The sequence below is a fragment of the Xyrauchen texanus genome, chromosome 9 (genome assembly GCF_025860055.1).
Source record: "Xyrauchen texanus isolate HMW12.3.18 chromosome 9, RBS_HiC_50CHRs, whole genome shotgun sequence".
NCBI classification, from domain to species: Eukaryota; Metazoa; Chordata; class Actinopteri; order Cypriniformes; family Catostomidae; genus Xyrauchen; species Xyrauchen texanus.
This window is the reverse complement of record NC_068284.1, coordinates 20,768,283-20,829,218: the sequence shown is the minus strand read 5'-3', so window position 1 is coordinate 20,829,218 and position 60,936 is coordinate 20,768,283. Positions and strand designations below refer to the sequence as shown.

At 40.6% G+C, this 60,936-nt stretch overlaps 1 protein-coding gene across 1 annotated transcript; it reads left to right on the top strand.

The window, feature by feature from the left end:
• Positions 1 to 820: 820 nt before the first annotated feature.
• LOC127649477 (major facilitator superfamily domain-containing protein 12-like) lies at positions 821 to 22,584 on the top strand (the record flags this gene model as incomplete). Its single annotated transcript, XM_052134580.1, has 10 exons — positions 821 to 1,055; positions 1,142 to 1,352; positions 1,490 to 1,613; positions 15,389 to 15,613; positions 15,814 to 15,906; positions 16,291 to 16,387; positions 17,837 to 18,006; positions 18,230 to 18,324; positions 18,454 to 18,584; positions 18,742 to 22,584. Coding segments are annotated over 10 exons (1,410 nt in total), but the record flags the coding sequence as incomplete, so codon positions are not given.
• Between the last annotated feature and the right edge of the window lie 38,352 nt (positions 22,585 to 60,936).

Sequence of the window (60,936 nt, the reverse complement as noted above, 5' to 3'; positions counted from 1 at the left end):
TTACATTCAATTGTTGATCAACAACAACAAAACATTAACATTCTTATCAAGAATAGTACGGGCAAGGTTAAGAGGCCATTCAAGACCTCTTTCATTAATATGCGCTCATTTACTGACGCTCTTTAAATACTTGTTTATTGTTTAATGCATCATGATTATACAATTTAAATGTAACCATGTAGCAATATAATATCATATTTTTTGATGGAATCTAGTTACATTTTTTATGAAAGCTCAAATGTGACCAAAATGATGAAAAACAAAATATATTTTGTAACATTTATATTTTCATAATGTACCTAGTCAGAAGACCCGAACAGCATCAGCTGGGAGAGAATTTCTTTCATTTGTAAGCAAAATGGACATTCTAACTGATATATATGATATATACCCATATAAATGGATATCGAATCAGAATCTGAATCAAATTCAATTGAGAGCTTGTGAATCAGAATCAAATCAGGAAATCTGTAGCAGTGGCCGGCCCTATGTTATATTATATGGTATTAAATTGTAAAATTTTATGATGAATTAGAAAAGAATGCAAAGAAGCATTTTCACTTGTTGCCTGTGACATTTGGACCCCGCATACAGTCTGTTTACTGTATGTGAGGGGGACAGTGCATGCAGGGGCGAACATTTCATCAAAATGTTGGGGGGACAATAAACATTTTTTGAAGGGGACACCAAGGTTTTTTTTTGTTGTTGACCCGTTTGCATTTGTATTATTTTATTTCTTAATTATTTTAAGAATATATCATTATATTATTTACACTACACATATTTTAATGATATTTTGGGGGGGGGGCATATTGTAAATATGAAATTGAGTTATTCGGTTGGCCACTTTCTCAACGACCTGTGTGCCTCTATGAGGTTTACATACCTGCTGGTGTTTTATCACTCAGTGTTGGGCTTTCAGAACACAAATGCCGGTGTGTTGTTGCTGGTGGGGCAGATAGCAGATGGAGTGTGTACACCGCTTATCGGATACGAGTCTGACAGGACACCCGGCTGTGGCTCTTATGGAAAGAGAAAGACGTGGCATTTAGTCGGTGAGTGTCCTAGAAATTCAGATGTATATAATGCATATCAGAGGTCAATGCATTTTCATCTATTCTGTATGTCTCCCCCCACATAGGAAACTTTAGCGTTTTGCTGTCCTTCCCATTTGTATTTAACCAGTGCCTGGGCTGTGATCTGAACACTCCACAGTGGATCAGTCTCACCTACTTCACCCCCTTCGTTGTGATCTTCCAGTTTGGCTGGGCGGCCACCCAGATTTCCCATCTGTCCCTTATTCCCGAGCTGGTGTCCTGTGAGCATGAAAAAGTGGAGCTCACTGCATACAGGTAAACTCATGCAGCACTGGACATCATGTAATGATCAACCAGTCTCATGATGGATGTGCTTGGAGCAGCTGGGCTTAGAGCTTTGTTGTGACCACTATGTCTTTGCTTTTAAATGTATCTGGGATTGTATCCCTCAGGTATGTCTTCACAGTGATGGCCAACATCACAGTGTATGCAGTGGCCTGGCTGATGTTTCATTTTCAAGGGGATGACCCTACCATTACAGACAACCTCGGCCCTGCTGACATAGCTGTTTTCAGAGTGAGTACTGCTTTTTTTTTTTAACAAACTGAAGGTTCAGCAACTTAAAGCAGTCTCCCCAACATTTTTTAGCTGTTAGTACCCCTACAGCACAATTAGTAAGTCTCAAGTACCCCTTCAAAGGCTAAATAGCAGTTTTATTTATATATATATTTGTATCGATTGACAGCCCTAATATATATTAGGGCTGTCAATCGATACAAATTTGTAATCGAATTAATTACATGGTGTCCCGATTAATTAATCGTGGTTAATCGAATTTTATCGCATATACAAATATTTGCTGAGAAAGCCCCTCATATAACAATAATTCAATATATAATGATGAAATAATTATACATAGTTATCTTTAAATATTACAACATTTTATATATATATATATATATATTGTAAAGGAGTTCAATGGAAAGGAGGAGGCGAGAACCGGCTTGTCAATATAAACAATATTTTAATGCTTAACTTAAACAAAAACAAACACACACATGACGGACATGTCCGTAAACTATCTCTTTCTCCCGCACCATCCTCCACAGTCGGCCTTTATCCTTCTCGGAGGATTGATTAACCTGATAAGGGACCGGGTGTGTAGAATCACGACCTGGCCCTGCCCTCCGCCCTGCCACATATATATCAAATATTCAGATAATTGAAGTACATTGCATTCTTTAGAATACAATGTATTGTTTACTACCATATTATTGATCATAAGACAATTATTGGCATACAGTTCACAGCAATCCATTTCACAAGTGAATTTGTCAATAAGTTGGAGGTTTATTATGAGGGCTTGTTTAAGGACCTGTCAATGCGCACCTGTGTCAGACATGCTTGTGTAGCGTCTCGGGTGCATTGCGTCATAAACATACGTTTTTTAGGTCACTGTGTTAAGTTAAATATAGTTTAATATTTAGAACACATCTTGAGATCCCTTAGTTCGGATTTGAGCTCCATCTAGTGTTTTGAATGCAAGAATGTGATTGAACGCATGTTTGTGTTGTGTTGTCTGCACGATTGGTTGTTTTTTCACTGTATAAACTGCGCGTTAACACACAGTTGAAGTTTCGCTTACTGCCCTCTGGAGTAAACAGGTGGTACTACAAGCTTGCATTTCTCAGGAATCTTCCTTATTACAATGCGATTTAATTGCGTAATTTTTTTAAACGCGTTATTTTTGTATAAAATTAATCGCACTGAATTAACGCTTTAAATCGACAGCCCTAATATATATATATATATATATATATATATATATATATATATATATATATATATATATATATACTGATGACCACTCACAGGTAGAGCGAATAACATTGGTTTTCTCCTAACAAGACCACATGTCAAGGTCTGGGTAGACTAGATGGTAAGCAAACAATCCATTCTCGTAGTCAGCATGTTGAATGCAGGAGAAATGGGCAGGAGTAAAGACCTGAGCGATGTTGAAGAGGGCTGAATTGTTATGGCCAGCTGACTGGGTCAGAGCATCTCTGAAACGGCAAGGCTTGTGGGGTTTACCCAGAGAGCAGTGCTGGATACCTACCGACAGTGGTCCGAAGAGGGACAAACCACAAACCGGTGACAGGGTGTTGGGCGCCCAAGGCTATCCCGTCTGGTCCGAACCGACAGACACTAGTCACTAGTCACTAGACTGGCACAAGTCACAGAAAATAACTGCGTATGGGGCTGCGTAGCCTCAAACCGGTCAGAGTACTTATGATATGTCCACTGTCAAAAGTGCCTACAATGGGCACGCAAGCATTGGAACTGGACCTTGGAGCAGTGGAAGAAGGTCGCCTGGTCTGATGAGTCCCGTTTTCTTTTTCATTATGTGGATGGCCGTGTACATGTGCACCATTTACAGGGGGAAGTGATGGCCCCAAGTTGCACTGTGGGAAGACGACAAGCCGGTGGAGGGAGTGTGATGCTCTAGGCAATGTTCTGCTCTAAAGACCTGGGTCCTGCCATTCGTGTGGACATCATTTTGATACTTGTCACCTACCTAAACATTGTTGCAGACCAGGTACATGCCTTCATGGCAATGTACTGCCTTGATGGCAGTTGCCTATTTCAGTAGGATAAAGCGGCCAGCCACACTGCACACATTGTTTGGGAATAGTTTGAGGTACATGATGAAGATTTCTAAGTGTTGCCCTGGCCTATAAATTTCCCAGATCTCAATCTGATATGCATGCAGTTTTGGTGGCATCATAGGACCAACAGCATTTTAAGTAGGGGGTCATAATATTTTGGCTCATCGGTGTGTGTGTGTGTGTGTGTGTGTGTGTCCGCGCACACGTATATAGTGTATATATCAAATATGATGTTTTAATAATCAACTAAAACAAAACCAGGCTTAATGAGCCATGAAATGCATGCAGACCATACTATATACTACACATATTGTTAGGGCTGCATACTTATCGTTTATTTGCACAATTTGTACAATTTACAAGTATTTACTAGGGATGGGCATTTTGAGTAATTTTGTTGTTACACATAAAAAATAAGTAATCGATTACTTGAAATTTAGAATTTAAGTTCGACCTTCAACTTTTCAACATGCTTAAGAAAAAATTAGCACTATGCATAAACAACAAGATCTATATTCAAAAAGGAAAAAAATACATTGTCACTCACACAGATAGAAGCATACATTCTTCTGAACAAGTCTTCACAAGTCTTCTGAAGCGATACAGTCACTTTATATATGGATTTCTCAGACATTTTTTAACCAAGGACTTCTTTCATAACCCAAATTGTGACCACCATAACAACAAATATTATATGATTTACTAAAAGTATAAAAATGATCTTAGTAATGAGTTCAAATAAGTTTAAATACGTTATGAAGCTTGCAGAACAGCCAAGCACTGCTGTTCTGTTATGTGAGGCTTCTGTGTGCAAATAGTTTCAATTACATTTACTATGATTGTACAGCAATTTACAAGTGAGGATATCACAGTGGCATACTTTATCTAGCATGAATAATAAAAAAAGTACATGTATATACTGAACAGTTGGTAACGGGGACCTTGCTAAGCCAATGTTGGTCAGCTATGTCTTGTGAATATTCACCCTGGTTGTGGTCGTTATAACTTAAAATACCCATTTTTTAATCTCTTCTCATTTTTACTGGATATAGCAACAGCTCCGTGTCTCAATGTGTGATGGATATTGCCCAATATCATCTGCAAAAACTACTGTAAATAAGGCATGTGAAAAGTAATTTCCCCCAGTCATCTTGAAGTCAGATTCATTCACCAATCAGAGAAGTAAAGGTTACCATGGAAATTAGCTGATTTTTTTCCCCACACTTAAATTTGTATTCCAGAATATTATTTTTTTTTATATATATATACTGTATATAGTCTGTTTGAATATATTGTTCAATACTTCTATTATGGGACTTCGTATTAAAATAAAGGTTAAATATATATTATTTTTTTCATATTTTATGCTAGTCAATAGCTATATATTGAATAGTTTTTTTTATTGCTTATTAGATTATTACATTCATAATGTTCACAATTCAGGGATTTCCCACGGACCCCCTGGCTATTTTAAAAGGACCCCAGTTTTAGAAACACTGCTTTAAATAATGGCAGAATTTTCGTTTTGTGTGAACTAACAGCAAGATTTAGGTGAGAGAAGCAGTTTCAAAGGCACAAAGGAAAATCTAATTGCATTATGCAAGTAGTATATTTAAAAGTCAGATATTTAAAGATGAACGAGTACTCAAATTAATTTATTACTTGTGCACATCCCTAGTATTTACATTGATATGTAGAACATGTGCTATAACGGTACTGTCTCTTTAAGAAAACCGGCAGTTCAACCAAGACCTTTTGTTTTGCTTGAAATAATATTCAGTCAAAAGAGTATACTTTGAAACGTAACGCGGTCAACCGGGCGCAATCCGATCTGGAACGCAGAAAACAAAGTATACCTGGGCCTTAACAAGAGTGGAGTGGAATGGCTTCTTTATTATAATTAAATGTTTAGTTTTTGTTGTTTTTGATCGACAACTGACAGTAAAGAACAGACTAGGCATTAAAAGAGACATTATCAATTACGTGGATTTGTTGAAAATGTTAGAGAAATGTTGAGAAATGTTATCAGTACTTTTATAGAATAAATAATTTTTTTACACAAGCAAAAAAGGCCAAAAGTTTGGAATAATATACAGATTTTGCTGTTTCGGAAAGAAATTGGTACTTTAATTCGACAAAGTGGCATTCAACTGATCACAGATTATAGTCGGGACATTACTGATGTAAGAAAAAAAATGCATTTGAAAAAAGTCATCTATGATCAAATCTAGACCATCCCTATTTCCAGCAGCATCACGCCAACACCTTATCCTTGAGTAATCGTGCTAAATTGGTAATTTGGTGCTAGAAAATCACTTGCCATTATATCAAACACTGCTGAAATCTATTTGGTTCGTTAAATGAAGCTTAACTTTCGCTTTGTCTTCTTTCGAAGGCTACATCCTCCGGAGGTCGCATTTGTCGGCCGCATACATCATTGAGGCTGTGTCATTTCAGAAATGCAAGTAGGACACTCTGAATGCAGCCTTCGAATGCATCCTTACACGGAATTGGGAGGAGGCAAGAGGTGTATCCTTTGTGGGCAACTCACAATTCTTTGCTTCAACAGAAATTAACATAATTTGTCTAAATAAAATGACACCAATTTGCTTGAAATAAGTTGAAGTACCTCAGTAGACGGGTGTAGAGTATATACTATGTATAATTATAGTGAAGGGTGAGGGTCAAAAATCCCTTGACTCTTCAGATATATCAATACATATATATATCCTTTTATATCAATATCTATCTATATTATGTTGCTTAACTTCTTTAATAAAATGATGAATTAACTATATGCATGATCACATAATCAATTCTATTTTCTTATGCATAACTGAAATATACTTTGAATCATATGTGTGTTAATTAGTCTCTTTTAGGAACATTCCAGAGTCTCTCTGTCCTGCACGTCGGCTGAAGGTCTTTTGGGGGATAAGCTTATTTGTGATGCTCTCCCGCCTCTCAGGGGAGGGGGTCAGGGGGAATGTGTTAAACATGTGTTCCAGATGTATTCTGTGTTTGATTGTAACCTTTCCATGACTAATTATATGGTTTAAAGTCCTATGTAATAATACCTGAATAGTAGAAGTGTGATTTTCTCTTATTATTTCTTTAGGGAAGAAATGTATGTTATTTCAACCCTTTCCTCTGCCCGAGGAGTGAATATTTTATCTCTCTGTTTTGGTTTAAATGGCCTGATAAGGTGTGCTCTAGCTGTCTTGTGCCCAGAGAAGGACTGTCGTTCGTCAGTGTTTTGTGTGTGCGTTTGACCTTCTACCTAGGTTTTGAACCAGGGATGCACACCAGGCCGACTCGAAGACGCCCCGCGACCATCTGCGAGGTCACTTCAGACGTAAATCTCGGGCGCGGACGACAAGTGCGCTGATTAATGTTGATAGGCCATTTAACTATCTATATGTTGTGACTTTATGTTCTTTTAGCCAATCAGGAGTAAAATAATGGAATGTACGTCCTTGCAAATGGTATAATTGATGTAAGATTTTGTGTAAGGTACGAGTTGGCTTTTCGATCTCCTCGTGAGACTTTGCCGCTGGCTCTACCAATTTCACTGCAAACTATTCTTCAGTAAATTTTGATTCTTTAATTGAATTTCTCGACTCCTGGTTTTCTTTCTCCATATCTGGTCCGGGTCATAACTGTTATACCCCTAACAATTTGGTGGAGAATGTGGGCAATCACTCCGTGGTGACATCTCTGGCAAATCAGCAAACAAGGTAGGAAGCTTTTATTAATTGTTAGGGCTGTCTGACTGGAAGAGATTTTGAAGGGGAGCGGGAGAGCTTCACTCCGACGAGGCGAGTGAAGAGTAATTTAATTATACTATTGAGAGTATAAGAAGTCGCTGAGAGAGCTGTTAAGGGTTAAAACAGCAAACAGCGCAAGTGAAACGTGCTCTGTGGGGTGCCAGGTGGGCATTGGTGTAGCACCACCCCGGCAGAGTGCGTCCCTGGACGGGAGGTCCAGTGGCACCGTAAACCTGCTCAATCTCTTCCACCTCAGATAGGGGTACCCCGAGCTTAGTGAATCAGGCAGTTAGGGATTCAGATATTAGGTATAAAATAAAATAAAATACAATAGGGATTGTTTTGCCAGGGATGCATCAGGAGCGGTCCCAAGTAAATAAATAAATTGTGACCCGAATTGGTATGGATCAGTATATGTGACCAGGATGTTTGTGAAGAATACTTTGTGGTGTATTGTGTAGAAATCCAGTATTGTTGCGGCTATAGTTAATTTAGCCGCATAAAATATTTGCTGCTAAAATCTTTTCGGTAGTGATTTTCAACTGTGACCAAGAAAAATGACTGATAGAGGGAATTTTCTGAGTAGTTCTGACCAAAACGAGCAGGGCACACGCTGTGAACAGCTCTGCTCTGACGAGCTCAAATCAAAGAAATTTGCACAGCTCATTAAGAAAATGGTCAGTCAGGGGTTTGATTCTGATTGGAACGTCATGCAGCAGATTGACTGGCTGCAGAACAAAAAAGACGCTGATAGGGCCAAATATCTATCCGTGTTTGCCTATTCATGGATTTGTAAACTGGGTGGTATACCGTTAAACCATGAAAAGGCAATTCCAAATGTGATGGACGGATGGTCTAGTTTGATTGCCCAGCGTGATAGAGTGGCAAAAATTATTGGGCAGGAAGTCGGCTGTGATCTGTGTAGTTTGAGTAAGGGTTTCGAGGCTGTTTGTGAAAAAACAGAAAATACTGTGAAAAATGAGACTGAAATGTGATAAGATTTTCTGGGAAAAAGTGTGTGTGTGTGCTCTCAGCTTGCCTGACAGAAAAACAAATGCAGTTCTATTTTGATAGCAGGGATCACTGAGACACTTTGTCAGTGATCAAGGCCAAAGAGCGTTCAGTCTCAGTCACCATTCACTTTCATTGAAAAAAATAAAACCCAATGAAAATGAATGTGGTCTGCTGTGAGCAGATTTGGGCCCCATTGTGAGAGAATGCATTAAAGCAACAGATTGGGCTAAATAAGTGCAGGCGTGAAACACAGCAAAAGTATAGGAGCATTTATGTCAGAATGTGGTCTGAGGTGATCAGTCTCTAGCAATCTTCTTAACATTTCATTTTGTATTCCAGCTAGCCGATGATGAGTGTGAAGGATGCCTTATTTTGATTGACACGGGCGCGACTGTATCAATTACAGATCTCGATCTTGAGATCAGAGAAATCTGTTCCTGTCCCTCTAACCATCTCTAACTCTGAAAAAGTATATTGGACTGAATTTTGGGTAGGGAGAAATACTGTAGGGACTCTAATCGGTGTTGACATTCTGAAAGAACTCGAAGCTGATGTTTTGCTTTCTCAAGATAAGCTAGTGCTTGGCTGAAATGAAACAATTCGCTTATCTCAGAGAGGCCCCCACCATGTGCAGAGATGTGCAGTGGCTGAACCTGCTAGGTTAACTGAAACTCGCTCTGAGTGGAAGTTTATAATTTCCAAATTTCCTGATGTATGGGCAAAAGATAAATATGATTGTGGTTTAGCACAGATTCAGCCACTGAGCATCCCAGGTCCTTTGCATGAAGCCAAAAATTCTTTTGAAAAATGAAGCTCGACAGGGGGCTGACACGGTTGTTGATGAACTATGCAAACGGGGGATTGTGATTCCCTGTGCCTCTCCCACTAACTCTCCCATGGGGCCTGTCAAAAAGCCAGATGGGAGCTGGCGTTTGACCATTGATTACACTTCTCTGAATTCAGTGTCTGAGAAAATGCACCCTCTGGTGGCCAACCCCGCAACTATCCTACACGAGATAGGATCTGAACATTGTTTTTTTTACTGCTTTAGACATTTCTAACGGTTTTTGGACTTGTCCCCTAGCCAAGGAGGACCAAGGCAGATTTGCTTTCACCAGCAGGGGTCGCCAATGGACATGGAGTCGTTTGCCACAAGGTTTCTGCAACTCACCCACACTGTTTCATCAGGTACTAGCATCCTTCATCGATCCGGTAAGAAAACAACTTGAATATGATGGATCTGTTGTCCTACAATTTGTGGATGACATTTCAATTGTTAGTCCAACCAAGTTCAAACATTTGACTGCTGTACAGACTGTTTTGAATGCCCTCCAAAACAGGGGATTCAAAGTGAACTTGAAGAAAGCACAGCTAGCACTGCCTGAAGTGACTTATTTGGGGCAAATTGTGGGTGTGCACGGCAGACGCATCACTCCTGAACGAGTTAAAGCTATCATTGAACTTCCAAAACCAAACACGGTCACTGGTCTAAGGCAAGTAATGGGTCTTTTGAATTATTGCCGCCAGTATGTTTCTGAATACACCGAACTTTCTAAACCACTCACAGAGGCTGAAAGGAGGAAAACCTGGATCGGAGCTGATCGACTGGACTGAGGAGATGGAGGAGGCGTTTGTGAGTATCAAAGAAACTCTTGCTTCCTCCCCAGCATTACGTCATGCCGATGCCAGCAGGCCGTTCCATCTATGGACATGGGTGGGAACTCGATCCTATTCAGCGGCCCTGGGTCAAAGGGTTCCAGGAAGAAACTCCTATGGGATGGTAGGATATTATTCTGCTCCTATTCCTGTTTCAGTGGCAGGACAGCATCCGTGCCTGTTGATATGCGACTGTGCAGAGTGGGCTGTAAAGATTACCGAGGACATTGTGACTCATCAGAAGGTGATACTGCACACTAGACACCAGATTCTGAAATTGTTAAAGGGGTCATGACATGAGAAACCAAATTTGCCTTGATCTTTTGGTATATAAGAGGTCTTTGTATCATTAAAACGTCCTGCAAGTTTAATATTTTAAGACGTCCTCCCCATTCTAAAAGAATCATTTATTTAATCAAGCTCAAAATACAGCTCGTTCTGGATTCATGGTTAGAAGTGACGTGTCGGTTAGAAGTGACGTAACAGCGTTTGCATATGACCGCCTCCAGCACAACATAACTACGCTATAAGCGCAAGACAACTACGCTCATTTCAGTATCGCCGTCGCCTCACAAGTGTTCAGTCGATGGACAGCGAGCTCTGACAGAGACTACTTGTGCACAGGAAAATTACGATGCCACACAGATGTGCTGTTCCTGGCTGTGGTCAAACAAAACCTCTGAATAAGCTGCCGAAAGATCCAGGCGTCAGGGAAAAATGGATGCAGTTTATTTTTTGCGGATCTGACCCAGTCACGGCAGTGTTAACTTAAGCGTTTGCTCTGTACATTTTAAGGATGACTGTTTTGAGAACAAATCTCAATATGATGCTGGCTTTGCCAGAAAACTGTTGCTCAAAGATAAGTCCGTGCCGACTATTCTGGGAACAACGACGACGCAAACTGTAAGTAATCTATTTTAAACTTTAAACTACTTTTTAAAGCGCAATTTCATTCATTATGAATAATCACAGTGTTTTTACTTAGTTTACTTGCATATTGTTCTGGCTGGGAGCGTCAATAATTGATACATAGGCACTGACGTTAGCCAATCAGAACAGTGGGCGTTAACACTGAAGTCTTAAATGGAAAACGCCCCCAAAACAGACTGTTTGAATCAGAGGATGAGAAACAGGGTGGGAAAAGGTCATAAATCACTAGATTTTAAAAGTTTTTCTTAAAAAAAAATATATTAATACTATAATTGCACCTAAGGGAACATAATAATACAATAAAAAAACCATGTCATGACCCCTTTAACAAACACTCGTTTAGGCTCTATCTCTAATCAAAGACGAGCTAAATGGGAGGCCACTCTCTTGAGTAAAAATGTGGATATAAATATTGACATTGAAACTGCTATCAACCCTGCCTCCTTGCTTCCAGAAGAAGGAACTGCACACAACTGTGCCCGACTGATCGAGACGGACAGCCAGAGCCCTCTTCAATCTGAACCACTTTCTGATGCCATGAAGTTGTTACGTGGATGGTTCCAGCTTTCATGAACAGGAAAACGCTTCACTGGCTGGGCTGTTGTAAATGAACATGGTGAAACTGTTGACTGTGGTTCTCTTTCAGGAGGAGGGGCTCAAGTGGCCGAGCTGGTCGCATTGACACGAGCATTGCAGTATGGCCAGGGAAACGAGTCAATGTTTACACTGACAGCCGTTATGCATATGGTGCTGTTCATGACTTCGGCCCTGTGTGGAGACGCAGAGGATTTCTAACCACTGCCGGTCTGCTGATCTCTCATCAACAGCAGGTAAAAGAACTTATGAATGCCTGTGATCTTCCTGCAACAGGAGCAGTTATCAATGTCACTGGACATGCAACGGACAAATCTCCTGAGGCCGCAGGAAACCGAGCTGCTGACACAGCTGCCAGAGAGGCTGCAACACGGACTGAGACTTGCGTGAGTGTTATGGCTCTTGCTCCTCAGGAGAGTGAGACCCCCAGAGACATTTTTAAACTCTATGATGAGGATGACCCTGAAGAGATAGAACAATGGACAAAATTAGGAGCTCAGAAAAATGCAGAAGGACTGTGGAAATTTAATGAGCGTTTTGTTTGTCCTGTTTCTGCTAGAACTGAACTAATGTCTTTGTATCATGGTTTGGCACATGCAGGTCCTGAAAAACTACATGCAATGATTTCCAAAACCTGGTGGTGGCCCCGACTGAGGGCTTCTTGCAATGATTTTTGTAAGAGATGTCTAGTATGCCTTAAGGTTAATTCTTTTTCTAAGCTGAAAATTCCCTTAGGACATGCCCCTCGACCTCAAGGGCCGTGGACACACCTCCAAATTGATTTCATAGGTCCACTGCCCCCTAGTGGAGGTTTTACATACATTCTAATGATTGTTCATCTGTTTTCCAGATGGGTTGAGGCATTTCCACTGAGAAACTGCACCGCAGATGCAACCGCCAAGATTATGTTGAATGAAGTTTTCCCAAGATGGGGTTTGCCCTTACAAATTGATTCAGATCAGGGTACACATTTTACTGGGAAGGTGATGAAAAATGTCATGAAGTTGATGGGGGTGAGGCAACACTTTCACATTCCATTTAGGCCCCAATCTAGCGGATTTATTGAACGCACTAATCGTACGCTTAAAACTTAATTGAGAAAGAGATTGTTGGAGTGGGGGAAAGGGTGGCATGCAGCTGTCCCAGCGATTTTGTTAAGCATGAGAGCCAGCCCTAACAAGACTACACAGCTCAGCCCTTTTGAGGTAATGACAGGTCGCTACATGCGGCTGCCCTGGGATGCCCCCTTGCAACATGAGGGACCATCCGGGCCTTTGAAAGACACTTTACAAAATTATCTGAAAGCTTTGGATGACAGTCTGCGAGACACACGGGTTAGTGTTAGCACACGACAAGCAGATCGAGATAATGTTGAGCAAAAAGACATGCCTGCTTTGCCTGAAATAGGTGACAATGTGATGTTACAGCGGGAGATAGTTTCCCCCTTAGGTCCGAAATTTGATGGGCCTTATCAGGTGGTATTGACCACTAACACCTCTGTTCTACTGGACAGGGGGGTTTTGGGTACAGTATGGAGACATTGGTCACAGGTGAAACCACTTGAAAAGTGTAACAACTTACTACCTCGGGATCATTAAATGTCTGTCATGTATGTTAAAATTCTAGAATTCTAGAACAAATGTTTTATCATTACAGATGGCTTAGTCCGACGACATACTGAAGCTGCTAATTCTTCAAGAAGAAGTGCGTAGTGAGAGACGACTGAAAGTGAAACGAGCTTTCATCCGATTGGTACTTCCGCTCTCGTTGGTATTTTTACCGCATGTGGAGAATTTTTTGATGAGAACTCTGAAGTAGTTCAAGAAGTTTGAAAATTTTTTTTTTTCAAATTTTACAACAACTGCCAACAACCAAGAAAAACTGTGTCCAGGTGTACCTAGGAGAATTGGGGCTGTTTTAAAAGCAAAGGTGTTTTAAAAGCAAATATTGATTTAGCTTTTTAATGTTTACTAGACTTTGCATGATAATTGATAAATGAAAACTATTTATGGCATTATTTTTGAAGACATCCTCACTATGCAAAATTGTGATGGCTAGATGACTGGGTCAGAGCAGCTCATTGATGCATGTGGGGAGCAAAGGCTAGCCTGTCTGGTCCAATCCCACAGAAGAGCTACTGTAGCACAAATCGTTGAAAAACTTGATGCTGGCCATGATGGAAAGGTGTCAGAACACACAGTGCATCACAGCTTGCTGCGTAGCCATAGTCGGAGTTCTAATGCTGACTCCTGTCCACCACCAAAAGCGCCTACAATGTGCAGGTGAGCATCAAAACTGGACCATGGAGCAATGGAAGAAGGTGGCCTGGTCCGATGAATCATGTTTTCTTTTAGATCATGTGGACGTCCGGGTGTGTGTGTGTGTCATTTACCTGGGGAAGAGGTAGCATCAGGATGCACTGTGGGAAGAAGGCAGAGCAGTGGAGGCAGTGTGATGCTCTGGACAATGTTCTGCTGGGAAAAATAAAAGTAAAAATGTTACTTTGACACGTACAATCTACCTAAAGATTGTTGCAGACCATGTGCACCCTTTCATGACAACGGTATTCCATGATAGCAGTGGCATCTTTCAGCAGAATAATGCGCCTTTATTGAGTTGGCGTGAGTTGGGGGTGGGACTATCTGACTGGTTGAACAACTGTAGGCAAGGGGCGCATTCAGAAAGCTGATTTGAAAACAACATTTATTTTTGCAGTTCCATTCGGTGGTTCTAATGTAACAGAAATTACATACTCCATCTTTAAAGGAATAGTCCACCCAAAAATGATAATTCTGTTATAATTTTTTTAATCCTTATGACTTTTCAAACTAGTTTGTCTTTCTTCTGTGGAAAACAAAGATATTTTCATAGATGTATGATGTGTTATATCCATACAATGTAACTCAATGGGGTACAACACTTCCAAGCTCCAAAAAGGACATAAAGGCAGCATACAGGTATTTCACATGACGCTATATTCAATGTCTTTTGAAATGATACGATCGGTTTTTGGCGAGAAACAGACCAAAATGTAACTCCTTTTTTTAATATAAATGTTGACATCAGCATTGTGACAGAAGCTTGATTACACTTCCTTGCATTTGATGCATGCACAGAGCACTGTACACTTGGAAGTTCTGAACCCCATTTTCTTGCATTGCATGGATATAAACTAGGGCTATCAATCGATTACAATTGGTTATCTAATTAACCACGCTATGCCGAAATATCCAAAATTCTAAATATAATATTTATTTAGTTTTTATATAATATTCATTATTACGGTGCGGGGGCACAATTAAGTGCGTTATTTTATTTATTGATGCATTATTTTTATATAATTAATTGAACTTAATTAATATGTTAAATCGAGAGTCCTAATATAAACTTATTATACATTTTAAGAAATATTTTGTGTGAGATGTAGGTTTAAAATCGTATAAGTGTGAGAAAAGATTAACCATTGTCAAAAAATGTCCACCTGCTAGTTTTAAAGTGGGGAAGCCATTTTTCAGGGTTTCAAAGAGGTTGGGTTTGCTTCTGTCTCATTCAGTGCCTTTGTACTCACTTTTTGCTGCATGTAATCAATGGCTTATGGTTAGCAACTGTTTCCCACCTTCTCCTATTGAAGTTTACCTAGCAGGCTGCAACATCTAGGCCTGGTGAAACCTAATGGGACAGCTCTGATTTACTGTAGACAGTAATATATTATCTCTTCACACAGAATTTAAGTCTCATAGTGGTGGGCATTGGAGCACTGTTCTCGCTGCTGTTTCACCTGGGCACACAGGAGAAGGGAGCACGTCCCAGTCAGGAGGATGATGGGTCCAGTCCTGGGGAATGCCAACCTCTTCTCAACAACTCCACTGTGGCTTCTCAAACCAATCTGCTGCAGTGGCAGCATTGGCTAAGACAGCCATCATTCTACCAGATTAGCATACATTTAACTGTTACTTTTCAGTAGCATGTAATTTAATGCTTTGCTTGTATAAACTTATCTGCATAGTGCATTGAAGCTATCACTAAATCACTGTGGTTTGCTAATGTGAACCGAGTAAAGTAATAAAATGTCTATTATAACTGGCTGTCAGAACCCACTTTTGAAGTTAATATATCTCATGTATTTTTAACACCCTGTTCCGTTATTAGGTGGCTGTGCTTTATATGTCTACCAGACTGATAGTGAACCTGTCACAAACATACATTTCCATGTATCTCACCTATACACTACTGCTGCCAAAGGTAAGACAGCTACAGACCTTTATTCAGAGTAGCGTCATTTTTTATTTTTGAAGTGAATTAAAAATTAGGCTGTGAGGTATATGGCAAGCTCTGTATAAAGTTGTATAAATGCCCTACAAACTTTTTATCTACAGCTTTTGTGTGAACTGAGTGATATTTTATTTCCCCATGTTTTGTCAGTTGAATGATCAACACCAGTTTAAACAACAGTACATACCCATTGAAGAGACTGTGTTTCTACTCCTCGTAGTCTCCCTTTTTACACCCATCAAAAATTAAATATGTGCTACTCTTATTAACGTCCATAGAGACACAAAAACAGATAAAAACTTATAAAAATGATTGTTCTTCACAGTGATCTTTATTTCCTCTTATGTCTTGCAGAAGTACATAGCCATTATTCCCTTGGTCATGTATACGAGTGGCTTTGCTTCCTCGTTTATCATGAAGCCTTTTAGCAAACTGATAGGGAAATGTTTAAGTATGACTTTGCATTTGTCTCACTCATTTAGCTTTCCTCCAACTCTTACATTGCTTGAGGAGCCTAATAATGTATTCAGAGATGCAATCATTTATATACAAATGGGTCACCCTAGTGTTGACTACTCGACTTAAAATAAAGACTTTAAGGTATACTGCACCCAAAAATAAATACTGACATTATTAACTCACCCTCCCATTGTACCAAATCCATATATATGCCTTTCTTTCCATTGTGTGACACAAAAGGTGATTATAATTATTATTTTGGCATGTCATAAAATATCATTGTGGATCGGTGTGTTATTTTCTTCATACGTTTTTGAGGCATCAATATATTATGTTTCATTTAGAAGCCCAATTTGCGTGATTTCCAATTCACTGTCCTTCCACCTTCCATTTAATGTAGTCTGGCATAATAGCGTTGGGAGACCACAAGAGGGTGATATAACATTTACCAAAGCCGGTCATGGTCAGGACAAGGCAAACCAGTCCAATCTGGGTCTAGTCACCATACACACAAACGTTTTGAAGAATGAACAGTGACGTTGATGAGTTTGCAGGTTAGTGTATGAAACAGGTGTTACTGTGCAAACTAAACAACTAAAAATGATTATACAATTTCTCTGTATTTAGCATTAAATACGTTACATTCAAGTTGTCAAACCACAAAAGACACTTGTTACTAAAAAAATAAAAAGGTAGGCAATATGAAAGGTTTATATAAACAATATATAATCCTGTAATGGCTATAGTAAATAATCTTTGTCCTTAGATAATGATTTGGGTCGAATTTAATGGAAAACTATGCGAGTTGAGTTAAGCTAGTGATGGGCCACTTCTTTTAAAACGAATGGGAGAAATTGGAATGCTCAACGGTCATGGATTTCAGTGTTCCCTCATTCAAGTACATAAGAGCTGTGCGTCCATGTGCTACCCCATTAAATTTACCCTGCAGCTCACACTTTACTAGACAGCCCTATTTATATCTGAAAACAAAATGCAGATATATCGATAATCATAAAAAAAAAAAAATCTGATTATTGATGTGTGATCCCAAGCCTTTTATATATTTATTTATTTTTGTGGATAATATCCTGGTCGCTATTTCCATATAATGAAAGTGAAAAGAGATTGGGTCTGTCAAGCTCCAAAAGCACAACATTTAAATTTTTTGGTGAGCTATTCCTTTAATTGCTTTGCTAATTACCACTTGGGGGAAAAAAGGCACCTCCCAAGGACCTCCTATAGCCCTGATTTTGATCATAATAATTAAAAAAATGGCTCTTTTGTCTAAACTGTTCTCATCCTTTCAGTTTTCAGAAGACATTAATATAAATGAAATTATAAACAAACATTAGACAATTCTAAGTATTGGAGGCCAGTTTAATAGAATGGAAGTGTTTATGTACTTTATTCACATTAATGTTTCCTTGTTCTTTATTAATAGATTACATTTTTTTGGGACTGCTGCTGATTCTTGCGTTCTCCTATTGGGTGCTGCTGGACACACATATGGGAGACAAGGTGTATGGGGCAGCTGTATTATTAGGGGTGGGGTCAGCTACCATCCAAGTGATGTCACTTGCCATGACGGCTGAACTCATAGGAGATCAAACAGTGAGTGTTTTGTATATTTAGCCTTTCTTCATATATCAGGGCTGCAAAACTGTAATGGTAACGCATGACTGAAAGAGCAGGGTTGAAACTAAGAAAAGCAGGTGTTTGCAGAAGTGAAAATAGGCATTTGCTTCAGAGATACCAGTTTCAAATGTGTAAAAATTATGTCTCGGGATGTTTAAACGTGTGCATGATTCTGATCTAATAATTTGTTCTTTGACAGCAAAGTGGGGCATTTGTGTATGGTGCTATGAGCTTCACAGACAAGATTGCTAATGGTCTGGGAGTTATGATCATCCAAGCTTTGCACCCCTGCCAGTAAGTGCGTATACTTGCCTACTTGTATAAATATTCAAAAGGGAAGATAAAAGGCTGTTTAATGTTTCAATCTATGGGGGAGTTCTATAATTTGTGTGTGTGTGTGTGTGTGATTTCTCTTCTATTCAGCACGATAGTATGCTGTCCAGCCTGTGTATGGTATTACCACTATGCCATGGTCATTGTCACTGGTGGAGTGGCCATTTTAGCAGCTCTCGGCCTCTGCACGATCCTTATCTGGCCCATAAAGATTGTTCACTGTAAGGAACGCAACACATCTATGTCTTTCTCAATTTTCACACACGCACTTCCCCAGTGACCTAGTCTCTTACTTTTATACAGTATGTCTAGAAAGGTTTAATATTGTAACTCTCTTACTGCCTTACCTTATGCACCACTTGCTATTTTGTATTTTAGTATCTGTGCAAGATCATAATGTTCAGTAAACAGCAGGGACTTGAAGGGTGAGGGTCTCACAAACAATCAGGAATCAGAAGTAAACGACTTTGAACAACAAACAACAAATGAGTAATTAATGATCAGTATGATCAGTCAACAGCTACTTATGCTTTTTTTTATTTTTTTATAAAAGATTAAATATAAACTTTAAAGTGATTGTTTTGCAAATGCTAAAAGGTTGATTGCATTTACATATGCATGAATACCAGTGCTTGCAAGGCAGCATTGTATTGATATTCCTCAAACATACGAGTTAGGGATTCATTCTAAACTACTAACACTAACTCATTTTCACAATTAATTCTACCACAACTGCTTAACCAGTCCATACACTCCATTCAAACTTTGTTTTGTTGATAATTTCAGTTTTATGTGTGCTGGTTTTATCATTTAAGAAATATTTATAAGAGTTTTAAAATCTCCCATTGACTTACTGTACAATTCTTCTTCTTCGAGTCCGTTGCAATCTCAGATGTCGTTCTGCCAATATCTGGCGCAGATCACAGCTGATGTAGTTGGTTCAGCCAGATCCTGGGCACTGCACTGAGGGGCGTTTTCACACTCCAGTAGATGGGACATTGTCTGTACTGCTCCGCAGCTACATGTGTCGTCTGTCTGGTGGTTCCATGTTTTCATAAGTGCTTTGCACCTGCCCTGTTCCACTCGTAATCTGTTGAGGGTCTTCCAGGTTAGCCATGGGAGGTCGTGCCCGCTGGCGAGACATTCAGTCGGGGTGATTCCTCTCTCCATCCAGTCCAGGGCTCGTGTGTTTAGCTGGTTCCATTCATCTGTACAATTAAAAATCATAGAATGTTTAGCACTTCAAATGTAATCCACTGTGATGTTATTGTTTTTGCATTTTCAATTTTGATTGGTCTACTTTCTTGCATACACTCACTGAGCACTTTTTTAGGAATGCCTTCAGTTAATGTTCAACCATCAGAATGGGGAAAAAATTTCTCTCAGTGATTTCGACCTTGGCATAATTGTTGGGTTGGTTTGAGTATTTCTGTATCTGTTGATCTCCTGGGATGTTCATGCACAACAGTCGCTAGAGTTTACTCAGAATGATGCCAAAAAACATCCAGTGAGTGTCAGTTCTGCCTTGTTGATGAGAGCAGTCAATGGAGAATGGCCAGATTGGCCCAATTATATGCATTATTATGTTTCTCGTATGTGAGACAATGATGTCTGACATGTTTTCTGTTCATACAATTTACTGAACAGCATAAATGTTCTTTATGAACAGACATTTCTGTATCTTGGGTTCATATGTTGCTACCTGTCATTTACAACTTGTTACTCATTACCAATGTTGCAGTGCGAGTTAAGTGTACATCTGGTGACCTGATCATTTGTGATGCTTGTGCGTTTAAATGCTTAAAAACAGAATTGTCAAACTGAAATTATTTAAATGCAGTCTATTGAAGTTGAAACAATCAACACAACTAGGATGTTTTTAAAAGGCCATTGTGTATATTACTTTTGAAGTAAGCTACTTGTTTAAAAAACAGTTTTATTTAAAAGTTATAATAAAGTAGACAAGTGTCTGTCTGGGAGCATTAATGGGTTCTGCAAAATCGGGATCCCTAAGATACAGAAATTGACCCAAGCAAATATACATGTATTCTGTATTAATTCACACTACTGAAGGATCAATTTAAGTCCTATTATTAACAATCTTAAAAATGAGGCCTGCCAAATGTCCCAATAAATGTCTTTCATCACTTTTTTTAAAAAGTGAATTGGACTCAAACCCTCACGTCAGAATTTATGTTCTCTAGTGAAAAAATCTTTCTCATTTAAAAAAATGATTATCCAAAATCCCATGTCATTGGTTTGTGATGATCTTATTTCCTATGGAAGAAGTGTGATAGACTAATCACATATAGACTAATCTGCTCTGGTCATGACATTCACAGTGTCCTTGATAAGAGGGAACAAGTGTTCTGAAACCATAATGGGGCAACACTTGGGGGATTCTTGGGAGATGTTATAACAATAACAATGATCCTGTTATGGAAAACTAAAACAGGTGGTCTGAGGATAAAGGCCTGTGCAAATATATGTTATGTTCATACATTCAGGATTGCCTGCTATGTCTATAATTTCTCTCCCCAAGGGGGCACCAGAGTCAAAGGGATGGTTTTGAAACCCCTCAGCTTTGGAACGTCTTATAAGGCTTATTATGTGCTGGCTATGTGGTAAAATAAATAGCTAACAACAAATTACATATGTGACATTATTTACACACCCTTATGTCATTCAATACCTGCATGACTGATTTATTGTGGAAAAAAATAAATGACATGTATTAGAATCCTCATGCAGGTCTTTTCCATCCAGTGATAAAATATATCATTTATTTTGTTTCACAGAAGAAAAAAATGTGAGTAGATTGTGACAGAATTTGGTGAACTATTTTTTAATTTTATGGGGATGCAAGCAATTACATCTATTTTAAAACCTTGTGGAGTTCTACTTGTTAAATTGTTTGGTTATTGACCACAGGCTAATTGTAATGCCCAAGAAAAAAATGCACTTGTTCCAAATGCTTTGATATTAGCTGATGATGTCATTCTTTTCACTGGTAAAATAGTTTAGTGTACCTTCACTAAACCTATAGTTTAGTGTACCTACTACCTAGTGTATGATTGCCAAATGAGGGCTAATGGGCATGAATACTTGAATGCTAATTTATCTAAAGCTGCAATTCATTCATTTGAAACATTTCAGAAATAACGTCTACATTTATGCATTTGCCAGATGCTTTATCCAGAGCAAATTACAGAGCCCTTATTACAGGGACAATCCCCCAGAGCAACCTGGAGTTAAGTGCCTTGCACAAGCAATGGTGGTGACTGTGGGGATTGAATCAGCAACCTTCTGCTTACCAGTTCTGTGCTTTAACTCACTACACAACCACCACTCCATAATTACCTCTCTCTTGTCATGTTGAACATCACTAGCAAGTGCCTGGTGGAAAATCCAATCTAAATATTTATTAATAACATCTTTGTTGTAAAGCTTAGAAAATAAATCTAAAACACATGTTCACTTGCATTCTATTAAGGAGCAATTATCACTAATTGGAACAGCATTTATAGAAACCACTGTGAATTATCCAACTGGATACAACACAATGGATTGTTTCAGAGGCTGTACTGCAAGATGAAGATTTGTCTTCTCCCTTAAACAGTAACTTTAAACAATAAAGTTGTTGTATATAGATGTTATGTGATAGCACCCTTAGTATCAATAGAAATAAACCAATAATTGCCACCTTTATGTACTTTCAGCAATTATAATCTGCTACTCATTAGTGACAAATCTGTTTGCAATGAAGACAAAATCCAAGGGCAACCCATTCTATTTACTTGCTTTATTTGCATATTGAACCACAGGTCAGTCAATGTATTTCTGATATGATTTGTGAAATAACATTGGACTGCTCCCTGAAGATCTGGAATGCTTGCTGAAGTAAAATGTGTGTATCACAAATGAAGCCATTAGTCAATGTTTTCTTCCCTATCAAAACATTTCATTAAGAATTTCAACCTGACATTGTATGGGAAATATATTTAATGATATTTAAAATAGAGGGAGCCTCTATTTATCCCTGATTCAGCTGTTTTTTTTGTGTTTTTTTTTTTTTCCTGAACATTCATTATTATGTTGGAAATATTTGAGTTTAAACAAGTTTTCTTCCTGTATAGATTAGCACAATTACAGCGTTAAATATGTCAATAGCAAATTGACTATTTTTAATTTATATAATAAATATTTGTCTTGTGTAATATGAATTCAAATATACTTGCAAATAGGCAAATTAAAATCTCTCATTCTCTTGCTTTTTGTGTGTAGCCCTTAGTGTATGTGAAATGGATTGGGTGAACTTTCTCTTAATGGCCATTGGGTGGTGCAAGCATCTTCACACTTTACTGATGTCTGATTTCCTGAGAAGATTAAGGTCCTAGAACCTGATGAAGATAATTCAGCCAATCACTGCATTGTCTGATATTGGTGTATTTACATGTATTACAATCTGCCTTAATAGTGAGTTAGCTTGGTTATTAGAGGCATATTCAGTTTATTTAGTCTCACACCCCCTATGTAATAACGTTTCCTCGATTATGTGTTTGTTTATTACCATTAAAAATGTATTCTTAGTATTTTAAGGCCAGTTCCTGGGCAAAAAACTGCATGTTTCCCCCCTCCTGTTAGAACATGTGCAAGCAATGCCCTGTTGGTTACTGGAAGAGTAAAATTCAGGGGGGTGAAACTTCAGAGAGATAATAACTATGGTGTGGTTTTTATTTGGGGGCATCAGCGACCACAATCACATCCATATTGGCAGCAATCAAACATCTAGCAGGTCTTTAACATTTACTGCACAGTGCCAGGGTTTCCGTTGTCCAGTAATTACCGGACATTGGCCGGTAAAAAATTCAATGTCCGACAAAATTAAATCTCTCCAGTCAAATTGTCCGATTAAAATTGCCTAATAATCCCATCCCCCTAACACAATCTGAATTTGAGAATAAGCCTAAAATGTCCATCCATCCATCCATCCATCCATCCATCGTCAACCACTTATCCTGTGTACAGGGTCGCGGGGGGCTGGAGCCTATCCCAGCTAACATTGGGCAAAAGGCGGGGGACACCCTGGACAGGTCACCAGTCCATCGCAGGGCCACACATAGACAGACAAACACTCACCTCCACATCTAGGGCAATTTTTTTGGAGACACCAATTAACCTAGCCTGCATGTCTTTTGGATGGTGGGAGGAAGCCGGAGAGAACCCACGCAGACACGGGGAGAACATGCAAACTCCACACAGAAAGGCCGGGGCAACCAGGGTTTGAACCCACGACCTTCTTGCTGTAAGGCGACAGTGCTAACCGCTGCACCACCGTGCCGCCCCTTAGCCTAAAATGTATAAAGCAAAAATACACCGATCTCTTGCTATGTTATAAAGGAACAGGCTCTATCGTTTGAAAGTTATGAAACAATATCGCATGCTGCATTTCAAATAAAGCGCACGCCTAAAACGGCTGCAATATAGACCTAAACAACGAACGATTGAGTGAGACGTTTCAAATATGGCCAGGCCCAGGCAGACTAGCTTTACAAGCTTTTTTCAGAGGCCAGACGATGGTGAATCAGTAACATCTCATTATAGATAGATCAGTGCTTCTAATCCGCGCATTCGTGCAGTTTTTTTTCTCTATCATCAAAACTGAATAGCCTATGTTCATCAGTGCATGGTTACAGTCTATATCAAGCAGGGACACGTTTGTGTGCATTTTATTTTGTGATTTCACCGGAATTAATAGAGAGTCTCCGCAACGGCGATAGATTGAAACGCGCGTCCTAGTGAAGATTGCGCAACTCGCGCAGCGCGTCGTCCATGCAACTGATAGCAGCGGACACGAGCGCTCAGCTTGATTTCAAAAACAACAGATTTTAGCGCTAGATCTCTTATTTAATAACGGACTAAATGAATGATCTGCTAGTTAACTGGAGATGTTTTATTTATTTGTATTAGGTACATCCGTGCCTCAATGTTTCAAAAAGTGAATGTGTGTGAAACCACAGTAAAAAACAATTGGCGTTGATTGACGCCAATCGGACGTTCATGTTTTTTTTTTCGTCTATTTGAAAGTTAAGCTAATAATAATATGTTGCATTCTATACGGCCTGATTATGTCATTTTTTAAGTTACATAGACTGCCTCCAGTTTTCCTCAACTTGACTAATTAAGAGGCGATATATTTGACCGGCATATCATCAAAATATCCGTAAAACGAAACCTCTGCCGGTCACTTTGACCGGCACCATTTTTTTCTAGCGGAAACTCTGCTGCACACACTCATTAAAGATTTAAAACATCATGGAGAGAGGATCAGACAGGTTTAAATGGGAAGGGACATTTTTAAAGACTATTCCGCCTAATTGAAAACAACAACAGAAAATAGGAACTGTTGGTGCTGTAAAATGCAGCTGTTGAAAGTTCTATAAAATAACAAAACATGATCAATCAAATGGTTAGAATGAAATGGAAATCAATAAGGTGCAACAGACAAACATACATCAATAAAAATGTACAACACTAAGGCGAAATTAATGAAAATAAACAGACTAAACCAGATTTTGTATTATTATATAGTTATTATATGTTTAATTAGATTTATTTTTTTCTCAAAAGAGGCAGGTCAGTAGTACAGTACATAAAAATTAGAGACATGTGTCCTGTTCTAAGAAACAGAGATTCTGCTATGATTTCTGTGGCCCCTTAACCATCCAACCATCTCCCGACCAGACCATTCTGCCAATAGCTATAGCGCCGGCCCTGCTCTGAAATTAACTGTTTTTACAGGTTCCAGCATGGGAGTAATTTAAACTGCTTCAGCAATGCAAATATAGAAGGATTTCACTTTTTAACATTAAGACTTGATCTGTTTTACACTTTGTAGTATTTTCAATTTTGCATTTGAAAACAAAAAAAGGTCATATTAATTTCACCATGTAGGTTAAACAAATGATTATTCATCCAAATTACATCATCTTCTGGCACAACAGAACTATTACATTATCCATTAAGCTACTGAAGTTTGTCCAGGGCTTGAAAATGTTTTCTTCCATCCAAAGGAAATCATTGTGGATGAAGTACTTATCCAATAGGAACAGCACAGACATTTTCAAGGTCAGTTCCAAAAGTTACTTTGCAAATATACATTTCAAACAGTAAAATAGCACTGGTTTGGTTTTAAGGCAATTACACTACCTGGCAAAATAAAATAAAAAAAGTCGCCCTTTATTTAAATAAGCAGATACTCAAGAGCCTATTGGATCATTATAGCACTGGTTAATATGTTTCAGCTGGCAACAATTCTTTTAAATCTAACTGATGCTGTGTGTAGCTTCTCATTTCTTAAACAACCATGTCAGAAAACGTATCCCGTGTTCATGGAAAAGATGTTATTGTGTTTCAGAAGGGACAAATTATTGGCCTGCATCAAGCAAAGAAAACAACTAAAAAGATTACTGAAATCACCGTAGGCCTAATTGGGTTAAGAGCTGTCCATTGCATTATTAAAACCGGGAAGGATAGCGGTGAAACGTCAACTTCGTGGATAAAATGTGGTCTGAAAAAAATCTTGAGTGATCGTGATTCGGAGATCACTAAAATGCTTGGCAAAGTCACATTGTAAAAAATTGACAGTAGAACTCACGGATATGTTTAATAGTGAAAGTAAGAGCATTTCCACACACAATGTGATGAGAACTTATAGGATTGGGACTACAAAGCTGTGTGGCCACAAGAAAGTCAATCTTATGAGTGAGACTTATCGGAAAAAGTGACTTCAGATTGCTAACGAGCATAAAGATTAAGGAGTAATGGAAAAGGGTCATGTGGTCTGATGAGTCCAGATTTACACTATTACTAAGCAATGGGTGTGTCAGGGTAAGATGTCATGCATAGTGCCCACTGTACAAGCCTCTGGAGGAGTGTTATGATCTGGGTTGCTTCAGTTGGTCAGGTCTAAACGTTGTAAGCAACGTTATGCAGCAATAAAATGAAGTCAGCTGAGTATCTGAATATACTGATTGACCAGGTTATCCCATCAATGTATTTTTTTTCCCTGACAGCGCAGGCATATTCCAGGATGACAATGCCAAGATTCATCAGGCTCAAATTGTGAAAGAGTGGTTCAGGGAGCATGACTAATCATTTTCACACATGAATTGGCCACCACAGAGTCCTGACCTTAAACCCATTGAAAGTCTTTGGGATGTGCTGGAGAAGACTGTACAGAGTGGTTCGACTCTCCCATCAGCAATACAAGATCTCGGCCCAAAATGAATGCAACTCTGGATGGAAATAAATGTTGTGATGCTGCATAAGGTTGCCAAAACAATGCCACAATGAATGCATGCCATGTTCAACTAAACATTAGAGTATGCAAAAAAATATTTGGCCAGGCAGTGTATAATGTTAAGCAACCTAATTGATGGTCACCATTTTCCAAGCAATAAACTCTAGGCTATTACTGTTCCAAGTCTTCCTCAAACAATAAGAATAGCATTATTTGGGTGGATTTAAAAACAAATTAAGATATTAAGTTAATTGGGTTAGTTGGGAAAAGGTCATGGACCTGCAATTACCATATACAACTTAATGATCAATTTCCATGTCTCAAATTTATAGGGAATTCTCACTGAATGCATAGGTCAAAGATAGGAATGTTACATCATACCATTATTTTTTTCCCTTTACACAAAAAAATTATAAAATTTTATCCAAAGCAACTTACAGTGCACTTATTACAGGGACAATCCCCCCAGAGCAACCTGGAGTTAAGTGTCTCTAAGGACACAATTGTGGTGACTGTGGGGATTGAACCAGCAACCTTCTGATTAACAGTTATATGCTTTAGCCCACTACGCCACCACCACTCTAAATATGACGTGAGAGTGGCAGTTACAGATCCAATGGCCAACAGGTAGCTCTCACTTACAGATATCTCAGCACACTAGACCTCTAACCACCAGGTTCAAAACATGATCCTGGGAGTGATTTTCCAAGAATAACATGTATTCATCCTCTTCACTTTAATAGAATTCAGCGCCAAGGCCTGATTATCAATTACTAACATGGTCATATTTCCAGTGGCTGATTGTAGAGAATCTCATTGGACCATGTTGGTGCCATATGTTACAAATTGAAGCCAGAATTCTTCATTCATTCATTGCTTAAATATGCTGCAAACAAAAACATTGGGAAATTAACTGGACTTTGTCCTTCAATAACTAGACAAATATATTACTAGGCACTAAATATTTTTTTAAGCTTTGCATATTCATCCAGAGAAGATTAGAGTTGGTCATGCCATCGTATTTACTGGATGGAAATTAACTTTCTCTGTTGATATTATTTACTCTCAGGCCTGGTTGGAACTGAAGTGTTTTATCCAATGTTGCTGCAGCAGTGAGGAAAAAACAAGAGTGAGAGACAGAGAGAGATAGAGGGATAGAGAAAGGAAGAGAGAGAGAGAGAGAGAGAGAGAGAGAGAGAGAGAGAGAGAGAGAGAGAGAGAGAGGGAGGAAGAAAGAGCATTCTGCCACTGGATCCGTCACTCCCACCACGTGTGTTGTGTTTAGTCAGTTGCTGTTAATGACCTGCCTGTGGGCAAGAAACATACACTTCTCATAGTTGTAAATCATCTCTATTATGGAGTTGTAAAGCTTACAGATATCTCTGCAGAGAATAATAATATTCTCCTCAAAATACATAATATTATGATCTGACACACAAACCTACTTTACACTTTGGTTTGGTTCAGTCATTGACACTTCTATGCTAGCTGGTTTTTCTTTAATTCATGTGATGAAGCCAAATCCAGTGTTGAGTCAAATCTCTAATGCTATTACAAAATAGATGATGCTGATTACAATGGTGGCCAAAAGTTTGGAATAATGTACAGATTTTGCTCTTAATGAAAGAAATTGGTACTTTGATTCACCAAAGTGGCATTCAACTGATCACAATGTATAGTCAGGACATTAATAATGAGAAAAATTACTATTACAATTAGATTTTTTTTAACTACTTCAGAGTTCTCATTAAAAAAATCCTCCACGTGCAGCAATGGCAGCTTTGCAGATCCTTGGCATTTTAGCTGTCAGTTTGTCCAGCTACTCAGGTGACATTTCACCCCACACTTCCTGTAGCACTTGACATAGATGTGTCTGTCTTGTCGGGCAATTCTCACACACCTTACAGTCTAGCTGATCCCACAAAAGCTCAATGGGGTTAAGATCCATAACACTCTTTTCCACTTTTCTGTTGTCCAATGTCTGTGTTTCTTTTCCCACTCTAACCTTTTCTTTTTGATTTTCTGTTTCTAAAGTGGCTTTTTATTTGCAATTCTTTCCATAAGGCCTGCACTACTGAGTCTTCTCTTTACTGTTATACATGAAACTGATGTTGAGCGGGTAGAATTCAATAAAGCTGTCAGCTGAGGACATGTGTGTGTCGTCTTTTTCTTAAACTAGAGAATCTGATGTATTTGTCTTCTTGTTTATTTGTACATCAGAGCATCCACATCTCTTTCTGTCCTTGTTAGATCCAGTTGTCCTTTGTCTTTGAAGACTGTAGTGTACACCTTTGTATGAAATCTTTTTTTTTTGGCAATTTCAAGCATTGCATAGACTTCATTTCTCAAAACAATGATTTACTTAATTGTTTCTTGCGCATACTAGCGAGCGTCCGACATCAAGATTGGTTTGCAGCGGTAGACCTGAAGGATGCATACTTCCACGTCTCGATTTTACCTCGACACAGAAAATTCCTGCAGTTTGCATTCGAGGGCCGGGCGTACCAGTACAAAGTCCTCCCTTTTGGTCTGTCCTTGTCTCTTCGAGTCTTCACGAAGGTCGCAGAGGCCACCCTTGCCCCGTTAAGGGAAGTGGGCATTCGCATTATCAACTACCTCAACAACTGGCTAATCATAGCTTACTCTCGAGATGCGCTGTGTGCGCACAGGGACCTGGTGCTCTCTCACCTCAGCCGGCTAGGGCTTCGGGTCAACCGGGAAAAGAGCAAGCTCCTCCCGGTTCAGAGCATCTCTTTTCTCGCACTAGAGTTGGACTCAGTTGGACACATTTGTGTGGAGTTGGAGTCTCGATGACGGCGCGCCTCATGAATGAGCGCACTCGGTCATGCTGACCTGTTTGAAGGCGTTCAGACAGAAGACCGCGGTTCCACTAAAAAAAATTCAGAGGCTCCTTGGTCATATGGCATCCTCGGCGGTTGCCACTTCGCTCGGGTTGATGCATATGAGACCGCTTCAGCACTGGCTCCGGACTCGAGTCCCAAGATGGGCATGGTGCCGTGGCACACATTGCGTAGCTATCACACCGCTCTGCCGCCACTTATTCAGCCCTTGGAAAGACCTTGCATTTCTACGGGCAGGAGTTCCCCTACAGCAAGTGTCCAGATGTGGCGTGGTCACCACAGACGCTTCCAAACTGGGCTGGCACATCAACTGCCTAGAGATGCTGGCTGTACTACTCACCCTGCAGAGGCTATTACCGTTGATCCAGGGCAAGCGAGTGTTGGTCCGGTCCGACAACACAGCAACAATAGCATTTATAAATCACCAAGGCGGCGTACGCTCTCGTCGCATGTCGCGACTCGCCCGCCATGTCCTCCACTGGAGTCAGCAGTGGATAAGGTCGCTGCGGGCCACTCATATCCCGGGCAGCCTCATCAGGTGGTCTAGCTGATTTGGAGTCGATTTGGCAAAGCACAGGTAGACCTGTTCGCTTCCCGAGAATCCTCCCACTGCCCGCTCTGGTATTCTGAAAGAAGATTGTGTTCAACTTTTCACTTGACATAGGTAAATATAAAACTGGGAAATGGCGACCGGTAGAAATCAGAATCTAAAGATTTTAGTACACCTAAACTTCACGGATACATATCAATGGACTTTGCATGGACTATCTTATGGATAAAGAGCAGAATCAACTGTTGTGATATACATTACTATGCAAAAGTTTTAGGCACATAAAATGTTTCACAAAAACTTTTGTCTTAAGATGATTATTTATATCGTCAGCTTTAGTGTGTCAATAGGAAATATAAACTGTAGACTTCCAAACATTACTTTTGCAAAAAGAATAGAATAAATGGAGTGGTGGGGGTGTAGTGGTCTAAACCACATAACTGGTAAACTGGTAATCAGAAGGTTGCTGGTTCGATCCCCACAGCCACCACCATTGTGTCCTTGAGTAAGGCACTTATAATAAGTCCCTGTAATAAGGGCTCTGTAAGTCGCTTTGGATAAAAGTGTCTGCCAAATGCATAAATGTAATATGACTGTAATTATATTAGACCTTGACTTTAGTTTGAGATTCTTCTTATTATTATTATTATTATTGATCATCAATTGAGATATTTTGTAGATTTGGATACTTGATTATTCTGGTTAATTCTATACTTTTAAATTGCACTCATTCATTTGGAATCCTTTTAGTAGAGTCTACACACCAGCCGGGTTATACGTGATCATTCCACAAAATGGTAACTTTTGGGTCATTACACAGAGGTAATTGATTATATACTATTTAAGACAAGTTGCTCCCTGCATACTTTTATCTGATTAATAGTTTTGTTTCATCCCCCTAGACCTGCATACACTGAATTAATCTGGTCCCTACAGTCTAGGAACACTTTGTTAATGCCGCATATTTATTCATAAAGCTAAGGCCTCAGAAGACATGCCCGATGCTCTATCAATGCTGAGCCATAAGTACTAACACTGATTGCTGATTTGTGTCAACAGGATTTAACATGATTTAATCAAGGCAAGAATTTCAGAATAAAACAGAATAGAATAAAGTTTAACAATTTATTAGTTGTCAATTACAAAATTAATAAATTCAGAAATAATCAATACACAACATCCAATGCTCAAAGATGAATCTTAAGAGTAACAGATGCATACCTGACTTCAGCAATGTACGTAGATTGAATCTACAGGGATTTCTGACAACTGAAAATTCCAATGAATGGTGTGTTTCATTTCCTTAAATACTCAAACTATAGAAAACATAAACAAAGGTAATTTGGGAGTGGTTAGGTTTGGAACTCCTGAGGTCATCTGCATACAGGAGGTAATTTAGAAGAGAGGCCTATTATGGAGGCACACCCCCAAGCAGTGGCCAGAATCGACATTCTTAAAACCGTTACCAGATATTCTACTGTTGTGGAGATTAGATCATATTTCCAGTCGCACTTAGACCTTTTAAACGTGCCTAGTTACAGTATCTGTTTACATCAGGGATGATAATTTGTTACATACAATTCTTAGGTGAGTTTTAGGTGATTCTGAGATGGAAGGGAGGAGGAGGAGGGAGAGCACGCAACAATGGGGAGTGAATTTGCAATCTTCACTCAGTGGGGTGTGGTGCCACAGGAAGAGATGCTAATTGTGAAAAGGGTCATATGTTGATTTTTTTTTAAAGTCCTTTGTTGTCTCAACAGTGCAGCAGTGCTCATGAAACATCAGCAGTGCTCATGAAACATCTGAAGACGCTTCTCTTTCGTGAGCACTTTGCCCAATCCTGTTAATGCCTTAATACAGTCTTGCTTCTACCTAAAAAAAAACAAAACCCTGTCTTTCTCCTTTCTCCCTACATGTACTTCCCTGAAGAATTTGAAACTTTGTATTGCAGCACTTCTCATGTCATTGCCTCATTAGATTGAATACATTTGTCTGTATTTCTAATTTTTAAATCACTTTGGATTGAAGTGTCTGCTAAATGTAAATGTAAACAAGGAGACCGAAGACAAGCGCTCAACAATAAACAGCATGTAAGTATATATGGGAAAACTCTAATATCAAAATGGTTATTTTAAATGATAACTTATAAACTTGTTTCTTTTATTTTTAACAGTTCAGTTTAACATTTAAAAAAAATAAAAAATTCAATTTTAATTTGTACATTTATTGCTTGTTTTAGTTCTGTTGTCTTTTGCAGCTTATTTGATTGTTCATCACTTGTATGTTTTTTGCTTGCATTTGTATTAATGTATCCATCGCATAGTTTACATTTGTATACTATACTATTTTCTTTTAGATATTGTTTTTATGTTGAAATTTTTTTACATTTATTGTTTGTTTTTGTTAAATGGTCTTTCTGCAGCTTTATATCCTTATAGTATAAGTATAAGTGTGGCAGAGTAAGTTTTGGCCTCTTTCTGGGGAGGATACTGTCACGATCCCCTGTTGTCTGCCCCGTGTCTCACTTGTCAGTTGTCATGCACTACACTTCCCATGATTCCTGGCCCTCATCACTGCCAGCCCTGTGTCATTGTGCTCACCTGATTGTTGTTTGTCATTATCAACGATCGACAGGGGAATGGAGAAACAGCAGGGTTTAAATACACAGGAGACATGATGATGACAAACGACAATCAGGTGAGCACAATGACTCAGGGCTGGCAGTGATGAGGGCCGGGAATCATGGGAAGTGTAGTAATGGGATAAACATTGAGTTTGTTTTTTATATGGTTAAATCCTACATTAATGGTTTCGTGTTTCCTATTGGCAGCAGAGTTGCCGCTATAGCCTCGGTACTTTGAGAAATCTGTATATTAAATTTGGTACAAGAAAATCACTTGCCATTGTATCAAACACAGATGAAAGCTATTTGTATCCTTAAATGAAACTTAACATTGTCTTTGTGTTTGTTTTTGAGTTGCCACAGCATGCAATAGACTGGCATGTCTTAAGGTCAATATTAGGTCAAAAATGGTAAAAAAGAAACTGCTTTCTCTAGAAATTCGTCAGTCAGTCATTGTTATGAGGAATGAAGGCTATACAATGCTGGAAATCGAAAAAAAACCCTGAAGATTTCATACAAATGTGTACACTACAGTCTTTTAAGACAAAGGACAACTGGCTCTAACAAGGACAGAAAGAGACAGAAAGAGATATGGATGGCCAGATGTACAACTAAACAAGAGGATGAGTACATCAGAGTCTCTATTTGAGAAATAGACGCCTCACATGTCCTCAGCTGACAGCTTCATTGAATTCTACCCGCGCAACACCAGTTTCATGTACAACAGTAAAGAGAAGACTCAGGGGCAAAGAAACACAGACATTGGACAACAGATATGGCCTATGTCCAGTGCTACAGGAAGGGTGAAATGTCACCTGAGTATCTGGACAAACTGACAGCTAGAATGCCAAGGATCTGCAAAGCTGTCATTGCTTCAAGTGGATGATTTTTTTGATGAGAAATAGTTTGTTTAATAGTACATTTTCACATTATTAATGTCCTGACTATACATTGTGATCAGTTGAATGCCACTTTGGTGAATAAAATTTTTTTTAACACCATGCCAGCTTCTATGGCTATTTACATGGCGAGAAATGTGTAAGGAACTGTATATAAGGTTTTTAAAATATATTTTTCCTAAAAAATTCTAAAATTGCATTAGGTTTGACTCTGTTAAAAATTGTAGTGTTGACTGAATAAAAAAGTTTTCTCACGGGGTACTACAGCCTAATAAAACATGTTTCAAGGATAATGGATTCTGGCAGAAGGTACATGTTGGTGAGTCTTCTCCTAATATTAAAAACTTGTGTGTCATCCTGGAGTGACCTATTTGACAGCGAGTGTACAGTAGACGATCTGGTCCCAGAGATTTGAAAACAGAGAAATGTTTATTTTGCCAGCAGTAGGGCTGATTTTATGTTGTTTGTTCATGGTGCATTGGTCCCACTCAGTTTGCCATTTATTGTTAATACACAATTTTATTATGGGTTTTAGGTCAGTGGGAGGTATTGGACACTTTTTGAAATCTGCTGATAGTGCCTCCAGTGCACTAGTGCCTGCTTCTTCATTTCCTGGGATTCCACAGTGTCCAGATACACAGCAGAAGTGCTGTAGATATTACACGTTTGGGCCTCCAGATCCAGCAATTTGCAAAGAATCTTTACAAGTGTTAGGTGATCATTTTTAAGGGATGACCTTGCTTGAAGACATGATTTTGAATCTGTAATTATCAGAAAGTTTTTCTGTTGCATAGTCTTTATGAAGTCCAGTGCTAAGATGATAGCGTTTGCCTCTGCTGTAAAAATTGAGCTGTGGTTGGGGAAGGTTATTCCTTTTTTTTGTGGTTGATCAGGAATGCAGATGATACACTGTCTTCAGATTTTTACTCCATCTGTATATATATAGGAGTATGTGGTGGATATACTTCTCTAATGTAGAGAAGTTGTTGTTGAAAGCCATTTGGGTGGGTTTCAGATGTTTTGTTTCTGGTTAGGTCTGGTTAGGTAAGTTACAGGGGGGGGTTTATACAGAAGTGTATCTGTTCCAGTATGCTCAGATCTACTTTGAGATTTTGTAAATGTGATTTGATCCGTAGTCCAAAAGGTTGGATATGTCTTGGTTTTTGTTCGTATAGGCTTGAAGAATACAGAATGGTAAGCTGGGTTTTCTTTGTTGGTCTTCAGCTTTGTTGTATATTGTAGGGCTAGTTTGAGGCATCTGTTCTCCAGAGAAAGTTAATTTGCTTCTACATACAAACTTTGAGTTGGTGATGTTCTAAAGGCATGTAATGCCAGACATATGCCTTGATGATGTACTGTGTCCAACAGTCGGATATATGATTTCCTGGCTGATCCATACACTATACATCCATAATCCAGGCATGATCGAATTAGTGTTCTGTAGAGCTTTAAAAGAACTGAACTTTCTGCACCCCATTTTGTTTTAGCTAAAACCTTTAAAATGTTCATGCTTTAAGACATTTATCTTTTAAAATCTTTATGTGAGGGATAAAACTCAGTTTACTGTCAAGAGTTATTCCAAGAAATCCGGTTTCCTTAACCAGTCTGATGTGTTCTCCATCAATGAATATCTCTGGCTCAAGATGGAGAAAAATGCATAGAAACGGTTTTGGTCTTTGAAAATGTAAAACCATTTGATACTGACCAGGACTGCATTCTGTTAATTGTCAGCTGGATTTTCTGTTCAATGTTATTCATGGATTTGCCTCTTTAGCAAATGCCAATGTCCACCACATAAAGACTGCAATGGATATCCGACCTGATGGCTTTTTCAATGCTGTTGATTTTGATACTAAAAAGTGTAACTGATAAAGTGCTTCCTTGTGGTACTCCTAGCTCTTGTTTATGAGGGTCAGATAGGGTATTACCTACTCTGACTTTAAAAAGTCTGTTTGATAAAACAATTGCAATAAAAATGGGTAAGTGTCCTCTAAAACCAAGTTGATATAAATCCTTTAAAATACCAAACTTCCAAGTGGTGTCACAAGCTTTCTCCAAGTCAAAAAAGACAGCCACTGCATGTTCTTTTCTGATAAAAGCATCTTGTACGTAACTTTCAAGGCTGATGAGGTGATCAACAGTACTACTTCCTTTTCTGAAGCCACACTGAATTTACTTAAGAGATGTTGCGATTCCAGGATCCATAATAGATGTTTATTAACCTTTCACTCCATGGTTTTGCATAAGCAAATTGTCAGGGCTATTGTGCGGTAGTTGTTGGGGTCATTATGATACTTTTCCTGCTCTTGGGATGGAAATGATTATCGCTTCTTTCCAAGAGAGTGGAATATTCCCTGATATCCAAATAAAGTAGCAGTAAAGACAGGATAATGTGAGGCAATTTTTTTTTTTAAATTGGTAGTGGATATCATCTGGTCCTACTGCCATATAATGTGCTCTGTTTATGGCTTGTGTCAATTGTTCCATTGTGAACAGTTGATTATAAGGTTCCCTATTATTAGATGAAAAAATTATACCTTTTTTTCATCCTGTTCTAGGAAAACTTGGAAGGTATTAAGGCAATTTCCAATGGAGGAGTTATTTTCAAAAGTTTCTGCTAGGGTATATGCAATCTTTTGATATGAAGTCAGAATAGTGACTTGATATTTTATGTGCTGAATTTGAGCTCCATTATTCCTGCACTTCATCCTGTGAATCAGATTCCAGACCTTTTTGTTGAGGTACTTGATGTCAGACCAGATACTAATTGTCTGTAACTTTTCCATTTAGCTTCATTCATTATTCTTCGAGCTGGTGCCCAACTTATTTTAACCTTAAAAAGATTTTCATTTGTTGGCCTTCTGAAGAACAATCTTTCACCCTTCTTCCGTTCTTATATAGCTGTCTTGCATTTATCATCAAACCATGGCATCCGTTTGCGTTTTGTGTTTGGAGATGTTTTTGAAATGGTATAATGCAATGGAGATGAGTGTACTGGTGAAATGTTTAATAAAATCTGGATCATCTTCAGAGGCTTCATTAAACCTTTCATAGCAAAGTGTTTGAAAATTATACCAGTTAACGTTTTTAAACTGCCATCTTGGTATTTTAAGAGCTTCTTCTCTTCAATTTAATATTAATGGAAAGTGGTCACTACCACAAAGGTCATGACATACTTTCCATGAAAGGTCTAAAAATAATTCAGGTTCACAAATTGTTAGGTCAATTGCTAAGTATGTTCTGTGCCTTGGGTGTAGGTAAGTGCTGGATCCATCATTTAGAAAACATAAGGTGTGATTGTCTAGTAATTCTTCTATTCTCTTTCCTTTAGTGTCACAATGCGTATTTCCCCATAGAGTTTTGTGACTATTGAAGTCTCCCATGAGTATATATGGAGAATGAAGTTGGGCTACTAGGCCTTCCAGGTTCTTGTGTGTAACAGTAAGATTCGGTGGGATGTATATGGAACATACTGTAACGGTTCTCTCCAGGGTTAAACGCACTGCTGTTACCTTTAAATTACTGTTCACATTGATGCGACTATGAATCACATAATTTCTGATTAAAATGTCTGTGCCACCAGAAGTCTGTCTATTAGTATGAACAAAAGTATTTAAGATTGTAACATTTTTAAAATAGAAGGTCAAATCTGGTGGAAGTTTTGTCTCCTGGAGACAAAACCAAATGTCTCCTTTGTAACCTGATTTTTCCTTACGGGTATGAAATTCTACTCCGAATATTCCTTTCTTTCATTTCAACATCTTTGTTTTTATCTTAGCTATTTTGATTTTGCTTGCGAACAACTTGAACTTCTTGTATTTCTATTTGTAGTTTGATATTCTGTTGAGTTCTGATTAGACTGAGTATTGATTGCGATATATTCACTTTGGGTTCCTGTATTCTTGTTCCTTGGGAGAGATTTATTGCTGTTAACATTTTGAGGTTTATCTTTGTGCATCCAGTTGAAGTCTGTCTGGCATTCCATGGACTTCACAGATTTGTTGACAATGAGGCATATGCTTTATTCAGTGCAGAAAGAGGGACAGCGTCTACCAATTTCCTTGCCTCAGGGTAACTGATCTTCTTTGTGCATCTGATTCTCTGTATTTACTTCTCCTTAATCCATGAAGGACATTCTTTTGATGTAGCCGAATGGTCTCCTGTACAATTACAGCATTTGGGTGGTTTTTGGCAGCTCTCCATGTTGTGGTCTTCTTCACCACACTTGCAACAGATGCTTTTATTTTTGCAACTATTTGACCCATGTCCATATTTTTGACATTTAAAACATCGCACTGGGTTGGGAACGAATAAATCCACTGTGACTCTCAAATATCCATTTGGATTCTTTCTGGGGGAAGAGGCTTATTAAAAGTGAGGATGTATGTACCAGTTTTGATAAATCGATCCTTTCTTTTGAATATTATCCTTTTCACATTTACTACTCCTTGGGGTTTGAGCTCACAGGTAATTTCATCTTCATCTACATCATCCAATTCTTTAGTACAGATCATTCCTTTGCTGTAGTTTAATGTTGGATGAGGTGATGTCTTTATTTGAACTCCAGCGAGTAGTGTGACTCATAGTAAATTCTCTGCATTTGCCTTTTTACAGCATTCCATTAGAATTCTTTCACTGTTCCTGCTATTCCTGTGATACCCTTATGTATTGCTAATGGAGAAAGTTTAGTGATTGGCATATCTGGTGATACAGCTTCGAGGATTATAAACCTTGTCCACTCTTCACTATTTGGCAGGAGTAAACATTTAATCTCTGAGATGCATGCTGTATCCAAGTCTTTAAGCCACTTTTTGGAAGTGTGTTTTGAAGCCATATTTTCATTTTTTTGTTTCATCATCCTTATTCCCCACCCACCTTGAAGCCCTAAAAAACAGGGATGCACAGCGCAGCGGAATTCCAGCAGATTATGTATCAGGGCTATAAGGATTATATACTCAAGCAGGTAAAGCAGATTATAACCCGCTCTATCCACTCGATTGACCCTTAGCCAATGTTTACAGGGGATTCTGGAAAGTTAGCAGTTGTTAAGCTCTCACAGAACTCTTAGAGCATGTCTTGACCAGCCTATTGATTGTTAGAGAGCCATTCCAACCTCCTGTCTAGGTGAAGTATGAGCCAGAATACAGTGTTGAAAAAGTGGCAGCCGCAGCAAACCATATTTCTCAGGCACCAGGATCTCTTCCTCCACCAACACGGGTCACAATTTACGGCAAACAATTCGGCCCTTTTATCACTCTTTGCGAACAGTATTGGGATATTGAGGATCTATTTTACTCTGGATCCTTACAGAAAATGAAGGATGGTATTTGCACATCTAGATGGAAAAGGTGTGTGCAAAAGGTATAATCGAGAAAATGTTAACCCTCGTAAGGGGGCTCAAGGGTTATTCTCTCTTGCCCAAGGAGAAGGACAATCTTTGAGAAAAGGCCAATGAGAATTGGCGAGTGGAATTTGCATGACTCTCCCCAGGACATATGGGTATAAAAGGAGCTGGAATGCCAACTCTCATTCAGGTTTTGTGCTGAAGAGCCGAGACAAGGTCTAGCGGGTCATGCAGCATTGTAGCTAGAGGGACACAACATCTCGTTCCCTCCATCAGGGAACGGAGTTTATGACAGTAACTGAGATGTTACCCTTTTGTCTCTCACTCGACATTGTGTCAATGTAGTGACACTAGGGGTCCCTATAGAAAAACACCACAACAGCTGAACCGTATTACATGATCTGCCGATGCATTTAACCTCCCCCAAGCCCCAGAAGATGTCATGTCGTTCCCTACACCCCTGAGGGGGGAAGCAACGTAACTAGAATGGGAGCTTCCTTTTTTCTCTCCTCAGAGTATTAGATTTGTCTGGGGCCATCTAACACTATTATACGCATTGGGGAAGATGTTCTTTTCCTTTCCTATTCTTTCAGAAGGAAAAGACACCGCGGAGGCCATATTCTGCCCGAAGGGGAGGAACATGTGGCAATACAACATGTGGGCACACCAGCCACACATGGAGAGGCGTGGTGGTAGGCCCTGCCTCGAAGGGAGGAGATCTACAAACACAGCGACCGGGGGCAGGGAGAGCTCTGCCCAAGGGAGACGCGGGTCTGCCTAAAGGGAGACCATACCACGGAAAATATATCACAGGGTGTTGCCGGAGTAACATGATATATCCCAGCACAGGATATATTAGACCCCATAGTGGGTCTGGCTTCAAATTCCTCTGCGGAATTTGCGAGCCACAGGGCTAGGGAGGAAGGACATCCAGGGTTCACGGGTGAGCTTGCATGGGAGAAGAAGCGCACGTCTTCGCCTCATGGAGCGATAGACCCGGCCAGCTGTTACTGAACTTACTGTACCTGTTCGTACCTGACAAAATTATAAAATCTCGCGAAGGTATTGTGTTTCACCACCTGATCCATGAAGGGGGTAGTGGGAACCTTGGGTACATATTCCGGCCGGATCTCATGATCACTTGATAATCTGCCAGAATGAACTCCAGGCAAGTGTCGCTGACAGAGAACGCTTGCAGGTCCCCAACCATCTTGATAGAGGTGTGCGCAAACAGGAGGGCCGTCTTCAAGGAGAGGGCTTTCAGCTTGGGGGGGTATGGCATGGCCATGAGCAGTGACCCGAACACAGGAACCAATCATCTAGCCTTGAGGGCTCAGGGGAGGATGGAGGGTTCCAGTCTAACCAGACACTCGCGACAGCCCGGGCAAGCATGGTGGTCAGCTCTGCGTCGGGCAGACCCGAATGTTTTGGGGCTCTCGAGCGAATCCTAGTATCACTACATCGACACAACATTGAGTGAGTGACAGAAGGAAAACTGATGAGTAATGCCAGTAATGCAGTCAAAACCAGTGAATAGGAAGACAAGCAAACTGTTTAGGATTCTCCCTGCTTTTGCTCAATGCAAAGACAATAGGCTATATTTTCAATGTTTCTCACTTGATCACCCCAGAAACAGATGTCCAGAGGCAAGGAAGAGTGCCACAGCAAGCCTGACATCAAACTGAGTGATCTGCTTGTGGGAAAGGACTGCGTATATCTTGACAGTGACCCTCCCAAATCTAGTTTTGAGGAATTTGCAGATTACGAGTCTTTATGCCAAATGTTCAGTAGTGTCATATCATCAGACAAAACAGTAATTTTCCAGAGTGTACAGACAGTTCCAAAGGGAGATTTGTCTGTTTTACATGTCGGTCTCTGTTGAAAAGGGACCCTCTCTTTGAGCTTTAATTGATAGTGTATCAATGCCGTGTAATCTTAGTGAATCCGCTGAAGAAAGTCTGTTAAAATGCATTTCCGACATAAGACAGTCAGCTCAAGATATTGTCATTGTTAGTTGTGGAGGCCATTGTGTCACTCCCACTGTAGTCTATGATCTTAAATCTGCAGTGTATGGCTGCCCCATGATAATTCCTGCCTTATTTGCGCCTGGCGCTTACACCTGAGCTAAATTATGTCTAACACCTGTGTCTAATTTCAGTAAGCATGGGGAGAGCGGCATATAAAGCAGCAGCAACAGAGCCTCAGGAGAGGGTGACAAGGGAACCCAGTGTTCCCAAGAAAGACACTGACGTATAAGTGTGCCAAAGAAATATTAAAAACCCTGTTACCTGAGAAAGTTTCCTGTGTTTTCCCTCTCTCAGAGCGAGAGCGTTCCACAGTCCCCTTGTATTGCTGTGCAAGACCTGATTCAGCCAGAACAGATTCAGTCAAATATACTGTGTACCTGTACTTGAATGACCTAAATCTTTGTGATCTTGAATTGGAGTCATGTGAGGTGTCAATTTACTGGAAAGACAAGATGCTGCACATTATCAAAGTATGAGTCAATTTTCTCAAGGGACAAAATGGACTGTGAAGAGGGCTAAGTCATTGCCCATCACATTAACTTCACTGATGATAGATAATTTTGTTTTCCATACATGCGGATACCACCAAGTCAATATGCTAAACTGAGTATAGCTCTGAATGAGATGGAGAAAGGAATCATCCGCAAGTCACACAGTGACTATGCATCTCCCCTTACATTGGTTTGGAAGAAGAATGGTGACCTAAGGATCTGCACAGACTTCAGGTGGTTAAATGCGAGAACTGTCAGAGACGCATACCCCTTACCACATCAGTGCAATGTATTAGCTGCAATAGATGGCAACAGCTTTTTTTCAACCATGGACCTTACCATGGGCTATTACAATATCCCTCTGTGTGAATAACACACAAAAAGTCTCACTTATAGTCCAGCCACTTTTATCAGGATGATGATGTTGATCTTCAGAGATGAGAATTTCAGTAGTGTTCTATGTTACCTTGATGATTTGATGGTGTTTGCTCCTGAATTTCAACATCTTGAAATTGTTTTCTCACACATGCCATCTCACAATCTGAAGTTAGCCCAAATAAGTGCTATTTCCTGAGACAATCATTGAAATGCCTTGGCCACAACATCTGTAATGAAGGGATAAAAACTGATCCTGATATAGTCGAAGCCATCAACAATGTCCAATTATCTGATTTAATGGAGTCTGTTGGAAAAAGACCATGTCAGAAGAAATCCTTCCTTGGAATGGTTCTACACTATCAATATTTTATCAAAGGATGTTCAATGTAAGTTGCAGGCAAAGTCAAACAAACCCCTGTCAGAAAAGGACACAAGCCAAAAAAGAAAGTTAGTTACCTCAAGCTTTTTCCTGCCGACTGGACACCTGAATGTCAAAAGACTAAAGACACCCTGTAGCTAGAACTAACCAATAATGTAACATTGGCTCATCCAGCCTTTGACCAGCCTTTTATTTTGGCTGTAGATGCATCATTTGATCGAGTGGGGGCTGTATTATCTTCAGTCCTGCTAGGTGAAGAGATTGCCAGACCTGTAGCCTTTGCAAACAGAACTCTGTCTCACTCACAAATGAACTACCCAGCTCATAGACAAGAGTTATTTGCTTTAAAGCAGGCCATCTGTGATAAGTTCAGTCATTGGCTGAAGGGATGGCACTTTGCAGCATGGACCAACAACTATCAAATACAGTATATTCAGAATGTATTCAGACCCCTTCATTTTTCACATTTTGTTATATTGCAGCTTTATGCTAAAATGCTTTATATCCTTAATGAAAACCTGGTCCAGAGCACTCAGGACCTAAGACTGGGCAGAAAATTCACTTTCTAACAGGACAATGACCCTAAGTACACAGCCAAGACAACACAAGAGTGACTGGGCCGAAAGTTCACTTTTTAACAGTACAATGACCCTAAGTACACAGCCAAGACAACACACGAGTGGCTTAGGGACAACTCTGTGAATGTCTTTGAGTGGCCTAGCTAGACTTGAACCCAATCGAACATCTCTGGAGAGACCTGAAAATGGCTTTCCACTGAGGGTCCCCATCCAACCTGACAGAGCTTGAGAGGATCTGCAGAGAAGAATGCCAGACAATCAACAAATCCAGGAGTGCAAAGCTTGTGGCATCAGACCAAAAAAGACTTGAGGCTGTAATCGCTGTCAAAGGTGCTTCAACTAAGTACTGAGTTAAGCGTCTGAATACTCAAATTTCAATGTGATATTTCATATTTTTCTATTAATAAATTTGCAAAGTTATAAATGAATCTGTTTTTTGCTTTGTCATAATAGGGTATGTAGTGTAGATTGATGTGAATTTAAAGCATTTTAGCATAAGGCTGCAACATATAAAATGTACAAATATTAAGGGGTCTGAATACTTTCTGAATGCACTGTATATTCTGACAAAACAAGGCTTGATGCATGTGAGCAGCAATGGGTGGCCAAAATGGCATCTTACAACTTCGATCTAAAGTATGTGGGACAATATGTTTTATTGCGGATGCCTTAAGCCATGAGCCATTTCTTCAGTCTTGTATAGGACATTGTCAGTGAGCCATACTTATCCCTCTAAAAGGACGTCAGCAGTGTAGATGATGATTTGGTTCAAAATGCTTTCAAGTGTACAAATAATCATCAGGTGGTACTGGGAGGTGACAAAGGTTCTTGTGATCCAGCCATTGATGTAGTCCTGCCTTCAGGTTAAATTATGAACCAGGAAATATTTGCAGTGTTAGAGGCACACTCTACTGGGGCTTGAGTGAGATCAACCCCAACAGTTTGACCCTCCTTTGCAACATAGTAGCCCTGTAAACCAGCAAGGGCAGGATAGCACTCTGCCAAGTTATTTATTACCTTGAGACTTCAAAAACCATTTACAAATGAACAAACAAGTCAATCCACCAGTGTGCGCAAACTACTGAAATACAGTGACAAACTGGTTATCCGTGATGTGTGCTGGATAAGGTGAAAAGTGATCCAAAGCTGAACAAGAAACTGTTCCTGTTTGTTGTACCTACATCTTTAAAAGCACAGGTTCTCCACGTAATACATGATGCAGCAGGTCATCAAGGACAAAGCAGAAAACTGTCACTAGCAAGACAACAATTCTTCTGGATAGAAATTAAAAGAGATATCCATAATTATGTGAAAAGTTGTCATTGATGTGTGGTCAGGAAAACTCCAGAACCCAATGCCTGTGCTCCATTGGAAAGTAACCGAACATCAGAGCCATTGTAATTAGTCTGCATCGACTTCTGGTCAACAGAGGTGAGAAATGGAAAGTAGTTATATTCATTATATTATTTCACATCATTTATATCAATATCTGACCTAGTTTATGCAAAATCTATTATACGATCACAATAATTATAACTGTATCTTAAGTTTAATGTACTTAAGTTAACACGGTACATTGTTTCAAGCTCTTTGTAACTTACCTGAAGAATGTCACACTTGAGATGCATGTTTTCACTTTTTGTTTTATTTTTTTTATTAATACATGTCATTACACTGAGCAGAGTCATGGAAAACTGCTGTGGGTGGACCTGTCTTAAACCTCACTTAAAATTTCTGTGTTTCACTGACCCTGTGTGTAGGTCAAAGTAAATATCACCATCATCCACAATTTGAGTCTCTGTGTGCTGATTGACGAAGGGTGGGACAGACCATGTCCAATAAGATGGTCACACAAGCATAGCTAGAATAGGGGTGTTGTGGCTGGCATAGATAGATAGATTGATTGATTGATTAAGAGTCACCCAGCAGCTTGCAATATATAGTTAGTGTTTATATTGTGCCCCCTTTTTTTAATCTAATTTGTAAATGGCTGGAGTTTGTGAAGCTGATACTGACTGATCATGTGACTTGAGTCTGAAGCTGAGCTCAAAGAGGGGAAATGCATAACATTTCTCTGCAGTTCCTACTGCGGACTAGCTGAAAACTGATAGTGCTGATCTACTGCGCATGCCACAGGTACAAGGACCAAATCCAAACAGTGCAGCACGAAAGAACTATTCACAACCCTTATTTCTCACCCACATAATTTTACTTTATTTAAAACTATTGAAATGCTAAACTTATATGAACTTTAAATTAGCAATATGTCATCAGAATGACCACTAATGCAAATTAGTTAAAAATTATATGATTTAAACTATGCAAAGTTCAGGTCTATCCAAAAAACTCACACTTAAAGCTTAGTGCATTTCAGTGTGTACAGACATGTTTTTTCCTTCCCCTCTGCATTGTGGCAAAGAAGTATAACCAAACCCACTCTTTAGTAAGTCTACTACTACGAAGATGAAAAACAAACCCACGCCTTCACTCTCTGCCTTTTAAAAGGTCTTTAAGCTATTCCCCAGGATATTGTAGTCAAAATTTCCAGATTTGAGGGGTGGAAATCTTTCCAATCTGAGTCAAGAGTCACTACAACTTCTTTTCAGCCATTAAATTAGACAATTGCATAAGGTTAGAGGTGCAAAAGGGTGGCATTTGTGTGTAGTGAGAAAGTGAGCGTATATATTTTTATACAGACCATCAGTTATGGCAACCCATTACTTGAATTGCATTGAATTGCACTCCTGAATTGAGACCAGTGGTTTGCCCCTGCTGTTAGATGTCAGAAGCTACAGTATTATGCAGGCATATAGCTTGTTTATCCAATAATGGCCATTTAAACTTGATTTTACATAGTTAATTGTGATTAATCGCAATTTTACTCTATACATTTCCTGTCAAAATGTATTTAGTTCCTTCTAGAAAATAAAATAAAACAATACACTATGAAGGCCTAACAATAATGTTTATTAACATTTTCCAAGCAAACTGTTCCACAAAATTAACCTTATATGTTTGAGAAACCAGTGTAGCCATCTTAAACTTGTAACTTGTAACTTCTGGTCTAGCATTTTCTATATAGATATCTATGGTGTCGATGTCAAAATGTAATTAGCTAGCGAAGTGGATTTACAGGTTACAGAGTTGCCCAAAGTTATCATGAGTATTTTAAAGTGTTCAAGAGATGTCATAACTACTGGAAGCAGAGTGGGGAGACTGTCATGAAGAATACAATTTTCCTTGTCATTCTACTACCAAAAATAGTATAATGACAAGTAAATCTGTAAATTTCAGAACTGAAAACTTAATCCCCAATGCACTAAATAATTTATTGAATCCAAGCTGCAAAAATGCCTCATTTTCTACTTCCACAACTTCCTTACGTCACTAGGATTACATTTATTAATGACCGCCTCTACAGTGAAAAAACATCAACGCTTACTTAAAATCATTGCACTCTTGGGACCCACCCACTGGCGCTCTGTTCGTACTCATAGATAGCAGGACAAACTGCTGTCATGTATCTCTAATGCCTTTTAAAAGAAGCAGTGTCAAGTTACAACTCTAAAAAGGAGAGCCCATTCGGTTTCATTCAGCTGCTTTTGTTCTTTTGAGTACAAATTTCATGGACATGTTTTTTTGCACATCTGCCCTATTTAAAATGTTTGGTGTATGTAAACATGCACTAGATGGACATCTTTGACCGTTTTGACCCGTTTCCAGCGATGTGATATTGAATGTGTGTGCATCTATTCATCGTGCTTTGGACTATGTATGTGTGTTTTTTCAGCTCATATCAGAATGGATTGTATGATTTTTTGGCTCCCATCAGTGTGGATTGCTTGTGAACCAGTCATACAATTCAAACTTTGTAAAGGAACAGTTATGGAAGGATGGGGCAGTTAAAAAACACTTAGACCTGATCAAATAGTAGGTAAACTGTTTCATTCATGAATATTTCAATTGTCATGACTGTTTGATAGTTAATGGTGCTGTGTGTTAACAGTTGTGCTTGAGATGAACAGTATGATGTATTTGGATGCAATGTGTTTGATGTTAATTATGTGTAAACCCTAAAATGTTATTTTATAATATTGTGAAGCTTGTTCATTCACTTCCAATTGAGTTTCAAATATGGCTGTATTTGAGGGGCTGCACGATGTTAGCCAATCAGAACAGTGAGTGTTTACATTGAAGTTTTAAGGAGGCTCTTAGGCCAATACTGAGCACTTCAGATAGAGGGCCAGAGACAGGGCAGAAAATGAAAATTTGTTACCAAATTATGACTCTTATTGTGCAAAAAAATTGTATTAACATTATCAGTGGACCTCAGGAAAGATAATAAAATTACATGAAAAAGAGTGGTGGTGGTGGTGTAGTGGTCTAAACCACATAACTGGTAAACTGTTAATCAGAAGGGTGCTGGTTCAATCCCCACAGCCACCACCATTGTGTCCTTGAGCAAGGCACTTAACTCTGGGTTGCTCCAGGGGGATTGTCCCTGTAATAAGTGCACTGTAAGTTGCTTTGGATAAAAGTGTCTGCCAAATGCATAAATTTAAATTTACAACAATTTTAATCACATTTAAGTTTTTTCCCCCTCCCCTTTCCTCCCCAATTTGGAATGCCCAATTCCCATTGGCATTGCATTAAGTCCTTGTGGTGGTGTAGTGACTTGCCTCAATCTGGGTGGCGGAGGACAAATCTCAGTTGCCTCCGCATCTGAGAACATCAATCTTCGCATCTTGTCACATGGCTTGTTGAGCACGTTACAGCGGAGACGTAGAGCGTGTGGAGACTTCACACTATTCTCCATGGCATCCACACACAACTCACCACGTGCCCCACTGAGAGCGAGAACCACACATTATAGCAACCACGAGGAGGCTACCCCATGTGAATACCCTCCCTAGCAACCGGGCCAATTTGGTTGCTTAGGAGACCTGGCTGGAGTCACTCAATATGCCCTGGATTCGAACTGGCGACTCCAGGGGTGGTAGTCAGCGTCAATACTCGCTGGGCTACCCAAGCCCCACATTTATGTATTTTTACAAATTGGGGTGACAAATTAATTTTCAAAAGTACAAATGTAATTTCCTTGAATTTCATGTGAAATAATACAAGCTGTCACTGTTTCAAACTTCATGTCGACTACACATTTTAATACAAATTATGAACAAGTTGAATTACAATAAAAATAAAGCAGATATGCATATATAACAATGAAATGTTTGTATAATGAAAAGTGCAGTGTATCATAGCTGTTTGAATATAATCTTCTAGGCCCAATTTACCTCCGTGTGTGCTGGAAAAACTAACATTTACAGTTAGAGCAAAACACCTCATTAGAATTTTCACGCAGTAAAGGGTTGGTGTAAACTCACCATCAACTCTTGGTGAAAAGTACTTTCTGTGTTCAGACATGTTCTGATCGACTCTTCTTAGTAGCTTCAATACAAACAGGAAGTAAATCCGAAAGACCATAGTGCTGAAAAGGTGCAGGGTTGCATAAGGTGAATAAAGATAGAAAGCACTAAAATAACACCAATTAAAGTAACATTAAATCTTTCCCAAAGTCTTATTGGATGGTTGACTAACTGAAAGAACTAGTACCCATATGTTGAGTATTCATTGCAAAAGGTATTAAACCTCTTAAATCCTCCACAATATTAAGCGTGGCTATTTACTTTGCTACAGTAATAGTGAAGTCACATTTACATGATTTACTGTCTTGTTCTGCTTTTAGCGCTGGCACTGCCCACTAAATGATACTTAATCCAAATGGTCAAGAAAGACAGAAGTGCAACGTGGTGCCGGGAAAAGGTGGATTTTTCACACCAGCGAGTCATGAGAATGCTGCTTTTCACAGGTCCTTTCTTCATCACTTGATTAGTTACACGAATGTCATACATGATTCCCCAAGAGCAACTTCAATCCTTTGTTGTCACAGGACAGGAAGAGCTAAACAAATGTATCAAAACATCAAATTCAACAACATGTTAGATTTAATACTGACCAAGCTATTAAAAGAAGTGTTTCCTGTAATCTCAGAACCTCTTCATAATATTATTAACTCTATCATAATTAATAATTATCCTTTGGGCATGTCCCAAGAAAATTAAAATAGCAGTTATTAACAGTTATCAAGAAACCACAGCTTGTTGGCTAAATTCTAGACCAATCTCAAATCTCCTATTTATGTCAAAAATACTAGAAAAGGTAGTGTCCTCTCAACTATGTTCATTTAAAAAAAAAAAGAAAAGAAAAGTATATAAGACGAATTTCAGTCAGGTTTTAGGCCCCAACATAATACATAGACTGCACTTACCAGAGTTACAAATGACTTGCTCTTATAATCTGATTGCAGCTGCATTTCTCCTCAAGTGCTTTTAGATCTACCTACCTTACCTTTGACACCATAGATCATGAAATTCTCTTGGATAGGCTTGAGAATTATGTTAGCATTTGTGGACAGGCATTAGCTTGGTTTAGGTCCTATTTATCTGACTGCACTTTGTCTGTGTAAATGAGGAATTGTCAGATCAAACTAAAGTTAAGTATGGAGTGCCACAGGGATCAGTTTTAGGGCTTCTCCTTATACATGTTTCCTGTGGGAGACATTGACAGGAACTGTGGAATTAGTTTTCACTGTTGTGCTGATGATACCCAACTTTATATTTCCTTGAAACCTAACAAAATTTCACAATTCTCCAAGTTAGCAGAGTGTATCAATGATATTAAAGATTGGATGACTTCTCAATTCTTAATTAATCTGCAACAAGCTTACGGTCGAACTGCAGTGCACCTTACTGACCTCTGCCTGCATCACCTTGGTTAAACGACGACACTATTAAAATGGAATACATAGATAAGAAATGAATTGCTGCCTTTATCATCCAAATAACAATAGACATTGCATCTGTTTGCACTTGTGAGCACCCCTGCTGGCCACACTAACACCTCTTCCAGCAGCAACCTTAGTTTTTCCCTAGGAGGTCTACCATCCAGGTACTGACCCTGCTTAGCTTCAGTAGGTAACCAGGTGAGCACTGCAGGGTGATATGATTGCTGGTATCATTGCAAAATCGTTTAAACCCTTTCTGAAACTGACAAACCCCATCTAGTGCTTGAGAACACAAAGGTTTATACCTAATTAGTGAGGACTGGAAAACGAATTAGGGAATCTTGTAAATCTAGTGTGTAAATAAAACACACATTGGAATCCAGTCGCAGAACTTGCTGTGGTCACCCATCAATGTGTTTGTGAAATACTCTGGCAGGGCTCCTAATCAGCCCTAATCAAAACCAAATGAAGGAGAGGTATTGAGAGAAAAAAAGACAAAGACTGAGAGTGAGAAAAAGCGAGGAGGAGAGAGAGGGAAGGCGAGCATCATTAAAATACTATTCAATGTAATTACCAGCAGATTTAAAGCAGATGACTCCCGTGTTTTAGTCATACCCACTTGCTTTCGAGGCATAATCAACTAGATCAATTTTTACACATTGTTTGTTCACACTGGCTTTTTAATGGCATTCTCCTTAAATATGTTAGAAATTAATGAAAACTGTATTATCAATGATCAATGGTTAAAGAGTCTCTCATTGATTTATAATTGTACATTAAGTCTGTAACCAGTGAACAGATGACATGATAATTAAATATTAAATATACTCTAAAACATTTTCTTTTTTTTCTTCATCAACTTTTCTTCCTCTGAAAGTCTCTTAGAACAGTGCTTCCCAACCTTTTGGTCTTAGGTACTCCCACAGCGCCATTGGCCCCTTCATCGACACCAAATTCAAATGGCCCCTATATGGATAAACACTACAAATGTTTTCCTTTAAACATATATAATGTAAAGAATGTCGTTTAACATTATCTTTGAAGGACTAGTTTACACAAAATAAAAATTCTGTAATAGTTGACTCCGCCTTAAGTCGTTCCAAAGTGCTAAAAACAACGCTACAAAGACATCGACAAACTTGCGGAAGGATCATTGTGGAGCGGAGGGGGGCGGGGCCGGGTCGGAATATCGCGTGCCCGGTCCCCAATCGGCCTGATGAGGCGCGCGAGGGATAAAGGCGGCCGAGAGAGAGAGAATTATGGGCATATCCGCATGTGTGTTTGTTTATGTTGTGTTTTAAGTTTCTTATTAAATTATTATTTATGTTGACAAGCCGGTTCTCGCCTCCTCCTTGCCCATCCTTTAACTGTTTTACATTGGTGCCGAAACCCGGGAGGGAGGAGGGATGCCCGTCGCAGAGTCCTCGACACTACCATCCACCCTGGGGAGCGCCGCTGCCATCTGCCGGGTGACGGAGTAGCCCGACCGCCCGGATGCGGGGAACGGCCGTCGTCCGCGGGGCAAGTGGGGACGGGATACCCCCGACTGCCTGGAGCGAGAGAGCCGCTGCCGGGGGGGCGGAGGAGTGCCCTGCCGCCCCCAGAGACGCGGAGGGGTCGAGGGAGACCGCCATCCGCGAGGGGAGGAGGGAAGAAATTCTCCGACCGCCCGGAGCGGTAGGGCCGCTGCCAGGGGCGGAGGAGTGTCCCCATTTGCTGCCAGGAAAGCGGGGGCGCGTTCTGCCCGCTGGGTGTCGAAGGTTTCACTCCGGTTCGCCCGGGGTTGGAGCGGCTGTCGTCCGCCTGAGTGTGGAAACACGCTCGACTACAAATATATGCTTATTCTGTGCAATATCTACTTTTTCGTATCTACTGTTCTTCATGATGTCCATCAACAGTGAAGTGTCACTTTAATTAATCTTGAGCTGCGCTGCAAAAATAGATTTGACGCCGAAACTCCCGCTGTAGTGCAGCTCACGTGCTGCTTCTGCTTCCGATGTGAATCGTGCGGTGTACAGTCATTAACGTGAGCAGTACCCTCTCCCAGGTCCTTGTGCCCGCCCGGTAAGACGTTTAAGACGCGAGGAAACAATTGATGAAAAAAAGACTTTGTTATCGTCTCACACTAAGTGCTTGTGAAAGAGTGGCGTGCTGTCATAGCATCCATGTTACGTGCCGTTTCTGTTTGACCTATGAAGGCCGTCTCATTTAAACAAGAGTTTATATTTTATATACTTTAGTTCTACCTAACACGCAGCCTTCAAAACGAGACACTGGCTGTGTCTCATATTTCAACATCATATTTACGAGCAAATTGCCATAATTTATTTTAGACATTTCCATTGAAGCAAAGAATTGTGGGTTGTGAGTGCCCATGAAGGATACACCTTATGCATTCTCCAAATTCCCATGAAAGAAGGTCACATTCGAAGGCTGCATTCGAAGTGTCCTACTCGCTTTTCTGAAACAAGACAGACTCGATGACGTATGCGGCTGATAAATGCGACCTCCGGAGGACGCAGCCTTCCAAACTAGACAACTGTCTCTTTGGTAACCTTGTGGTCATGATTAACACAGACTAACGATTGGTGTAAACTCTGTCATGTGACTCTACATTTTTGCATTAATGCCAATTTTTTTGACAAAAAGGTTTTCCAAACCAGTTTTTCACGACATTTGAAGTATCGACATAGGGTTTATGCGCTAGAGTTAAACGGAAATATAATATGTCGACACGAGAAATTTTTGTGCTAAGTTGCGTTTCCATCAGCTTTTGCGCTATAACTTTTTCGCAAAAAATCGTTGGACGGAAACGTAGTTGATAAGGCTTTGATCCAGTAAGGTCAGTAATTAAGTGTGTAAATCAGTAGAATTCTTTACGTGCAGCAGGGGACTGATTGTATTGATTATACAGGTGAGTTCTGATAAGGCAGCACAATAGCAGGCCTGTTTCTGGCCTTTATGAATGAGTCCACTTAATCAGCCTGGGGAGGAAGGTGCAAAGCCTCGGGGACAGATGTATAATATCACTACTTCCTTCCATAAGCCTGTGGTGCAGATTTATGGTTTGGCTACTTTGTTAGAAAAACTCTCTCATGCCGTTTTCCGCCTCAACCTGTTTTCCTTCTCCTGGAGTTTTAGTGTTGTTTCCTTCACTTGGGGAAAGAGGGAGTTGCCATATAAAGAAGAGAGAAGTAAAGATGAAATAGAAATTAGAGTTAATTTGGTCCACACACCATGGAGCAGTTACAATAGTAGATGCCACTGCATGAAAAGAGTCAAATCTGGAATAATGCGTGAATAGTAAACTGCCACACTCTTAGAAAAAAGGTTCTTTGGGTTAAAGAACCCTAGGGTTCTTTTCTCTGAACACGTTATGAGAACACTTTATGCCAAAAAGGTTCTATTGCTAAGAGTTAACACAAAAGGTTTCTTTGGGTAGACAATTGTTTAATGTGAGTATGCATGTATGTATATGCATACATTTACAGTTTTGTTTATGAATAGTTTTGAACACTACATTACTTTTGCATACTCCTACAGCTTTGGGTTTGATTAGAAAAGGATAAATGAGAGATGATCAGATCCAATGTCCTTTTCTCTTTTAGACTTCAGGTTTATCTTACCATGAATATAGTGTACAGTCTATGATGTAGTATATTCTGGACTCATAATTCAACAAAAGATGCAAAAAAAAAATTGTTTATCATAAACAGCAAACAACTTGAGCATTTAGTGCTGTTTCCCCCTCCTATCTACACAGTGTAAAGGCATATTTATGGCATGCACTCAGACGTGCAACTGATCAAAACGATCGAACATCCGATTTCAATTTTAACGGTCACAGAAAGTCGGTTGAGCTCAAAGCTTGAAGTCGATGTTACCCTGGTAAGTAAGAGAAACTGAATTTTTTATTCATTTATAACCTTGTTATTTATGACTTGCACATTTATTACAGCAAGCACAAATAAGTAATGTCCACAAAATATATTCTCCACCAGGAGGTTAGTAATTCCACACTTGAATCACTGAAATATATGTTGTGGATTGACTAGTAATCCTGATACCAGGTTACGTTATAATTTAATGTCCTTTGCCTCTAGATAACATGGAAAAAGTTTCCAGGAGATTGAATAAACCCAACTGCATTAATCAATCAATCTCTGTTATTGAACTGATATAAAGAGATTAATCAATCTCTATTCTTGAGTGTGAATGTCAAATGTCCAAAGTCAAAGAGAGGAAGTGATGGAGAAGTTTCAGTTTCTCAACTTGTGAGTATTTTGCATTTATCGTTTAATTGTCATGTACAAAATTTTTATTAATATGTATTTTTTAATTGAAGATGCCATATTAATTAACATGGGTTTTATCCACTGATCTATATATATATAGATCAGTGGTTATATCAAAGACCTTCAACTAACTCTGAGCACTTCTGAAGTTCTGGACATCATCAGAGCTATAACAAGTGGAAGTCAAAGGGGACATTTGACTTCAAAACAGTGGCATAAAAGGTACATCTTTTCCCATTTGTTCTCATTATTTTGCATTGCATCAAGGTTTTTATAATAATTAATAATGGTTCAGTTCTGTTTGCTGTGGCTCTGGAGTGCAGCATTACTAGTTTGAACATCTTCATACACATAAACCACAACACTCCTATTCATGTAAGTTTTAAGATGTAATTTAGAGAGATGCCAATTTCTTTGTTTTAATTACTCTGCATACTGACAGCAGGTCTATATTTCTCTTACTTACAGGGATCAGCTCATCCATCCTCAACCTGATCTTTCATATGGTGTCCAGACCCCTCAGAGAGTGCAGAGGGTCGGCATCAAAATGATGACATGGAGATGTCTGAAGTGAAGTTTTGTTTAATTTGTTGTTTCCGTCAGACCAGTGGCAACAAAATGTTTCTGTATCTGTCCCACTGCTAAAATTGTTTAACAGTTTTTCATAGGTCATTTGTTTATATTTATTTTTACTTGTTTATTAATCTTACTTACAGTTATAATATGTATATAATGATTTAATGTTTATGATTTTTATACAAATAATATTACTACTAATGAACTTTTAGCTTGTTTTTACAAATCTTTGGATTTATTAAGTCAATCCTCATAACTATTGCATTATGAATTGTTTAATTATTGCTTGTGTTGTTGTAAATAAAAATTATTTTGATAGAACCCTTAAAAAGGGCTCTATATAGAACCTTTTAGTAGTTCCAAATATGAAGTGAGTGATAGAACCCTTTAGGTTTTTTTTTTTTATTATGTTGGTTGAGGGTCCCTTATTTTGAGTCTGTTTTTCAAGACCAGGTCCCTTTTTTTTCTTAAGAGATCTAGTAATACTGCAACTGGTACATCACTCACCCTTAGCACAGCTGTCATTAAAAAAAAATCATATTATTAACCGCTCTTTAATTTCACTCTAACCAGTTACCAATTGGAAAGGAGGCAGAATGCTGGAACTGGAACAGAAAAATACAGCTTTTGCTCAGAACGAACCAAAATGAAATACAGTCCCTGATTAAAACTAAACCATAACATAATCATGGGTGCCACTTTGTTTAAAAAAGTGGTGGGGACAGTTTGGGGAGGTGGGTGGGGGGACTGTCACTTATAACATACACAAATTAAATGGAAACTCCTGCTCAAGAACTGCAAGTGTTCCTTCTGTATTAGACATTTACTTGATAAAAGATATTACAAAAAGTGGTAGGGACAAATTTGGCCAAGGCAAAAAGTGGTTGGGACATGTCCCACCCATAAATGACGCCTAAGGTTTAAAGGTTGTTTATGAGCCAATTATCAATTGACTTAATGTCAGTACAATGCCAGCTGATTATTATTGATTTGTATTTACATATTGGTGGCTTTAATATCTGATTATCTATGAGCCTTTAAATTAAAGGACTGTTGAAAATATTTGGAATCATTTACTGTTTTATAACTATTACTATGATCCATATAAAAAATATTTTATGATTAATTCGATTTTTAAATATCTTATCAGTTTGTTCCAGTTGATCGTATGTTAGTTCATTTTTGATCGTATGTTGGTGTCACGAACCCCGCTCCCTCGCTCTGCCCCCTCGAGCTTCCACGCTCGTTCCGCCCCCTCGAGCTCGCACGCTCTTTTTGCTCGCTCAAGCCCTCATGCCCACTTTGCTCCTACTCGCTCAAATGCTCGTAGGCAATCTCCCTTCCTCGAGTTTCTCACACGTTTCCAATCCCCCAGAACATTATGACCACCTGCTCTCACGTCATCTGCACTCCTGCACTCGTCTCATCACCTGTCATGGTTTACACCTGCACTCGCCCCTATATATCACTACCCTTTTCGTCTCACGGTGGTTGGTTATTTTATTTAGTTTCCCGTGTCTTTGCCCCCGCTAGTTTCGTCTAGTTTTGATCCCCTCTTGAACTCCTCTTGATTACCCCCTTAGCTTGCCAGCTCCTCGTTCCCCTAGTACCCCTGTCTACTCCCTTTGTTAGTTTACCCGCCTCTCGATCCTGTTTACCCCGGCTTTGACCCTCGCTCCCTCGACTACTCTCCCGGATTTGCCCCCTTTACTCTCTTTGATTCCCGGCTTTTGACCCTACGCTTCCCTCGACAACTCTTCACTGGATTTGCCCGTTTGTACTTTTGCCTGCTTTTATTGTTAACAATAAAAGCAGTTTTTGACTTACATTGTGACTGTCTCATCTTGTGTGTGTGTGTTCGGGTTACAGAATAACCAACCTCACCGAAGACAGTCACAATGCATCACGCGGAGAATTCGTGCAGCTCACTAGAGCGGAGGTTTTCAGCGCACTCTGCCCCAGGATCTACCGGTGGGAGTCATGATCGCGCACTCACAGCCCAGGGCCAGCAGGTACGTGCGATTTTTGATTTTTGTCACCCTGCGTCACCTGTGTCTGCCTCTGAGCCCGTTTATGCTTCCCATGCATATTTGAGCGCCGTGAACTCTCCACCCCCGGAGAGTTTTTTTGGCTCTTCGGACGCTGACCAAGGGGTTTTTATGCGAGGCAGCGGTTGTGTAACTCATAACCCCGCCCTCGACATTTAGGAGCCAGCGGCCCGACTCTTGGGGTTAGCGTCAGGGAGTCAACCCTTGGAGGTTTTGTTATGGATTTTTGTGCCCTGGCGTACCAGGTGAATTTTGATGAGGTGGCTCTGAAAGACATTTTTCAATGTGGACTGAATGAGCCAACCTCATCATTCATGCCAGGTGGTCGCTGCTCTCTCAACCTGGCTCAGTTTATTGACCTCGCCCTACTGTACGCTGGTTCCTCGTTTACTGTGGGGGAGGCAGAAACTGAACCAGCGTTCCATACCACGGCCCCCGTCTTGAAGCCTACAACGGCCCCCGTCTTGAAGCCTACCACGGCCCTAGTCCCGAAGCCTGTCACGGCCCTAGTCCCGAAGCCTGTCACGGCCCTAGTCCCGAAGCCTGTCGCGGCCCTAGTCCCGAAGCCTGACACGGCCCCAGTCCCGAAGCCTGACACGGCCCCAGTCCCGAGGCCTGTCACGGCCCCAGTCCTGAAGCCTGTCACGGCCCCAGTCTCGAAGCCTGGCACGGCCAGCGAGTCAACGCCCATGCCTGCCATGGCCAGAGAGTCAGCGCCCATGCCCGCCACAGCCAACGAGCCAGCGCCCATGCCCACCACGGCCAACGAGCCAGCGCCCATGCCCACCACGGTCGGCGAGCCAGCGCCTGTAGCCTCGACCGTCCCCATGGCCACGTCCCCTGTTGGCCGAGGACGCAAGAGAAGGAAGAGGGCCCCTTCTCCCCAGTCTCGTCTTGTGCTCAAGACCGCAGAGGTTCCCTCAGAGTCTTCCACAGCTCTACCGACCTCTGCTCCGCCCTCAGAGTCTTCCACAGCTCTGCCGAGTTCTGCTCCGCCCCCAGAGTCTTCCACGGCTCTGCCGGGTTCTGCTCCACCCCCAGAGTCTTCCACGGCTCTGCCGGGTTCTGCTCTGCCCCCAGAGTCTTCCACGGCTCTGCCAGCCTCTGCTCGCCCCTCAGAGCCCTCGCGGCCTCCGCCTCTCGAGTCTCCCAAGGCTCCTCCTCCCAAGCCTCCCAGGGCTCCTCTCAAGCCTCCCAGGGCTCTTCCTCTCGAGCCTCCTAAGGCTCCTCCTCTCGAAGCCTCCCAGGCGCCGCCTCTCAGGGCTTCTCCTCCCGAGTCTTTCAAGGCTCCTCCTCCCAAGCCTCCCAGGGCTCCTCTTCTCTAGCCTTCCAAGGCTCCTCCTCCCGAGCCTCCCAGGGCTCCTCCTCTCGAGCCTCTCAGGGCTTCTCCTCTCGAGTCTTTCAGGGCTCCCCCTCCCAAGCCTCTCAGGGCTTCTCCTCTCGAGTCTCTCAGGGCTCCTCCCCCCTCAAGCCTCTCAGGGCTTCCCCCCTCGAGTCTTTCATGGCTCCACCCCTCAAGCCTCTCACGGCTTCGCCTCTCGAGTCTCTCAGGGCTCCTCCCCCTCTCAAGCCTCTCAGGGCTTCCCCTCTCGAGTCTCTCAGGGCTCCTCCTCCCCTCAAGCCTCTCAGGGCTTCTCCTCTCGAGTCTTTCAGGGCTCCACCCCCTTCCAAGCCTCTCAGGGCTTCGTCTCTCGAGTCTTCCAGGGCTCCTCCTCCTCCCGAGCCTCTCGGGGCTCCGTCTCTTGAGTCTTTCATGGCTCCACCCCTTAAGCCTCTCACGGCTTCGCCTCTCGAGTCTCTCAGGGCTCCTCCTCCCCTCGAGCCTCTCAGGGCTCCGTCCCTCGAGTCTTTCATGGCTCCACCCCTCAAGCCTCTCACGGCTTCGCCTCTCGAGTCTCTCAGGGCTCCTCCCCCTCTCAAGCCTCTCAGGGCTTCCCCTCTCGAGTCTCTCAGGGCTCCTCCTCCCCTCAAGCCTCTCGGGGCTCTGTCTCTTCAGTCTTTCATGGCTCCCCCCCTCGAGCCTCTCGAGCCTTCCAGGGCCCCACCTCTAGAGCCTCTCGAGTCTTCCACGACCTTTTTCCCCGAGCCTCTCACGGCTCTACTCCCAGAGACTCCAGAGCTTCCTAGGGCTCCGCCTCTCGAGCCTCCTACGGCTCCGCCTCCCGAGCCTCCTACGGCTCCGCCTCCCGAGCCTCCTACGGCTCCGCCTCCCGAGCCTCCCACGGCTCCACCTCCCGAGCCCCTCACGGCTCTGCTCCCAAAGACTCCAGAGCTTTCTATGGCTCCGCCTCTCGGGCCTCCTACGGCTCTACCCCCCGAGACTACAGAGCCTGCCAGGTCGTCGCCTCGGGGACCTCCCACGGCGGCACCGCCTTTCATGGCTCTTCCCTGGCCCCCTGTCCAGTGGCCCCCTGACACTCTCCCTGTCCTGTGGCCTCTTCCCTGGCCTCCTGACCCTGTTCCTGTCCGGTGGTCACCTTCTAGACCCCCGGACCCAGTCCCTGTCCTCCAGTCGCCTTCCAGACCCCCTGACCCAGTCTCTGCCCTACGGCTGCCCCCTAGATCTCCCGACCACCCGCCTGTCCGCTATGTTCCCCCAGACCTTGCCTTGATACTGCCCATTGACCCCATGGACTGTCTCATTTCCCTCTGTGCCCCTTGGACTGCCCTCAATTTTGTTTGTGTGTTTTGTGGGTTGTCTGTTCAGGGTTTTTTGTTTGTTGGGTTCATCCAGCACCACTTCCTCGCAACCGAGCACGGCCGTCAGGAGCCGTCCGTTTTAGAGGGGGGAGTACTGTCACGAACCCCGCTCCCTCGCTCCGCCCCCTCGAGCTTCCATGCTCGTTCCGCCCTCTCGAGCTCCCACGCTCGTTCCGCCCCCTCGAGCTCGCATGCTCTTTTTGCTTGCTCAACCCCTCGCGCCCACTTTGCTCCTACTCGCTCACATGCTCGTAGGCAATCTCCCTTCCTCGAGTTTCTCACGCGTTTCCAATCCCCCAGAACATTATGACCACCTGCACTCGCGTCATCTGCACTCCTGCACATTAGTTTCACCTGCACTCGTCTCATCACCTGTCATTTACACCTGCACTCGCCCCTATATATATCACTATCCTTTCGTCTCACGGTGGTTGGTTATTGTATTTAGTTTCCCATGTCTTTGCCCCCGCTAGTCTCGTCTAGTTTTGATCCCCTCTTGAACTCCTCTTGATTACCCCCTTAGCTTGCCAGCTCCTCGTTCCCCTAGTACCCCTGTCTACTCCCTTTGTTAGTTTACCCGCCTCTCGATCCTGTTTACCCCGGCTTTGACCCTCGCTCCCCTCGACTACTCTCCCGGATTTGCCCCCTTTACTCTCTTTGATTCCCCGGCTTTTGACCCTACGCTTCCCTCAACAACTCTTCACTGGATTTGCCCGTTTGTACTTTTGAATTACATTGTGACTGTCTCATCTTGTGTGTGTGTGTTCGGGTTACAGATGGTTCATTTTGGAATTATTCCCTTTGGTGGAAAATAAATATAACAGCCAACCGACAAATTACAGCGGTGCTGATATTCAGTTAAAAAGGACTCTTACATGTGTGATATTGCTTGAATAATGCTTAAATTTGAATCAAAAATTGACTTGCCTCTATGTAGTATTTGTTTTTTGCAAGAATTACTCTAATGGGTCTCTCTACCCACTACATGAAATGAATAAGCAAATCTCTCATCAGGTCCAGAGTAACCTTTTTGTGCACTCAAAAGAATGTTCTTCATGTTGAAAAGATCATTTTTTGTTATCTTCATGACAGGAATGCAGAAGGCAGGGCTGAAATTTGTCAGTGTGAGAGTAGGTGACCACAGTGTTTTGGCTCATCTTGACTCCAGCATGTATCATCTCTGAAAAAATCAGAAACACGTTGATAGCCTAACAGTTTCCAATATCTTGATATGCCAAAGATGTGCCTGTTTGGTATTTGATGAATAGGTAATCCAGATATAGAATGCATTTAGAACAGCAGGCAAAAAACTGTTCCAACTTCAAGTATATTATAAAATGTATTGAAGATGTAAAAATTGCTGTTAAAAATAGCATGTTATCTTTACAAGCCAACAAATGATGGCATAACCCATGTGGTCATGATTTGAAGGGTTCTGCTTTTTAATCACATGGTAATTGTATTCATTTACTCTCTGGGTTCCCTCTAAGATTCATTACAGAAATATAAATGCCTCAGAATAAGGCTGGAATAAAAACAGCATATCTGGTCACCAGCACATATTGTGTGTTGGTTGCTGGTTCCCAGCATGGGATGCTAGTTTGCTGGTGTTCCATCAAGGCTTCTTGACTATAGCTTAACCAGCAAGATGCTGGTCCACCAGATATATCAGCATCAA